At 50.3% G+C, this 64,343-nt stretch overlaps 1 protein-coding gene across 4 annotated transcripts; it reads left to right on the top strand.

Moving 5' to 3' along the window:
* The first annotated feature begins 5,237 nt into the window (after positions 1-5,237).
* ACSL1 (acyl-CoA synthetase long chain family member 1) lies at positions 5,238-63,754 on the top strand. 4 transcript variants are annotated; one of them, XM_070408175.1, is made up of 22 exons: positions 20,434-20,532; positions 25,219-25,445; positions 35,928-36,042; positions 39,350-39,414; positions 42,461-42,562; positions 42,994-43,093; positions 43,269-43,447; positions 48,381-48,413; positions 48,561-48,612; positions 49,120-49,193; positions 51,170-51,247; positions 51,316-51,393; positions 53,487-53,621; positions 54,893-55,027; positions 55,638-55,733; positions 56,614-56,686; positions 58,045-58,133; positions 59,087-59,203; positions 60,535-60,678; positions 61,560-61,661; positions 61,776-61,847; positions 62,164-63,754. In XM_070408175.1, the coding sequence occupies exons 2-22, from the start codon at positions 25,248-25,250 to the stop codon at positions 62,302-62,304; spliced, it is 2,178 nt and encodes a 725-aa protein (XP_070264276.1). In that variant the 5' UTR covers positions 20,434-20,532; positions 25,219-25,247; the 3' UTR covers positions 62,305-63,754. The 4 variants fall into 4 exon arrangements, with proteins under 4 accessions (XP_070264275.1, XP_070264273.1, XP_070264276.1 ...); XM_070408174.1 differs by lacking the exons at positions 20,434-20,532; positions 51,170-51,247 and adding an exon at positions 5,238-5,338; XM_070408172.1 differs by lacking the exons at positions 20,434-20,532; positions 51,316-51,393 and adding an exon at positions 5,238-5,338.
* Positions 63,755-64,343: the final 589 nt, after the last annotated feature.

The raw sequence follows: 64,343 nt of genomic DNA, 5'->3' as shown, positions 1-64,343 counted from the left end.
CGTTCACCGAAGGTGCTAGCCATGTATTCACATAAATGTTTCCGCAAAATTTGCAAAAGATTTAGCTGTAATCAGTTAATACTGTTGCCATTCTCTGCTCCAAGTTCCCTCTATCACCATCCTCCCTTGGGAGTGCTAAAATGGCCAGCTCATTTTTAGAACCCAGCTAAGGGAACTGGAGTTGGGAATATATTACTTTGGGATTGGGGAGATATATTTATGCCCTTTCCAGTTCTTGCATGTATATTTCTAACCTTCCCATGTTCCCAGAACTACCTCTAGATTCTCTTTCAACTCCCCAGCATCTTATGTCCAGAGGGCCCGCAGTCATATCTCCTTACCAGCCTGTCCTAAGGCATCTGGAAGTATGTGGGGGGTAAAAGAGAAACCAGGATGAACGGTACATAGTCAGAAGTTATACTATTGAAAATTCTTCTGATCAGCACTTATTTAAAGTGAAAAGCAATGGATTCAGTTCTCAGCAACGTCTGAGCAAAACTGTCAATTAAAAAAATTCCATCAACCCTGTGGAAGGAAAATGCATTTTCCTTCTCTTCTCTCTATAGAAAATAGTAAAACTGTCTTCCTCCCAAAAATCCATACCCCAGGCTTATCATGAGAAGAATATCAGTCAGATCCCATTAGGACATTTTACAAAATTAAATGACCAGTAAGTACCCTTCTAAGTGGACAAGCTTTCCCAAAACAAGGATAATCTGACAAACTATCACAGCCAAGAGGAGCAATTTTTCTGTAAGTCTAGAACTGTTCTATAAATAAAGTTTATGAAAAATATAATGTAAAAAAGCAATTAACGAGTATGCAGCCAAAAGGTAGGGTCTAAAAATTATTACAAAGGTAGGAGAAAAGAATTAATATTTTTTAAGGTTATTTTTCTGGATTTTGTGAAATTTATGGTGTTATACATTTTTTTGTGTTATAAACTTTTTAAATTTGTATTTTACTATATTTGTTTTCATTCTAAAAAATTTTTGTTTGTATCCAACTTTATATTTGTAATTTTCTTAAAGAGGTCCCCTAAACTGTGTGAACTTCAGACTCCACAAAACCTGGCTCCATCCTTTGTTGCCACTGATCACATATGAATATATAGAAAAATGTGTCCAATTCACAAACCGAGGGCCTACGATGTGTAAATACTATACTAGGACTTGCAGGGAAGTGGGGGTGTATGAAGATTAACAAGCACTTACAGCTTCATGGGAGAGACAGGTATCTAACTAATGTAGATGTAGCCTCAAAACAGATTGAGTGACAAACACCCAGCCACTGACGCCAACCCTTTCTTTAATCATCCACTTACCAAGATCTGGAATTAAAAGCACATTGGCCATTATCAATTGATGCAGCTCTACTTCAGATGGCCCTGCTCAAAAGCAATGGGCGTAGGAGATCAATAATAATCACAACTTTGCAGTTGGCAATCACAAGTGGGAGCTTTGGAGACAAGACCATTGTCAACCTGCCCCTCAGCTTGTCCCCCAAAGGACTTTGACTCTATTTAGCTTCTCTAGTAGATTGATCAATCAGTTTTTGGCAGATGTAGATTTGGACCTAGCCAGAATTAGCCACAAAATTTTAACCAATCCAAAAACGTAATGGGGTGAGAGCAACTTAAAAAGAGACTCAAACTTCCATTAGGAAATTTGTTCCACTGCAGCCTCCAATCGGCTCTTGTTTGCTTGGCTAAAGAGATACTTGGCTAAAAGAAAGTAGAAAAAAGGGTTTAAATCTCCTACTTCTTTCCAAGTCCCCAAAACGGAATCCTGAACTATGGAGTCTGGAACCTTCATTAATGAGAACACTGAGGCCATGGCTGTCGGTCCTTGCAACACCCTTCAGTGTTAGGTTATTATTATAGGAATAAGACTGTTATTATAATAATACTAAGACTACTATCCCTGTCTTACAGAGGATGAAATGGGGCTTAATGCAAAGTACCTCAACTCCCAAACCTGTGTTCTTAACCACTATGCAGTCCTGCCTCTCATCATACCCTCTGTCTGATGGTCATAAGACAGCCCTTCAAACTGTGAAACTTCTATATATACAAAAGGCTAATATGCAAAGTATCCCCTTGGGAGTTTGACTGTGAGACCAGGAGTTTGATTGCTCGCTATGATGTGCGCTGACCACCAGGGGGTGGCGCGGAACATGGCGAGTGACCAGCGGCAGCGTTGGCATGTGGGTGGCGAAGGAAGGAGGAGGCGGGGAGGCAGGGAACCTGATTGGCCCTGATCACTGGCCAGGCCTAGGGATCCTACCTGTGCATGAATTTCGTGCACTGGGCCTCTAGTTTTGGAATAATTAGGGAGAAACATGTGTGTTTTTAAAGTGTTAGTGCTGAAAGGAACCTGAGAAAATATTTAGTCTAGCCCTCTATTTCCAGAAGAGGTTGCCTCCCAACGTCAGGGCGGCTCTGCCAGAGGGGACGGAATCCAGTTGTGATGCCTGGTTGTGTGCCTTTCCCACTCTAGAGCTGCCAACCACCGGCACTGAGGGCTGAACCCAGGGAGAGGCACGCGTTTGGGAGAAACGTGTTTTGGAGTGGGGAGGGGTAAGGGGAGAGCCAGTGACAGTTGTCACATGTTATGAGTTGAATTGTGTCCCCCCTCCCCTCCAGATTTATATGTTGAAGTCGTAACCCCCAGTACCTCAGAATGGGATGTTATTTGGAGACAGAGTCTTTACAGAGGCAATCAAGTTAAAATGAGGTCATTAGGGTGAAACCTAATACAATATGACTGGTGTCCATATAAGGAGAAATTTGGACACAGACACACGCAGAGGGAAAACTATGTGAGGAGACATAGGGAGACGATGACCATCCCCAAGCCCAAAAGAAAGGCCTGGAACAGATGCTTCCCACACAGCCTTCCGAAGGCACCCCCCGCTGTTGACACCTTTGAACTTGCAGACTCCAGAACTTGTGCGACAATACTTTTCTGTGTTTAAGCCACCCAGTTTGTGGTCCTTTGTTATGGCAGCCCCAGCAAACTGATCCAGCACAGAACTTGGGAAGTGCCTGAGGAGGCACCGGGCTGAAGGACTGGTTGGAGAAGAGGAAAAAGGAGAGGCTAAAATGATGAAATCCTGGGTGGGGAGAAAGAGACCTGGGCAGAGAAACCAAGGATTAGCCAAGTGGAAACCCAATCAAAATGAAAGTGGAGTCCATTTCTTCTTTTAATTGACGAGTCTAGGTCTGGAATATCTCAGTGTAGAAGGGGACCTAGAAGAACACAGCTGTTACAGAGGCCACTGGAGTGTGGGCTGCCCTCACCTTCACGGTGCCACGGTGCCGGCACACTGCGGAGAAACAATTCCACCGCGTCCAGATGTTCTGGAGAGGTGAGGAGAGCCAGGGAAAGTTCTCAGTATATTGTAGGGTGGAGCCAACTTGAATGTGCTTGAGGCCTCCATGAGCCCAGTCATCTCCAGGTACCAATGGGGGGTTGTTTCCACTGAGGATACCAACATCTGTGATGCTCAAGTCCCTCCTGTAAAATGGAATGGTATTTGCATGTAACTTGCACACATCCTCTCATATACTTTAAATCACCTCTAGATTACTGATCATACCTAATGCAATGTAAATGCTATGTAAATAGTCATTATGCTGTATTATTTAGGAAACAATGACAAGAAAAAAAGTCTGTACAGGTTCAGTACAGATGCACCCATTTTAGGCTTAACTACACAGTCCACACATCAGCAACACGACTTTGTTCCCCCAGCATATTTTTAATCCATGGTTGACTGAACCTGCTGAACCACTTATACCAAGGCAATATATCAGTGGTTCTCAACCTTCCTAATGCCACGACCCTTTAATTCAGTTCCTTGTGTTGTGGTGACCCCCAATTTCATTGTTACAAATTGAACATAATCAAAGCATAGTGATTAATCACAAAAACAATATGTAATTATATATGTGTTTTCCGATGGTCTTAGGCGACCCCTGTGAAAGGGTCGTTCGACCCCCAAAGGGGTCGCGACCCACAGGTTGAGAACCACTGCAATATATTTTTTTATTCATCATAAGAAAAAATTTAAAAACTTTATTATACTTATTTTACAGTTCAGTATTGCTTTTATTTTGAAACACAAATATATTTTCGTGGTTATTATGTATGTGCACACTCTGGAGGCGGGTTGCCTGAGTTCCAAGTGTAGCTTTGCCCTCACTAGCATTCAACCTTTCTGTGCCTCAGTATTCTCATCTGTAAAAGGGGAATGATGACAGCACCTACTTCATAAGATTATGAAGATTCAATCAGATCATGTGAGTGAAGGGTTTCGGTAAACTGTATCTGTCATTACCAGAGGCGTTTATTATAACAAGAATTCCTCTCAAGACTCAGATTCAAAGTGTGCTAGATAACAGCCCTCCGCCCGCTGCTGGGCCCAAGCATCGCTGGGACCCGGACCACCGTGATTAGAGGGTAAGGCTACTAGCAGGCCTCAGGCGCCACGAGGAACAATAACATTTGGGATACCAGCCTGAAAATAAATTGCATTGGCCTCTGAAACCCCCAAGTAGGTATCGCATGGACGTAGAACCCCTGAAAACCTCACAGCCAGGAAGAGCAGGGTGGAGGGACCCCAGGAACTTGGAGGATGAATGCTGCTCTTGAGCAATGTCTTCAGCTCTAAGATAAATCGCTGATAAATCGCCCAGGGTTGCTTCATGTCCAGGGCGTTGCAGAAGTCCAGACCAGGCCTCCTGGCCAGGGGCTGTGTCAAAACCCTGTGGGGAAGGTGGTGAAATCGGGCTAAAAGGGGTCGTGCACGTGGGTGCCAAAGAAAATAGGAAAGGAAAGCGCTGGGGCTGTCAGGGCCCCTTCTGCAGAAGTCACCCCTCCAGGGCCCGCGGACAGCAGACCCCCGAGCTGGCGGGGCTCCTGCGCTGAGGCACCGCAGCTCACCCTTTGCCCTTCCTCGGATTCCTTACGAAACCAGGCACGTCCAGGGGACGCGAGCGCACCCGCCCGCCCCTTCCCCGCACCCGCTCGCCGGCCGCACGCCGGCCGCCTGCGCGACACACGCGCGCCTGCGTGGGAAAGCCGGCACGCGGGGGGCGGGGCCTGGGTGGGAGCGCGGCGGGGCGGGGCGGGGGCGGGGTCTGGTGGGCGGGGCCAGGGCGGGGCGGGCGCGGCTCGCGCAGCAGCAGCAGCCCGCCCCCGCGGCAGCAGAGGCTGGTGCGCAGTCCGCGCGCAGGGGTGACGGCGGCGCCTTTAAATAGCATCCGGAGCAGGCGCGGGGCAGCCAGTGGTCTGCGGTGACAGCCGGCGGCGCAGCGGCCGGGCCAGCCGAGGAGGTGAGTGCGCCCGCCGCCGGGAGCTGCGTGCGTCCCGCTGCGGTGCCCGCGGGCTCCGCGGAGGTGCCGGGCTGGAGGCTGCCCCGCCGGCCCGAGCCCGAGTGACGGCGGCCGCAGCGGAGGCGCGTGAGCAGCGCGGCTCGGTTCGTCGGGACGTTCCGCTTTTATGGCCTCTGCCCGGCGGCTGCCCTGCCCGCAGCGGCGGAGGCCTCGGTGCCGCCGGAGCCGCCGCCGGTGCCTGAGGCGGGGATGCTCGCACGGGCGAGGCGCTGGTTCACCGTGGGGTCCGGTGACGTGCGCGGCGGGTCCGGCCCCTGGTTGGTGCGGCGGCGGGGACCGGCCAGGCCTGGACCCGCCTGAGCTTCAGACGCCAGGGCTGGGTCCCGAGAGGCAGGTATCGTGGTCTCTCGGCCACGCCGTCCCTCCTGCACCCGCGGCCCGGCTTCCGAGATGCCCTCCGGCCGCGCAGGGAAGCATCGCAGCCGGAGCCCGACTGCGCGCCGCTCCTGCCGCGGCCGATGCCCCGCGAGGAGCGCCCGCGGAGGGGCACACGCAGCACCCGCAGCCGGTTGCCATGTGCAGAACCCTCGGTGTCTCGGAGGAGTGGCCGTAGCTTCTGCCCGAGCCCGGGGGGGGGGGGGGGGGTCATTGATTTAAGGAGTCTGGCTTTTTTTTTTCTTTTTTCTTTTTCTTAATTAACAAGCGGAGATAATATCTACTACACGGCATCGTAGCCGGAGAGAGCTGATGGATGACTTGCGTGCACAGTGCCAAAACCTAGAGACAGGTGCGGGGTAATCGGGTGCCATCGCAAACCCCTTCCCACCCACTCACTCACTTTCAAGGTTATGGCGCTTAATTGAGACAATTGTCCAAGTGCCCTTTGTCTTGTAAAGTTGAGACTTTTCGGTCCTTTGGGGGCAGAACTATCCCAAGTGCCGCCCCCCCCCCCCCCCCGCTGTCAATAATACCCTTCCTATTATTCACGGACCTTTGCTTAGCAGGAGAGAAGCTGGTTAAATCTCACCGTTTCTGACACAGATTCCACCTCTGTTTTCCCAGTGTAAACAATTATTTCTAAACACAAAGCCAGTCTTCTGGTTGATTCTGCATTTGCAGGTGGAGGTGGCCGGTTAGAGTGGCTGAAACTTCAGGTTGGAGTTGACAGTCTGCTTTGGGTGTGCTTGAGAAGGGGGTGCTTTTAAAGGAACCCCGCTGCCCTTCCCATTCCTGTGGTTGTCTTGTCCTGACTCAGCTGGAAGAGGCCCTTCCCAGCCTAAATCTTGGCTCCTCATTTGTGAAAAGACTAATGTGCATGAGACTAAAGTCTTTCAGGAACTAAAATTCTGGATTAGAAAAAAAAAATAATCCTTAAAAGCAGCACACCTCACCTCCCTCCCTTAAAATAATATAGATTTATTATAGACCATATACTACAGACCTCTATTTTCTGCACCTACTGTAAACAGGAAAGACTTTTTAAAAAAGAAAATCACCCTTCCCCCTCAGTTATAAGTATTTTGGTATATTTTCTTCCTGTCTCTATTAATGCCTGTTTTTATTATTATTACAGGCAGCCGACTAAAGAGCAATCCCTTGGCTTTTTAGATTTTGGCATTTAATTGATAGATAGTCATGACATATGCAGCGGGACAGGCGTCTAGTTATACCATACAGGCAGAGTTTCCATGGCTGTGCCTTCTTTTGGATGAAGCTTGGAATAACTGAAAGTGAACCAGCTGGCCACAGTGTCATGGTGAAGGCCCAGGTCTTGCCACAGCTCTCATTTTATATATATATATATATATATTTTTTTTTAATTGATTTTTTACAGAGAGGGATAGAGAATTAGAAACATTGATGAGAGAGAAACATCGATCAGCTGCCTCCTGCACATGTCCTACTGGGGATGTGCCCGCAACCAAGGTACATGCCCTTGACCGGAATCGAACCTGGGACCTTTCAGTCCGCAGGCCGACGCTCTATCCACTGAGCCAAACCGGTGCTGGCTCTCATTTTGATGTTGCTGTCTTGTGGAAAACGTCTGTGTGTTTGAGGAGGGCTTGGGGAAAGATCACATGGTTTTGTCATTACAGCTGGGAATTTCCCCATCTCTCTCCCTTCACATTTCACTTTTCTGGAAAGAGCAAGATTATAGGAATAGGAGTAATTTGTAGAACCTTAGAGAAATGGATAATTTTGTCCACTGTTCTTTTGCATTTACTGTCTCTTCTAACCAAATTCTGTTAAGTTAGAATGCATTAACAATGTTTTAGGAATGGTCTCCCTTGGATGATGCCATGAATTAGAGAACTGTGTTACAAAATACAAAAGAACATGGTTGGTGTTTTTTTTTAAGGCAACTCAAAACTGTATCCTAAGGCCATTCAAGCCTTACTCCCTGACAGGCTGTGGTTAGTCAGGTGGTAGATTGAAGGTGCCAGAGTTTTTACTAAACGTTGCAGTCCCACTGGTGGTCGGACAAACACATAGGGTCACTTTAACACTCACGCCTGGAGACCAGGTCTCAGCAGACAGAGCTGATCCGAAGCTGCTGGTAGTGGAGTTTCAGCATTCTAGTACTTGAGGGGCTTCTGAGAGCTTTTAACGAAATACCAGCCCTGAAGCAGAAGCTGGACTTGATGAACTGTAAGTAGAGGCAATTGTATCAGTGTTTGTGGCCACGACCCTGAGATTGTCATTGTATCTGCCATTCCTTACCCAACATGCTGAATGCCAACTCATAAAGTTTGGGTTGTGTAAGGCCAAGGTGACACCTACTTTGAAACAACTGCTCGTACCATCGTGGCACGAGAAAACTATCAGAAAATCTTAGTGACGGTCATTTCTCTGCTTCTCTGCATCCTGACACTTAGAAGTTCTTGAGTGTGTTGGAGACGGCACAGTACTCCATGTGGTGTGGCCTTTGTGGAATGTGGAGGGGAGAAATGTGATGGAGCGTTCCCTGTGGCGCTGCTGGCAGGAGGGATGGGTGACATGTTCCTGGGACAGACTTCTGTGGGTGAGGACTCCACTCCCCTGTGCTGCCTGCCTCCCCAGAAGACATTTGGCAGGAGGCACACGTCTTATCTCCAGAATCTAAGATTTCAAAACCGGTGGCTCAGTCTAGGTATCCGGGCTAATGCTCTTCATGAATTAGTTGCCGGTCTTCACGTTTTAAATAAAAATGCAAAAGCTCTCCAATATCTAAATCAAAACCATTTGCCTCAGAAAAGCTATACATAACATACAACTTTATATTACATACTTATATTACCATAGGAATCTATGCTTCTTATAGAAAATTGGGGAACTATAAAATGAAGGCCTTAAAGAGATTCAATGCTATTCACATTTCTGTGTATTTCCTTTTTGTTTCTCTAAATATATTTTTAAAATTTTAGACATATATTTTATGTTGAAGATAAAATTTTTGATAATTTAATTTTAATGGCCTAAAGCAGCCGTTCTCAACCTGTGGGTCGCGACCTCTTTGGCGGTCTAACGACCCTTTCACAGGGGTCGCCTAAGACCATCCTGCATATCAGATATTTACATTACGATTCATAACAGTAGCAACATTACAGTTATGAAGTAGCAACGAAAATAATTTTATGGTTGGGTCACAACATGAGGAACTGTATTTAAAGGGCCAGAAGGTTGAGAACCACTGGCCTAAAGTATACTGTGAATATTTTTTTTTCATGTTTTAATATATCTTTTAGAAATTGGCACATTCTGCTTTAAAGCTGTTGAAATTGACAGTGTTTTGAAAATTATTTTTATTCATGAATGGTTGTAGTGTACTTTGGGGTTCATGTGTTCTAGTCAAAAGCTGTTAAAATAGAGATTTCATGGTTTGGAAGGATGAGCGGAAAGAAGTGAGGGCATCATGGGAATTGCCTTTTGCACCGTTTCCTCATCCCGGGAGGGGTTTCTGACACACGTATTCTCTGCCCACTGGCACAGTCCTGGAACGTTGCCCTCGGGTTTGTTGAGGGAGCCATGTCCCTAAGACATAAGGCTGATATGCCCTGAGTACGTTCTTTATTTTATTAACCAGAAAGGGAAAGTTGCTGCAGGAACTGGTTTCTCCCTCAGTTGACCGCCATGGTGGCCGCAGGCCGAGCATGGGCAGCCCGGGACAGGGTAGGTGATGATAACACAAACGGTACCAGGCACTGTTCGCAAGGCCTCAGAGGTGCTCACTCAGGGACTCAGCCCTGCTGGTGGGTCCTGCTCTTACCCATCGTTCACAGAAGGTAAAGGAACAGGTGCAGAGGCGAAGTCACCCAACCCGGGTTGAACTCGGCTGTCCGGCTTCAGGGCCAGAGCTCCTAATTGCTTGGTTCTTCCAGGTGAGCCAGCAGGTGGCGAGGCTGAGGACGGGGCTGCTGCCTCGGTGTCGCTGCTCCTTGATTTTTCCTGTCTCATTTGCACTCGGTCTTGGACCACGAGCAGAGGTTGTAAACCACAACAGAGGTTGACTCAGCTTGGTTCTGTGAGTGCTAAGATCTGCTACACACTGTTTACTTTCTGGGGAATTAAAGAGCAGAGGGCTCGGCCTGCTCTGGAAGGTGGTCCTGTAAGGCTGGAGAACAGTGGAGAATGGTGATTAATGCATCATGTGCGGAAGGAGAGCATGAGAGGTGGGAACAGGGACCCCGGCTTAGCAGGGACAGAGGAGCGTCGCTCACTTAACGTAGGAGATTGGCCGCACCATGGCACATGGGATTGCTTTCTGCTGCATCCCTTGGGGTATTTTATTTTATTTTACTTACTTATTTATTTATTTTACCAGAAACAGACTTTCTCGGCAAGTTCTAAATCATGCTGAAAACGTTTAATAGACGAGAGACTAGAATTGGGAATTTCCAGAGTTTGAAGGCACGGTGGTATGGCTGCTTTTCCCCAGTACAATTTTAAGCGTAACCTCAATGTATAAAATGAGTAAAGGCCGGGCTTCGATGGTTGGAGGGGCCAGGGGCTGGGAGTCCCAGACCACACAGACACAAGGCTCTCAGGACAGCCCGACTCCCTCGGCTGACGCCGCCACTGGCGCAGGGCCGGGCGCCTTAGCCCATCTGACACAGCCGTATCCCCTCGGGCATGACACAGTGGAGTGTGTTCCTGAGCCCGGGGTCGGTCTGAGGTCTGGCTGGGCCTTGGCGTTATCTTTCTTTGTGCCCCTACATCCAGTCAGTCAGCAGGTTCTGCTGACTCTAACTCGCCGTCCTCGGCCAGAGTCTGTCACCTCTAGCAAAGGCCCTCCGTTTAAGAACGGGGGAGGGGGATGCCTTTTCCCCCTCTGCCCAGCGCCGTCCAGGGCTCCTGTGAGGCCCACGTCTTCAATGAGCTTGGCAGTCAGGGCTTCTAGAGCAGCCGTGGGCAAACTACGGCCCGCGGGCCGGATCCGGCCCGTTTGAAATGAATAAAACTAAAAAAAAAAAAAGACCGTACCCTTTTATGTAATGATGTTTACTTTGAATTTATATTAGTTCACACAAACACTCCATCCATGCTTTTGTTCCGGCCCTCCGGTCCAGTTTAAGAACCCATTGTGGCCCTCAAGTCAAAAAGTTTGCCCACCCGTGTTCTAGAGTCTAGTTCCAACCTGCTGTTTCCCTTGCTTCCCAAACCACCACCTCCTGGGGCCTTTGGAGCATGGAGTCTCCATAACAAGGCCAGCCAAGGCCTCTGCACCCCTAGACTGCACCCCTGGGGGGACTATTCCCCTCCCCCAGCCTTCCTGTGTCCTGGAAGGGCCTCCCGGGCCCTGCATGCCCACCTCGACCTGTCAGCAGGGACGTTCCTCACCCTCCCCTCGTTCCTCATGGCCCTGCTCCTCAGAGGCACTTGCCTGGAGCCACTCACTGTCCTCAGACTCCAGGTCACTCCCTGGACCCCTAGGCTGACATTCAGCCGGGGTGCACCAGCAAGCACAGCGGCGACAGTGTTGAAATACTCCCAGACTGGTTAGAAAATGGCCGCAGCCCGAATTCAGAAACGGAGGAGAGGGGTTTGAGGCAGGGGGTGGTTCGTGCCTGGCCCGAGAGGGTCTCCTGCACCCTGATCTGGGCACTGGCCGTTCTCCCCGTTGGTGGGGGCCTGGCTGTGCTGTTATTCCGTGTGTGAGCAGCCCCCCTCCCTCTGTCCTGCATTTGACTTTCCAGGGGTGCATATCTTGCTTCCCCAGTTAAATGCCCAGCCACCCTCCAGGCTCCGGCTCCTCCTCCTCATGGTCTAGGTCCCAGGGGGCGACCGGGCCTCGGCCTTCAGCAGCATGTAACATAGGGCCTTAATGTCGGTGAGTGCTCAGTACCGGCTGCTGGTTGCTTGAGACCTGGAAACATTCTGGTGGCCGATGTCCCATGGAAGGGTCGCTGGCAAAAATGTACATTTAAATGTTCCTGTTTGTATATGGCAATGCCGGGCAAAGCTTAGGTCTCCAGAGCAGAGCCTGTGCTTCCATGGTGGCACTGCAGGCATCTCTTTCAGTACTGCTGGAGCCGCAGGTGGTGTGGGCTTTGCAGGATGTGTGTGTGTGGGGGGGGGGGGGGGGGGGGGCAGGGGGGGGGAAGATCAGTGTCAAGTTCTCGATAATCTTACATATCTGTACTGTAGTCTTCGTTGACCTGGTATTCCTACTTAGAATCACACCTTGTTTCCGGGCCTCCACAGCTGTTCGTTCTTCCTGTAGGACAATTACCCACATTGTGCCTCTCTCGGCTTCCCAGATGGCCTGGTGAGGAGCTGGCAGGGACCTTGCCTGTCGAGCAGTCCAATCAACCACCTCACTGAGGATGGCACCAAGATCCAGAGGGTGTGGCTGAGCCGCCCAGAAACAGGCTAGACTCTGAGGACAGTGCCAGTGTGTTCTTCTCTGCTGACATGAGTCAGAGACGAATGCCACCGAGGCCAGGGCCTCTTTAGCGTTCAGGCAGTTCAACAGTGCTCAGCCCTGAGGCAGGAGCTGCTGCTGTGGGGTCCCCAGGACATGCCTCCTCAGATGAGGCTGCTGTGGCCCCAGGGCCACGATTCTCCTTCCTCCAGAGCAGCCGCAGGCCACTTGGGCAGGTGACAGTCGCAGACAGTGTCCTGCACTCTGCCCTCCATCGTGGGGCGATGCCGAATAGCTTTGTCTCCCTCCCGGATGGAAAGCCTGTTTGCAGGCCTTGGCAGGCGCTGCTCCCGGCCCAGTTAGCAGTTCTGTTCATTGTGCCCATGGTTGGGAGCTGCCAGAGACAAGTGATCAGAGAGGTTGCAGGTACTGCTCAGGAGATGGGGGGCCGTCCCCACAGTGGGGTGTGTGTGCCCCCGGTGGGTGGGGGTAGACCATCCATTCGAGTGCAGGGTGGATGTACTAGGATTTCTGTCGATCCTTATTTTTTAGCTTTCTTTTTAAAGTTATATTTTATAGAAATATGTGTACATAGTTTATATGTAAATGCACTTATATATTAGGGATGCATTTTACTTATTGCTTTGGGTGCATTGTCAAAAGGTTAGGGAATCAGAAAATTACCTCCTTCTCTACCGTTTTTCCAAGGAGAAGACTCAGTTTGTCAGTGAAGGGCTTTGTGAAACGAGGCTGTGAGCCTTGTTCTCCTGGTCTCTGACCTTGGGTGAGTCAGGTGAAATCCAGAGTGCGCTTTGCTTTTGGACCCAAAACTCGACAATGTAGAAGCCTCATTAGGACATGGTTGTTTTTTCGGTGTTGACATAGATTGGGAACATAATATAAATTTGCAATTTGAGTACATGGACCTTTTTCTCACATGACAATTAAATGCCATGCTGGTTGGCCACGCTAAGTCAATATTTAAGTTGGCTTTCTTGCTTTATACCTTCACGCAGCTGGCGGGAGGTGGTGTGTGCTCTGGTCCGACCTGCTCCCCGCGCAGGTGCGCACTCAGGCTGTGGGAGCCTGGAGCTGGACCGGCCTCAGAGGTAATGATAGGATGTTTGGGATTTGCCTTAAAATCCTTTTAAAAATGGATCAAATGAAATAATATTAGCAAAATGTTCATCTTTTTTTTAATATATATTTTTTATTGATTTCATGGAGGGAGAGGGAGAAATAGAAACATCAGTGATGAGAGAGAATCATTGATCCGCTGCCTCCTGCATGCCTTCTACTGGGGATCGAGGCCTCAACACAGGCATGTGCCCTTGACCGAAATCAAACCCGGGACCCTTCAGTCTGCAGGCCGACACTCTATCCACTGAGCCAAACCGGCTAGGGCAAAATGTTGATCATTATTAAAGCTGAGGGCATGGGTGCGTGGTGGCTTATTATACTGCTCTGGCTACTTTTGAATAGATTTGGAAATTTCCGTAATAAAAGTTTAACCAAAACATAAAGGAAAGGAGACTCAAACTAGTGTCACCCAAGTAGGTAATAGCCAGACCGGACAATCTCTTTTTCCTTCTTTCCCTCCTTTAAGCAAACACTGGCCTATTATTCTATAATGCTGTCCGCTTAGTAGATTTGTGTTGTGTTAACTCCCCCTGGGGCCAGTCCCGTCGTCTTATAGTTAGTTACCTGAACGCTTGGTGTAACTCTAGCTCGTGTCCCGTGGTTGTCACCAGCACCTCCCTCATCCCTCCTCATACAATGAGCTAAACCCTGGCTAACCTTTCCTCTGCCTCACATCCCTCCTGCAGCACCACCGAGGGCCTGGGCAGGGCTGTGGGAGTTAGAGGTCATCTGTCCAGGCTCTGCTGGGTCCCGAGGCACCACGCGCAGCCTGAGATACTCTGTGGGTTCCATTCGCCTCTGCTTCTGAGGGTCACGGTGCTTCCCTGCTGAAGAGCGGAGCTCGCGGTCCCCTCTCCGGCGACAGGTCTGTCTCTGTGTCCTGCCTCCCACCTGCCCTGTTGTGCCGAGCCCTCTCTCTAGTTGTCCAGGCCCTCTGAAACCACGGTCTATTTTAAGAGGTGTAAGTAACCCTACCCAACCTGTGTCCCCTCAGCCTCCTTACCCAGGTCACTGATATCTGATCGTGGCGACTTCTTCCAGCCCTAAGGCCTGGGTCTCTTCTCTGCCTCCCTCACTGGCCTCGCCTGGGCAGGGACCTGAGGACTCCGTGAATGACCCGCGGCTGCCTGTGGCCAGCCTCCTGCTCCCAGCTGCGTCATAGCCTGTGGACAGGGTGCTGTCCTGGGAGAGAGGCAGGGTGTCCTTGGCCTCTGGTTCAGGACACAATTGTTCCTGACCCCCTGCCCTGCGGCCTCCTCTTTGCTCCCCGCACCCGCACCTGTCCCTGCCGGTTTCCATCTGGCCTGCCGGGTCCCACCTGGCTCTGCGGCCAGCCCTCCCTGCCTCTGCATCCTGGCGGCTCCTTCAGTCCTCACGGTGTCTTTGTCCTCACTGAAGGCAGAGGGCCCTGCAAGTGCTGTGTCCTCATGCTGATGGCCTCCTGCCTGCGAGGGACTCCCTAGGAGAGGTTTTATTCCCCTGTGGTTTCAGAGTATTCTCCTGTGTGTTTCTTTGCCGTGGGACCCTTGGGTGGAAGTTGCCCACATAGCAGGTCGGTGGCTGCACCGGGGCCCAGCACAGGGCAGATGGTGAGAGCTGGATGTGTACTTGCTGGGTGGGGCCGACTCCTCCTGCATCCTCTGCCAGGACAGGTTGCCGCCCGGAGCCCTTTCTGAGCAGGTGGCCAATACGTAAGTACCAGAAGAAATGGACTGACCCAGTTAGAGCGTCTTTATCTTATTTGTAAAGATATAGCAAAGTTCAAAGAATAATAAAATCATAAAGCAGGTACCACGTGCCCACCACCTAGAATTGATGCTTTTTAACATTGATGGTTTTCCCTACGTGCCCTGCAGTCGCCTGCGGGTGCTGGGTGTAGGAGGGATCCTGGGCCAGGGCTCCTGGCCATCCTCCGCCTTCTCCAGCATCGTCCTCGAGGTGCCCCTTGGCATTGGCGAAGGAGGGGCACCGCTTCCCTCAGCGCCCACGCCTGTCTGTCTCTCCCCGAGGCCCGCACAGGCAGCAGCGGCGAAGCTGACCCAGGATTTTGTAGCCCATCGTGGTTACTGCCAGCTCCTACGACACAAATCGAATGTTTTGCATTTGACTCTACCGTTCTTTCCATCTTTCCGTGCTGTCTCTATATTCACCACTGGAAGTGAGCCGCTTTGGACAAAGCATCCGATGGACCCCAGACTTAGGTGCCTTCTGTGGGTGCAGCTTCTCAAACAAACGGGCCCACTCCTCTCAGTGGAGAAGAGTCCTGCCTCCAGGCCCAGCGCTGGCCACTGGGAAAGGACGCCTGCCCCTTCCCTGTGAAGTGGTCCTCCCTTCTCTCACCAGAGCCTCTTGTATTCGGGTCGGCTTTGGTTTCCCGCAGGCCAGGAAGGTCATCTCTGCCTCTGGCTTGTCAGCGGAGCAGGACTTTTCTCTGCGTCTCCAGCTATTATCATAACAGGCTCTGCTTGTGTTGCCCAACAACTCCCAGCGTTGGTGTCAGCTTCTTTAACATGCAGACCTGCAGGTGTGATTGGGCTCTTCCTGTGCCACATGCCAACTGAAATGCCACGCCTCCTTGGTCCAGGTGCGGGTGAGCAGCTGCACCTGCAGGAGCCTCGGCGCCTTGTTCTCGCAGAGGGTGGGGTCAGCCTAACCAGCAGGTCTCTCGTCCCCGTTGGAGCAGAGCCGGCTGCCCGAGGCCGCCTGCTGGCCCACACCTGCTCCCCTCGCCAGCTCTTACCAGCCTCATCCTGCCTTGTCCCGACATATGTACAGTAATCGCTTAACAGTAGTAAATCAGTGGTTAAGGACCAGTGGAAACATCTCGTTTCTCTTCGGAATTTTCTTGAGTGGGACCCTCTCTAAGAATCAATAAAAAACATGTCCTCAGTTGAGGATTGAAAAGACACACACACCCCAGGATTTGGTAACTAAATGGATATAAATGGAAAAAATAGATGAGATTGGAGGGCTACATTTTTGAGCCTAGGAGAATGCCGTGGAGCAGTGACGAGGAGGGGAGGGTGGGCAGGAAGGAAGGAATTCCATCCTCTCCCCCGGTTCTCTGGGCAAGCTGGCCAGGGCACCGCCTCACCATGGCAGTGAAATTTAGCTCCTTAGCAGTAAAATTAACCTGCTGTCCCGCACAGGCTGCTCCGTGCTGTCTCATTAGGCGTGTCCTGACTATAATTACCATCTCCCCAAGTGGATGTCCAGGGCAGGCCCTCATGTCTGTGTTGAAGAGAGAAGCAGGAGAACCATGTGGTTGGGTTTTTCCCCCTGGAGAATGTTGGGCAGGTCCTGTCCTCAGCATTCCTTACATCTCTGAGTGCCACCCCAGCCCTCGGCATCCCTAGAGTCCTGCCTTTACCCAGCTCCTGGCTCTTCGTCTGGTTTAGAGGAGTCTCTCTTCTGACATAGAAAACTCGCTCCCAGAAGCTGGGGGCAGCCCTGGTGTCGGGCTCTGGGCTGGCGCCCTTCTTCTGGCATTTGCCGTTCCACTTCAGAAAGGTATTTGTCCACTCTGTTCCCTTCCCTGTGGGCAGGCGTGTTTTGTTTAAAAAGTAATCTGCAGTCGGAGGTCTGAATGTATGTCTAAACATCTAAGAAGAGAGGCCCCTTGTCCTTGGATGACTTGGGTTATTTGAGAAATAATGGGAAGAAGGCAAGACACTATTTTTTAAAGTTTATCTTTAAGTATTTAAAATTTACTAAAAGTATTGCAGATGGCCCCCTCCCCCATTGAAAGACGCTGTCTTCACGTGGACTTTCAGTCGGTGGCTTGAACCTTTTTTCTGTCCACATCACCTGGAGCTGCTTCACTCCCTCCAGCCTGTGGACCCCCGCAGCTGCGAGGGGTGCGGAGGAGCAGGCTGGGGTTGGGGGATGCTTTGAATTCCCCGTCCTCTTTGAAGACTCTGCTCTATACATATCTCCTCCCGGGCTTACAGTGGAGAGTGGGTCAGAATCACAGAGGGTCGTTCATGACTCAGGAAATGTTTCTGAAGACCTGTCTGGGCGAGGCACTGTGATGAGCACCAAGGGCATATGAAGACAGGGCGCTGGCCCCGGGGGCAGAGAGGCATCTTCCTAGGAGCGAAGGGCCACTCAGGGCCGGAGTACTCCTCAGTGAGGAAGGACTGGGCGCTCTGGCCCGGGGCCTGTAGGAAGTGATTACAGAAAGTGGCCTCTGGCCTGTTTGGGGAGGATGTGGGCCTGTCCAGCAGGACAGGAGACACGGAAGGTGGAGGTGGTAGTGGGGAGTGCAGGGCGCAGGGAGGCGCAGGGAAGTCTGTGGTGGGCGTTGAGGGGGGCGGGAGTTGGGAGGGGAGTGGAGGTAGTGTGCACCCGTGACCCTGCCTCCATGGCCGTGGTGAGGCGGGGCCTTGGCCGGCTCGCCCAGAGAACCAGGGGAGAGGATGCACCTTCTCCTCAGGCATAGAGGATGGAACTCCCTCCTGCTAGTCGACCCTCCCCGCCTCTTCGCTGCTCCCCGCGTTCTCCCAGGCTCAAAAATTTAGCCCTCCGATTTCATCTGTTTTCCATTTATATCCATTTAGTTACCAAATCCTGGTGTGTGTGTGTGTGTTTCTTTTTAATCCTCGCTTGAGGATATGTTTTTTTATTGATTTTTAGAGAGAGAGAAAGAGGGGAAGAGAGAGAGAGGGAAAAACATGGATGTGAGAGAGAAACATCAATCAATTGCCTCCCATATGCTCCCTGACCAGGAGGAATCAAACCAGGGCACATACCTGCACCCTAGGTATATGCCCTACCCAGGAATTGAACCCACAGCCTTTTGATGCCTGGGATGATACTCCAACCAACAGCCACCTGGACAGGGCCTGGTGTGTTGTTGTTGTTGTTTTAACTGATTAAAAAAATGTTATTGTGATAAAATATGCGTAACATAAAATTTGTCAATTTAACCATTTTAAGTGTACAATTCAGCGGCATTAAGTACATTCCCACTGTTGTATAACAATTACCACTTTCTGGCTCCAGAATTTTTCATCATCCCAAACAGAAACTACCCCTCTCCCACCCCTGATAGTCCTATCTCTATGAACGTGCCTACATTCTATGAGGTCCCTCATAGAAGTGGAATCATGTAACATTTGTCTTTCTGTGTCTGGCGTCTTTCACTTAGCATTACGTTTTCAAGGGTAAGCCATGTTGTAGCAGGTATCAGAATTTCCTGCTTTTTAAGGCTGAATAATATTCCATGGTATACATCTTCCACGTGTTGTGTGTCCCTTTGTCTCTTGCTGGACCTGGTGCTCATCCTGCCTTTTATCACTGTGTCCCGTGGCTTTTGGCCGTCCTGTGTGTCGCCTCCCACCTCTGTCTGGATTTGAACCGCCAATTGCCTGGGTTGCGCACTTGCCTCTCAAGGTCCCTTGGCTTTGGTTTGAGACCTGGGCTCCGTTCCTGGTTCCTGTTCTTGCATGGTGCTGGGGCAGGACATTGAGCTTCTGGGCGCCGGTTCCTGGACTTTGAATTGAAGGTAGTGACAACCCCACCAGGGAGGTCTCCAGTCCTAGTCTTGAGTTCTCGTAAAGGCCAGCTAACCGAATTTTACTTTTTCTAAGGCACAGCAGTTTAATACCAGCTGGCTAATCATTTCTGGGGGTCTGACTTTACAAAGGCAACTGTCGGGTATTATTGTCAAAATCTCTTAGATACCAGTTTAAAAGGCAATAAAGCATGTGGTTCAGTGCTATGAATATGCCCCCATAGGACACGTTTTATAACTGTCCTAACATTATACAACTGTGTTCTTGTGACTTGGGAGACTTTTTCAGTGGCAGCCACATGTGTGACTTCAAAAATGCTTAGACAACTTAAGGGAAAGAGAGAGAGAAATGTGGAGAGAGGCCACAGAAAACTGTCCACCCTCCAAGGTGGCCTCAGCGAGGCCGAAAACCCTATCTGAAGAAGCATGTTCAAAGAATTTGAATAAAAAACTGTAGTAATGAAATGTGAATAGGAAAAAGGAAATACTTCTAAAATAATTGGTATTGTCATGTGACTTAAATATATCTGTAGCTTAATGAGTACAGAAACTATTTTACGTAGACATCTGACCATTTCATCTAATCCCTAGCAGTTTATCTGCTCAAGTTGGACACCCTATATTTGGAATCTATTTTGGTTATTTATTTGTGGCCTGTGGCCAACATGAATGGGTGAGGTATGGCCCTAATCTTTCTGGTTAAATTTGGTCTAGCCTTATCCTTGCTCTTAAAAGCGTTGTGTCTCGCTCTTTCTGATAACTTTTGGGGAGATAGGCAGGGAGTGTGTTAGTGTAGACATGTTCAACTTGACTCGAGTAGTTTAATACATGGGGTTTCTGAAAACAGCATCCCTGCTCTGTTTCTTCTTATAAAAATATTCTTGGAAATGGACTTGGGGAGCCATAGAATTGCTGCACTGAAAACTCAGTGGGTTGGAGGGTTACTGTACTTGGAAGAGCGCTCGGGGCAGTGGGTGGGAGTCCCTAGTCCCCTGTGAATGCCTGCTCACTGTCCCTGGGATCCCAGGTCCCCCAGGTGGCCTTGCCCTTCTCAGGCTCAGGTGAGGAGGTGGTCCCAGGGCAGCACCCTGTGTCCATGCTCGGGAATTCCTGTCTGGGATGGGGCGGGGCAGCGGCCTCTGCTGTCCCTTCTCACTGGTGGCCTCTGGCCTCTCGGCGTCTGCACCTCCCTCTCTCCAGGGAGAGCCGACGGCTCTTCTGGTGCAAGGGGGGATGGCTTAAGCAAATCTAGCTCTAGGTAATTTGCCAGCCAGGGCTAAGGAGCACGGATCCGACGGTTTGGAGTGGCGCATTGAAAGAACAGCACGCAGTCTGGCTGCCGCTCTCTTGTTCCTCCCGAGGCTGAGCTGTGCCCGGCCAGTGCAGGACAAAGGGGGCGCTTTTAGCCTCTGTAAATGGCCTATTGTGCCAGGGGAGGAGGTGGAGCAAGGAATGGCAGCATCTTGCCAGCTTGGCTTGCTGTTTTCAGCAAAGATGTCAGGATTTCTCCATTGGCTGCCACCGGGGCAAGGGTGCTACTTATGTGGGTTTGTTTGAGGGCTTCATTCCAAGTGAAGTTTTCTTTCAAACCACTAGTACTCAGCTGGACGAAAGCTTGAGAGGCTTCAGAAGGAGACAAACACCCAAACCACCCGGTTTTTTGGTTTGTACATGGCAGGAAGAACATACAATGCTCATGTAAGTATGAGTTTGCAGAATTGCAGGAGCTGTGTGTGTGCGTGTCCCTGTGTGTCCCTGTGTCCTTAGAGAATGATGCCCTTGTGGGTCACCTCTGGCCTGGACCACTTTGTGCACAGTGGACCTGGAACCCACATGCTCAGAGGTCGGGTGAGGGGTAAAGGCTAGTGGTGACGTAAGGAGGGGAGAGTTGGGTGGACTTCAGATGCCAGTTCTGATACCGGGAGTGAGTGCTGGTAGGCCCTTGGAAGCCACCTGCTCCTGCAGGTCCCTAACCTGGGTGGGCTGAAGGGGATGGTGAGCCCACATGCAAGGAAGTGTGTGGTGGTTCTTAGTGGTAAGGGCCAGCGGCCCCTCCAGAGGGTCAGAATTGTCCATGTGGAGGAAAGGCACGGATTTAGGGTCAGATTGGTGTCCTGATCTTGGGAGACACCTGGAGGAAGCTTTCTAAGTCTCCAGCCTTGATCTCCCCATCATCATTTTGTATTTGGTGTTCAGCTGAGACACCGGATGTGAACGCTTTCTGAACACGAGATCGATGCTCATTATGTCATTAGCTGCCTTTCTCCAAGTCTGGGCAGCTGGGAAGCAGGCTTCCTGCTCTCCGCCGGCCATGCAGCCACTTCTGCTCCCTGCCCCGTGCGTCTGCTTCTCTCGGGTCTATTTAAGGGTGGCCTGCGCGCTGTGCTCTGCACTGACTGGGCTTCTGCCAGGTTTCCCTGACCCTTGCCACGTTCCCAGTCAGTCTGTGGTTTTAGACTCCAGCTTCTTCATAGGAAAATCAAACTGAGCAAATCCTTTTTTTGTGGGTTTGGAGAGGAAGTCTCCTGTGTTCCAGCCGAGAAATACTGGCTACTGTCTGCATAAGCCTTTAAGCCAACTGAGTTGTCTTCTTAGCGACAACAGCAGGATCATCTGCCTGGGCTGTACACTTCCCAAGATGATGGCATGCAGATCTGCTTTTGAAAGAATTTTTTAAAAGATTCCAACCAGAACAGCATTTGGAGTAAGAACTAATTCTGAGTTTTAACCATAGCTTGGCAAGTTCATGAGTCTTAATACTTCTTCGAGACCAGTTGTTGATTGAGACGGTCCTAAAGCATGTTCACCTACAGCAGTGGTTCTCAACCTTGGCTGCACATTAGAATAACCTGGGGATCTTTTTAAAATCCTGATTTCTGGGCCTCATCATTAGTAACAGAGAAACAGAATTTCCGGAGGATGAGGCCCAGAAATCAGGATTTTAAAAAGATCCCCAGGTGATTCTAATGTGCAGCCAAGGTTGGGAACCGCTGACCCACAGCATTTGAAGGCAATTATTGTGGCTCATTTTCTTTGAATGTAGGTCTGCCTCCATTTCTAACAATCCCAAGTACCTTTTCCTCACAGCAGTTAAATAGATGGGGAAAGATTGAAAATGCTCTTGGTTCTTTCCACGGATCTAACTGAGGTCTTGGCTTAGTCCTGCATTGCATGGGCTGAAGTTTCCTACCCACAGCATTAACCAGTTTGTTCGGTGTGGCTGGTTCGCAGCTGGTTACTGATTGGCAGCGAGGAGGCATGGAGGGAACTGCAGCTTGTCTCTGTCACCAAAGATAAGCATTTAGCTGGCGTTAAGCCCTCAGCGTTACAGGTCAGTATCCAATAAAATGCTTTTGCACGAGTGCTACTGTACTTTCCTGAAGTTTTAAAAAAGCTTTCTTTCCTAGACGTTTCTAAAAATAGACTCCTTTCATTCTTAGTTTGATGCTGTTTGCAGCTTGGCTATTGCCAATGCTTACAACAGAAAAAAAAACTACCCGTTTAGGACTGTACTTGTTTGTGAGGGAGTTATTTAATATTTTCACACGGGGATGTGATTCTGTAGAACGGGTGGGGAATGTCCTGCCTGAGGACCGTATAAGGCCCAAGAAATCATTGGGTCTGGCCCTGCCAAGGCCTTGGGGGTGAGTTAGTGTTTGACTATAACAGGCTAATTTTGGAGTTGACAAGTTTGTATGGCCCTCGAATGATGTTATAAATATCCACATGGGCCTTGGCAGAAAATAGGTTCCCCACCCCTGCTGTAGGACAGTCCCTGTACATTCACACGATCTAGGTTGTATTGAAATTACTTCGGGGAAAGGCAAGGGTGTTGGGTGAGGGGTGGGTGACTCCCATTCAACTTACAGTGCTGAGGCAGGTAACGGAGACAAGTAGGAGGTGGGTCGATCAGAGGGGAAGGCAGGTGTGTGCACGTTAACTGCGGAAGGTTGCTTTGCATTCGTAGAATTGCAGTACTATATGAAGTCGGACAGCTCAGTGCCAAGAGGACCGACTCAATTTGTCTGCTTAGCCTCAAAGTCTCCTGTAAGCATCTCCCTCAGAGAGGCCTAGCCTGATCACTGGATGTCAATGGTGGTAACACCCATCACACCTTGTAGATATTAATTTTGTACTGTATCCCCCCCTCCCCCCCGCCAGCTGATTGGCCCACGGAGCACCCGGCCCTGTCTTTAGCACTGTCCTCCAGCTCCCAGCACATGCCTGGTACACACTGGAGGCTCAGATATGTTCAAGGACTGGAGTAGTTTAATTCCTATGAATTCATCTAGAATAAAATGTGCTGCGAGTATATGTTGACCGTCTGTTTCTTTCCTGGTCTGTCTTGTGTTGGTTCAACATACCACCCAACATCTGATCATTTCAGTGGCTTTTCAAAATATGCCCATTGTCTCTTCCTATTGGGAAGCTGAGCAGAAAGAAAACAATGTCTGTTTTCAGAGCTGGCACTGGCAGTGACACTGACTGATGCCGGTCCCTGCCCATGGGTGGAGCAGTGGGGTGACTCTGCTCCCAGCTTCTCATTGGCCATCCTTCACCCCTCTTCTCCTGGGAAGTCAAGTATGGATTTTGTCTGCTAGTTACCTTTAGCCCAGTGGGCAGCAGCACAGGACTCGGCATGTGACTCATGCCCCGAGAGACCTTGGCAGGCGGGTAAGCATGAGGCTGAGCTCCTCTGCCCGGCCCCACCCCCACCCCGCCGCCTTTTCTGTCTCTGCAGTGGTGTGTCACCTGCACTCAGCTGTTGGTGGCACAGATGGTGAGTGGTTTTGTAAGTACTGGTGTTTTCTCTCCAGAATTCTGACCTGAAGAAATTTGCTTATCTGTTCATTCTCTGTTGTCATGTCAGAGCTTGAAATTTCCAGTGTGTGTGTGTGTGTGTGTGTGTGTACATACGTGTGTGTACATATGTGCTTACACCTACACAGAGCTGTTATAGCACAAGATTGCATGAGCTGAACAGATACATTCTATTGGCCCCTGTAGTATCAGTGGCCAGTGAAAACACTTGATTTGCAGCTATGCTGTAAAGAAAAGAATGCAGTGGTACAGACTGAAATTAAAAGAGGACTTCTATATTTGAAAAAAGAGGATTATTTTCAGTCTGTTTAAAAGAACATAGAACAAGACGCTCACAAATACCTGAACTTCGAGCTAAATGAACACTTAGTGGACTGCCAGGAAATTTTCGAGAAAACTCTTTCAGGTCATTTACTGTTATTACCTTTCCTTTACTGCCAAACATACTGCAGAGCAGTAATTCATCAATAACTTTCTAATGAGAATTATTCTTCTATACTACCTGTACTTCACATTTTTTATACTGATGTATATGTAAATTATCTATAACATGCAATTTGGGGCTTTAATATGCTTTGAGTTATTCATCTAATTTTGGCTTCTAAATTTTGTTTGTAAACTTTTATTACCTCTGTACCTTACTGTTCTGCACACAGGACTAATCACGGAGTATTGGTAGAGGAAATAATGATGCCTCCCATTCATTGAGCACTTTCTGGTGCCTCGTACCATTCTACGTTCTATGTGAATTATTTAGTCCTTATAAAAGCCCTCCGAGGTAGGTTATATTTTCCATCTCCATTTCTACATGAGGAAACTGAGGCGCAGAGAGGTGAAGTCATTCGTCCCAAATCACACAGCTAATGAGCTGGGGAGGCAGGATTTGGTTCTGGAATCTGGGACCTTAAATACTATTCTATATGTTTTCTCCAAAACTACGCTATCATCTCTCTCCACGTGTGTGGTGGTTGGTGTATAGTTTGTGCACACTGGTTTGTTATGTTTTAGCCATACTACGCGTTGAGGAATATAAAGGAAATTATCTTATCAGAATAGCCAGGCATTGTTTCCCATGCACCTACTTCTGCTGTTGCTTTCTTGGTGCAGAGGAGTGGGAGGGGAGACACACATTGACATTGGATGGGTCTGTTGATCAGTTGGGAGCTGCTGTGGGAAAAGTGAAAACCGACGGCCCTGGGTGGTTTGGGCGTGTTTGTGCCTCTTCACTCTGTCCATTCGCTGTGCTGGTGGCAGTTGGCTCTGTGTGAGGAGGTGGAGGAGAACAGAGGATACTGTTGGGGAAGAAGATGGTAACTTATGCCACTTAGCTGAGTATTTTGTGGCAGGAATTCTCTGTGTGTAAACATTTTTAAATGTGATTAATGAAAACTTGATACAGGCTGATAGAAGTAAAATGCTTCCTAACGGGATCTTTACAAAACTGGAATCACGCAGCCAGGAGAAGACCTGGGCCGTGAGGCTGGGACCGTCGGGTCTGGTGTTGGCTCTGGGATCTGCAGGAGTCCTCCCTGGAATGAACATGGCGTTTTTCTCTCCCAACAGAAGTCAGCGTAGGGCACCACCGGCACAGGATGATGCAGGCCCACGAGCTGTTCCGGTATTTTCGGATGCCAGAGCTGGCTGACTTCCGACAGTACGTTCGCACGCTTCCCACCAACACGCTCATGGGCTTCGGCGCGTTCGCTGCACTCACCACTTTCTGGTACGCCACGCGGCCCAGGGCCCTGAAGCCGCCATGTGACCTCGCCATGCAGTCGGTGGAGGTGGCGGTAAGTAGACGGCTGGCCTGCCTGTGGGTTTCCCCTGCCTTTTCCCAGATGAGCCACGCCTGTCAGACGTGATTGCTTGCGGAGCGCTTTGTAAGGGAAGATGGACCCAACAAACAGAAGTTTGCCGATGATTGTAAATGGAGGTGGAGGCCAGAGTGTCGGGCAGAGGGACAGATGAGGTGGTGTTGGCTGGGGGTCTGCCCATCGTCACGCAGGGGCTCATTCCAGAAGTCCCCGAGCCTCTCCCTTGCACTGGCACTGCGGTCGCCCCAAGATTCTGCGACAGGAGGGACAGGCCGAGCCCCAGCTCTCCAGGCCTTATGTTCCAGCAGAGAAGAGGGTTGTCAAACGCATGTCAGACCGAAGGATTTCGCTTGTGCTGTATCTGAAAGTTAGAACACATCCCCCAGCCATTGAAAGGGACTCTGGGATTTCAAATAGAACTTGCCAGAATAACGCGGCTACAGAGCTACGACAGGACACTCGGGGGCGCCGGGGGTTGCGCTGCTGAGTGCCATGGCTGCATATCCCTCGGGCAACGAAAGGTCATGCTGTCATTGTTAGGAAAATACACCGGAGCAGAGCGTGCCCTCGCAATGCAACGCGGGCTGAATGGTGGGATGGCCGAGGAAATCGAAATGCCTCCCCCCGTCCTTCCCAGGCTCTGCTCCTGCCTCTGAACCTTCCCCTGGTCAGTAGAAACGTGGGGACAGGAGCCACGTGCTCAGCGGGTGACTCTTGCCCTGCTCTCTACGCTGTCCTCCTTCCTTTTCCTGCCCCACTCCGAGTGCATGTCCAGTGCGCATTGCTTTCGACTTATATGAAAAACAGTGTTGTAAAACGCCAATTGCCTCACTCCTGCTCTCAGATGTGGGTGAAAGGCCTCCCTCCCGGCGGGCAGGCGTGTGGGGGAGGGAGAGTGTGCCCTTCTAAATATAGCTTCTTGGTACTTAGAAGATTTTAGTTCTTTTAGACAATTTCTTGGATTCATTAATGTGAAACTCCTAAAAGGTATAAAAGATACGCCAGTTTTATTCATGTCGAAATGTAAAAATAGAAGCAGTGAACTGCTGAGGAAAGATGGCTTTAAGATACTTTATGTCTGTGTAGAAGGTCAGCTTCATATTTCACCTCAGCTAATCATCTACCAATGATGAGTAGAATCTAGTATTTTCTAACAGATATGAGTGAGGGTTGGGGAAATCTTTCTCTCCCGGCAGAGGACCTGATGTCTCCTGGCAGTGTTGCCCTCACTATGAGAAGAGGACTTGGCAAGTGCAGATTTAAGATGTTTATAATTTAGCCCGGCCGGCATGGCTCAGTGGCTGAGCGTTGACCTACAAACCAGGAGGTCAAGGTTAATTCCCGGTCAGGGCACATGCCTGGGTTGTGGGCTCGATCCCCAGTGGGGGGCGTGCAGGAGGCAGCCCATCAATGATTTTCTCTTATCATTGATGTTTCTATCTTTCTCTCCCTCTCGTTTTCTCTCTGAAATCAATAAAAATATATATTTTTAAAAAGATGTTTATAATTTAGCAGTAACTGTAAAAAGTGCCTACTTCTTATTTCTTGTATGAGAAATTGTGGAGGCACTTACAGTGTGATTTTTAAGTTCCAGCTTAGCATGAAGTCACTGAGTCTTACTAAAATACTCATACATTTTCTCTGTAGACCAGTTTAAAACTACAGATAAGCACAAAGAAAATTAGAATCTGTAATTTCACTACCAGGTATATATAGACTTCCTGATTTTTCTTAGAAATGGATTTAGCTCAGATTTTCAGAATTTGTAGGTCTTGGGTTTACAAAATTTGCTTTGCATTTCTAAAAGAAGATCTTAAAATTTTGGATTTGAGACTAGCCTTGGGTGATACTTCGTAGTTATAAATGCTTGTCTAGAGCGCACTCATCATACGGACTTCTGTGGCAGAAAGAGGAACTTAATTCATTCCATTAAGTATTAATCAGGAGCTTGTGTATCTGGCAGGGGCTGGTCGCCCGATGAAAATGTCGCTTCGCTCCTACTTGGAAAACAAGCGAGCACCCTGTGCCAATCCCCACGCTCACCCCCCCTTCCCATTTCACATACGCGGTTTTCACCCTCCTCTCCCCATAAACTCTACTGGATATGAAAATGAGGAGAATCTGCTCTTTTTGGTTTGGCTGCATCTCATCCCTGCCCACACTGGTTGTTTCTCAGCTACACTCTTAAAGCCGCAGCACTGAGGTCTTTTATAAGTCACAGCTTGAGAAATTTCCTTTCACAAATCTGGCTCGTAAAGAGGACGTTAGCGCTCACGCTCTGCACCTGTGCAGGAAGGCGATAAAGACATAAACTGTAGACTGGACAGGGAATCGGGTGCTAGCAACAGAATCCAGTGTCTTTTTTTTTTTTTTAAATAGATTTTTATTGATTTCAGAGAGGAAGGGAGAGGGAGAGAGAGAAACATCAATGATGAGAGAGAATCATTGATCGGCTGCCTCCTGCACGCCCCCCACTGGGGATGGAGCCCGCAACCTGGGCATGTGCCCTGACTGGGAATCAAATCGTGACCTCCTGGGTCCTACGTCAACACTCAGCCACTGAGCCACACCAGCCAGGCAACCCAATGTCTTTTTTAAATTTGTGAGCGTGGTCTGCTCAGCATCCTGTTTGGAGAGCTGTGTCCCCCCGCCTGCACCGGCAGCTCCCCAGCCTGCAGCAGGGAGGCGAGGGCTGGCCTTTCCCCGGGTCAGGGAAGGAGTCCGTCTTGCGAAGGGAGTTTGCTACTGCTGCTCCATGACTTTGAGCAGACGCTAGAAGCAAATTTTTATACTCGTGTCTGTCTGTTTTCCCCCCAATCACTTTCCCAAGGGATCATGGGAATTTCCCAGTTTTCGCTGGTCTCAGTCTGTTCTCTGGGATTGTGGTCCCCATGCCCCCCAGTGAAGATGATCTTCACTGGAGTGACTGGAAACCATGAGGGACTGGTCAGGGCACAGCCCACGGTGGCTGCAGTAGGGACATGGGAGAGCATGTTGGAGCTGGAAGGGACCAGGGGCAGAAAGATGTGGCCGAGGCCGGACCGCTGCTCTGCTGGGACCAGGCAGCCTTGGGCAAGTGCTCCCGCCTTTCCTGACCTTCAGGTTCCTCATCTGGGAGTCGGGGTGCCAGTGCCTTCCCTCCAGCACGTTGGTAAGAGGACCGTGTGGAGATATGCAGAGGGTGTCCCTGGCCCCCAGTAAGTGTTCAGTAAATGCCAGTTTCTTCTGTAAAGGTCTCCTCGTTCAGCCCTCACATTGTGCACATGAGAAAACAACCGTCCAAGGAGGTGGAGTTGTACCAGCCAGTCCGTGGCAGGTGCACAGCTCAATCGTGCTGCCTTTGTTACAGTAAAGTTATGTATTGTACCTGTGGCTGGAGGGGGCGATAACTAAGGACAAGAAGGAAAATTTGGGTCTTTCTAGATAAATTTGAAGGGTCAGTGGCTAGAGCTCTTGATCCTAGGAGCAGGCTCTTCTGAAAATGGATCTGAAGGTGGTGATGGAAATGAGAGGAGGAAGGGGGGGCAGGTTAGGTCAGAAATGGGGTCTGGGATTCTGCACACAGTGGGACATCCATCAGAAACTGTCAGGAATGGGGGTGAGGACGGGGAGGGACACAGCTGTCCAACCTGGGCGCAGCAGCCAGAGCTGATCCCAAGAGCTTCCGCCTTCTCCTCATCCTACACCCTCAACAAGGCGGGCCGGGGGCCGGGGGACTGGAGAGAGAGTATTTAGAGGGGGTTTTGCTTAGATGTGTTATTCTGGGAGTGTGCAGCCATCAGCACTTTTATACCGGTGGGTAACTTTTGCACCTTTTCTAAAACCTTGGGCTTTTTAATAACTATGGAAACCTGGCTAACTTACTTTTTCTTACTAAACTCACATTATAGGAAACAACTAGGTTTCCATGTGTTGTTGGACTTGTCCACTAACTTTAAAGCGACTAGTGTTTTCGAATGCGGTGGTAGAGGGTTCGCTGGTCATGGGAAGCGGCCTTGGGTGGATGGGCTATGAGGGGGGGGGGGGGGCAGTACAGGGAGCTGGGGGAGGAGTTTCTGAGCTGGGTGCCATGACCAGGCCACAGAAGTACCAAGTAGCTGCCTTCAGGAATGCCAAGCAGGGAGGGGGATTGTTTTAGAAAAAAACATCCTGGGTTCCTTTTACCGGGAAGAAAAGCCCCAGGTCACTGTATGGGAATACGGTGACGCGGGTCTGAAAGCACATGTCATTCTGTAGAAATGATGCCACTTCCCGGCTTCGTCCAGCAGGGAGCATGTGGGCCGTAATGTGGGCTGGAAGGCTGGTTTGTTTTTTTGTTAATCCCCCTGCCACCCGGATATATTTTTCCATTGATTTTTAGAGAGAGTAAAAGAGAGAGAAGCATCGATGTGAGAGAAACATATTGATTGATTGCCTCCTGCATGAGCCCTGACCAGGGCCAAGGTTGGGGAGGAGCCTGCAGCCAAGTACATGCCCTTGACCGGAATTGAACCTGGGACCCTTCAGTCTACAGGCCGACGCTCTATCCACTGAGCCAAACTGGCTAGGGCTGTAATGCTTACTTAAGTTTAAAAATAGCCTCCCCGAAGCAGGCTCAACGTGTGCCAAGTGGAAAACGACGGACGTAGGCATTCCCAGCCTCTGGACACAGATCCCGGGTCACACCAGCCTCTCACAGGCCGCAAAGCACCGCGCTGGGCTCTGGCCCCTGCAGCCTTCGCTTCAAGAGCGAGGGACGCCTCACACATTCTAAATGGCAGGTGTATGGAGGGGCCCGGACCGGCTTGTGGTGCTGGGACAGTGTGTGTTTGTGGGAGGGGGGGGATTGGACTTTGTGGCTCTAAACTTTCTCCCCTTTCACAGGGTGGGGGTACTGTGTTCCCTTCTGAGGTGTGTGTAGCAGCATAGAACCAGTTTGTTAATACTGCCAGCCTCCCCATCCCTTAAGGGAATCCTCTGATGGAGACAGTGGGAGCTTGAGAATGCAAAGTGCAAAGGCTAGGGGGATTTGGGGAAGGCAGTGAGGAACCAATCACCCCGGCAGGCAGTGGTGGCCGGGGCCTGGCTCTCAAAGATGAGAGGACCAATGCAAGGCCGTTTGAACCTGCTTGTGAAGCGCAGACAAGTCTCGTAACTTACCAGGCGGCCGAGGAGCTGGGCTTGAAGCTTGGCTCCCCCACGTTTTGGATGTTGGACCGAGGCAAGACAGCCCCCCTCTGGGTCTGTTTTCTCCTCTGCAAATTGGCTGGCCTGCAGCAGGCGCTCAGTAAACACACACTCGCCTGCCCCTCTCCTGCATCAGATGGCAACGCCAGTGGGATCGGCATGTGATGGTCCTGCCTTCTCTGTGCTCGCTTGGGTCCAAGGGATCTCAGGAAGTGAGCTGGTTAGATGCTGAGCGGAAGTAGTGGATCTGAGGGTTCAGGGCTATCCTGTGGATTTACAGCTCACCACAGGTATGCTTTTCATGTCCTGCCCACTGTCATTCAGGAAGTGTGAAGCGGGGGGTCACTGTGGGCTGGCCCTTCAAGGCCCTAGTGTGACCTTTCGGGGATCTGGTGCTGCTGGGATGAGAACTAGGAGCCGGGGGCCTCACTGAAGAGTCCTTGGATGGAAAAGGAGGTGTGTGCCTGTCTGTAGAGCTGCAGTTCTCAACCTGTGGGTCGAGACCCCTTTGGGGGTCAAACGACCCTTTCACAGGGGTCACCTAAGACCATCGGAAAACACATATATAATTACATATTGTGTTTGTGATTAATCACTATGCTTTAATTATGTTCAATTTGTAACAATGAAAATACATCCTGCATATCAGATATTTACATGACGATTCACAACAGTAGCAAAATTACAGTTATGAAGTAGCAACGAAAATAATGTTATGGTTGGGGGTCACCACAACATGAGGAACGGTATTAAAGGGCCGCGGCATTAGGAAGGTTGAGAACCACTGCTGTAGAGAGAAGCCGGTGGTGGTGGTCTGGGCCATGAGCGCCCTATGGAGTGTAAGGGCTGGAGGAGTCTGTTCACATGGAGGATATTGGGAAGAGAAAAGAATGAGTCATTTTTACTCCCTGGGACTGTGGTTCCACCTGCTGCTTCCGTCGCCCCCTCCCCCCGCCAGATGGATTTAACATTAAAATCCAGCCAAGTCTTCAACAGTCTCTTTAGAAGTTACCAGGTTCTCCTCCTCCTCCTCCTCTGCTCTCTCTTCCTTCTCCTCCTACCTGTGTCCCTGTGTCCCTTCCTCTTCCTCTTCCTGCCCTGCCCCCACCCCTCTCCGTAGAGGGAAGAGCAGGGTAAGGAGAGGGGTAGTTGTGGCCTGTACATAGATGTCCATTTTCTAGATGGACATGCATGAGACCACAAGTTATGAAGCTTGGGCCTTCCTATCCCCCAGAAGTCTTCAAGGATGTGGTTTGCTTTTGCATTTCAATGTGGGAGTGGCCCAAATGCCTCTGACCATCAAGTGCTCCTTGTGCCAGATGCTGGCTATGGTTCTAGTCTGGGAACCACTGACACTCATGTTCGCTGAGGCCCTGCCCTTGCTGCCCCCAAGGGGAGTCTGAACTGCACTTCCTAACCCAGCTCACATGGGGAGCCTGTGGTTTGACTCGGGGAGGGGGGGTTCACTCACCATCTTTTTTTTTTTTTTTTTTTTTAACAAAACTGGGAAATTATATGGCCACAATGAAGAAGTGCACAGCAGAAGAAATAAAAGGCCCATAACCCTCCCTGACTCACAGTCTTACTGATTTCTGAACATTTGATTGGGGTTATCTGCTTAGTTCACCCTGTTTCTTGAGCAAAACTGACACCCCCATCCCCACCCCCAATCTGCAGATTATATCAGAAGTCCAGAAGGCCAAATTTGAAGGTTTTTTTATTTATTTAAGTGGGCAGTCCTAAAAATAGGCATGCGTGCTTGAGTAACCCAAGAATTAAATCCCCGGCTTTTGAAATGGCTCGATTTCTGTGGCGCAAGCAGATGTTTTGAGTCCATTTGCTACCAACGTGCTCCCCAGCACTCAGCTCCAATCCCTCGCCCCTTGTGGGTGTGACCAAGGTCCTGACACCTCGTGTTTGCGTGCAGCGTTTTGCTCGGGAAGCATGGCCACATGCGTGCGCATCGAAAATGGATCTTTACGGGAACATGTCATTTCCAGAGCAACACATTTCAAAGCACAAATGGTGCTGCTTGGTCTCCGCCACCCCTAATTCATCCCGTCTCTTCTTGTGAAATTACGGGGCGTGCCACACAGTCAAGAGGCAATGCGGCCTTTCCCCCTCTTTCCCTAGGCCTAAAATTGGCACAGAACCCATGTACTGCTTCATCCTCAAACATCAGCTAATTCTTCTAATTGCTAACTAGAATAATAAGAAATACCTTGTCCTCAGGGTATATTGTTGAGAGGATGGCTGTACCTGGGATATAATGAACTCCTTTAACTTTGGTTTGACTGTTTCACCTCCACGTTTCCCAAAGTCCTGAGGATTATATGCCACCAAAAAATTAACCCAACCGAAGACTTCTTTAGCCAGAAGTCTATTATCAAATTATACTCTACAGCAGGGATTCCCAAAATGAACTTGGGGAAGTTGACCTGTCTTGAAGGGATATGGTCACCACATATCGAAAGCTAAGCTTAATCTCTTTTCTCAAACCCACCCCCAGGTCCCAGTCTTCTGTTTTTGATAAAATGGAAGCACTGTCTTCTCAGTCCTCCAACTCTCCCTTCTTTTCTCCACATACAGTTCCCGCGCCCACCTTCTCCCTATTCCCACGTGCCGCTGCCCTAGACCAGGCCCATGGCTGTGGATGTCCCCAGTCTCTCCCCTCCTGCTCTGCGCACTGCTCACGCTCCTTGTGGATTTCTCTCTCACGCATCACCCATCGTCACCACTTCCCTGCAGGGACCTTCAGGACTCCAGGCGGTGGTTCTCCCACTTGCATGTGGATTTGGGATTTCTCGGGGGGGGGGGGGGGGGGGGCTTTCTGAGCCACAGCCCCAGAGCTTCTCATTCGGGGGATCTGGCGAAGGGCTAGTGACATACTTTTCTTACAAGGGCAGTGCATCGCCCTGGTCATCCTTTGAGGCCTCGGCTCCAGGGTGAGCCGGGCTCCATAGACTCCCAGCTGCTCTGGTCTATTCACTCTGACTTCCTCCCTGCTCTTGGGCTCAGCCGGTGCTCATTGGAGCCCCTTAGGTCACGTAAGGACATGCATCAGGCTCCTCCAGAGCGAGCTCTGTGTCTTAGCCCCTGATTCTTATCTTCTCATGGTTGACAGGTGTGGGCACGACTCAGCAGAGGGCCTGGGGGGAGTTAGGGGGCCTGGATTTTTTAGACAAAACACTGAGCAGCGTCAGCAGGCCCTCCCTGTGGAGGCCAGGCTGCCTGTGCCTCCAGGCCCCGGTGCAGGCAGCTCGGCCAGGAGGCCTTTGTTCACGGCAGAGGCTTTTCACACCTCTTCCTCCTCTTAGCCTTTTCTTCTTCCCGTTCTCTGGCATTTAATTCCCCATCTCTTTTCTCTTCCTCCGGAGTCACGCAGTCACGATGCCCTGCGTCTTTTGGTGGCTTCCCCGGGTTGAAGAGGTTTCTGAATTTTCTTACTACAAAGCCACAAAATTGCTTCTGAATTTTAATCTGAATATTGTTTGTAGCAAAGACATTGGCTAAGAAGGACTGTTATTGTAGTTAGGGCATGTAAAAGGGTGTCTGAGTAAGAGTCTACATACTCATATTTTACAGGAAACAGGGAAGTTGTAGTTTAACTAAAAATAACCCTGGACATGGACACATGGTATCCCCATTTTATAGAAGGGAAAACAGGCTTAGCAATTAAGCAATAATGACGCATGATTGTATTTCCATCTGTATGCACACGGAGAATAACTGCTTTGCTTTCTAAAGTAGTGTGTTGTAGTTACTAACTATATTTGGCACCGTGGCTATAGGTATGAGAAAGTTTCTGCCAAGTTAGAGAAGAGTGTGTGAAGATAGGAATATATGACTGGGTGATATTTACTCCAGAAAATTATTAGCAGTTTTAGTTTTAAATACACATATATAGCGCTTAGTGGAAACTGAAAGAAGGTATATAAATGTAAAAACATAGAAAAAAGTCTGGAAGGGACTCACCACACTGGTAATAGGGGCTAGTCATTTTTTTTCCTTGGTGTTATTCAAAAATTTTTCACTCTGTAAATGACAACTTGGAGGGGAGGAAAGAGAGCGTGTGGGAGGAGGCGAGAAGAATTATAATTAAAAACAACAAGAGCCCAGCTGGTGTGGCTCAATGGTTGAACGTCGACCTATGTACCAGGAGGTCACGGTTCCATTCCTGGTCAGGGCACCTGCCCGGGTTGTGGGCTCAACCCCCAGTAGGGGGTGTGCAGGAGGCAGCCGGTCAATGATTCTCTTTCATCATTGATGTTTCTATCTCTCTCCCTCTCCCTTCCTCTCTGAGATCAACTAAAAACTATACTTTTTAAAAAACACAACAAGAAAAGGAATCCACCCAAACATGTTACCTTAGGGAGGGTCTCCACGTGGTTCTTCCCACCAGCTCTGCCTGCACAGCCGGTCTGCTCTCCGAGACCCAGGCCTTGTGCCTCTTCTTCGCGAAGCCTTTCCTGTCTCCTTTCTTCACACCTCAAGCCAGCAGCAACTTCTCCCACGTTTGAGCAGTCCTTTCTCGTGGTGCTAGAAGTCTTGGTACCGTCTGTCTGATTTCCCCAAGACAGTGTTTCCTGACCACTGCAACTGTGAAGGCCCCTCCCTGGAGTTAAAAGGAATTGCAGGCTCTGGCATCACAGTAGCTGACCTTCGACTCCTCAGTCTCTAAGGCCCGCTTGGCGTTCCTATGGGTATCTGGACCCCTTGCAGTGTCTGAGGTCCCGAGGGCGCAGCAGCTCACAGGGTGAGAACAGCTGCCCCTGAAGATGACTGGGCTGCTGGTGAGGAGTCTGCTGGGCAGGCGTGCTCACTGAGCCAGCGGGGAAGACAGCGCAGAGAAGGGCACACCGCGGCACCAGCTCTGCGTAGCTGTGAGTGCGCACGACACACGTGCACAGACGTGTCTGCACATCCTGCGTCTTGTAGCCGATGATCGTAACTGGCAGATGCTCTGAGAAACCGAAGTTCCCAGCCAATTACAGTGCAGTTGGCAAAGGGAAACAGTGGAAATGATCGCAAAGAGCATATGGTCAACTGTACCTTAATAAAAAAATAAAGACTTTAGATAACGTGTGGAAGCGAAACTGAATGGCAGTTCGTTTCCCTAAGAGCCGACACAGGCTGGGTCCCCTGCCGCACCCTCAGTTCCGTTCATTCAGCAAACACCGCCTGCTCACGGGGCAGCTGCTCCCAGGGCCCTGGGGGTCGAGGGCGGGCACGTGAGTCTGTTCCTTTTAGTGCTTTCTTCTCGCGTGCTCATCTGTCTGTCTTTCTCCGTAGGGCAGTGATGGCGCTCGGAGATCCACGCTCCTGGACAGTGACGAGCCCATAGCGTATTTCTATGATGACGTCAGAACCGTATACGAAGGTTTCCAGAGGGGCATCCAGGTGTCGAGTAAGCACTACTGAGTTTACGTGCTGACGCTTAAGGATTCCATTCAGGAGTGGCCTTGCTTCGTGTCCCCCAGGCCTCCCTCTCCTCCCATAACCCCTCCGGAGTGAGTCCCTGCGCTCCCTGGCCCCTCCGCACGGTCCCTGTGGCAGCAGAGCAGGTTCCACCGTCAAATGTGCTCAGCAAGTCCTATATTTTACAGTCACACGCACATTAGCTCATTATGGGCCAACTTCTCTGCAGTCCCAAGACCTGCCTACCTGGGCCTGGCCCAGTGTTTTTCAAAGCTCTCGGTCAGGAGACTCGTATTTTAAGAAATAAATGCTGACGTCCCCAGGAAGCAGTGTTTATCGGCGGCCCTGGGGACATGGGGCATCCCTCAGTTACCAACGGGGCAGCAGAGACCCCATGCCCCACACCTGCCCTCCCTTCCAGCCCTCTTCCCGGCTCCTCACGGGGCACTTCCCCTCCCCACCCATCACACAGCCTGTTCTTCCTACCCCAGCCCAGGGCACTTGACATAGTCCTACTAATCCTCTAAATTCAGGTTGCATTTCTCCTTTTCTCTAACACCTTCCTGGGCTATCATCTTCCATCCCCTTCCTTCAAGGGTGGTGTCGGCCTCCCCCTCCCAGCATCCACACCTGTGTTACCCGCCTCCTTCCATCCCGTCAGCGCTGCTCCTTGACCAGGGCAGCCATCTCTTCTCTCGGCACCGACACAGCCTGGCACACATGCTCTCTCCCCCCACCCCTCTTTTGCTTTAGTCTTCACTTTTGCTTGTTCCAGGTTCCGCTCTAGAAATGGTCCTCGGGGTCCACACTTTATTGAAATCTCTTGGCGGTTAGACTGTAATCTCCTTACGGTCACGGACTGTGGTGCTCTTGCCCTCCGTCCCCCACATGCTGCCTGTGACCTGTGCGCGAGCGGGGCCGTTGGCTTTTACTTGACCCTGGCAAGTGGGACTCTGGGTTCACTGTGTCGCCCCAGTGTTCCTGCAGCACATTCATTAAGCCCCACTATAAAGGGAAAGCAAACGTACTCCTAGATATTGAATTTACAAATTTCTTCAGAGTTAGTATCAGGGTAAGGGTTTGTCTGTGAGAATAAATAGAAGGTAGATCAGCCTAGCATAAGGGCACATGAAAAAAAATATATGTATGTCTGTGTGTGTATGTGTTATTTACCACTACCACAAAGCACATATGTGTGTAATTACACATACATTGTTTCCGCTGTTAGCAGAGGATGGGATTCTTCTAGGAGGATGGGGGACTTACGTCATACTCCTGAGTGTGCCCTGATGTTAAGACAAGTCACGTAACTTTTGGGGCTCACTTTCTCTACTGGGAAAATGAGGGACTGACATGAATGTTTTGGAGAAGTTGAAGAAAAGTAAGCTCAGTGTTTTAGCCTATACTGATCGAAGGGGTTGCTTTCCAGGTTATTTTATGCTTCTTTCTTTCCCCAGAGGAGCTTTTTATTCCAGCTTTGACTCCCCGAGGCTACCCTAAGGTTGCCCTTCCGTAGGAGAGCGTGACCAGAGCTAGAGAGTTGGAGTTTGCTGAATGACGGCAGAGCCAGCCGGGAGCTTTTAGACCTGGTGTTTCAAAGCTGTGCCGGGCGCGGTTTGCAAAGATTGCGTTCCCTGTGTCAGTGCTTCCCATCCCCAGCTGCACTTCAGGGTCATGGGCGGGGGGGGGGGGAGGGGGGGGGGGGCGGGGAGGGCTTTTAAAAAATACTCAGGCCCAGGCCCCATCCATGTCCAATTATGTCAGGAATGTTGCTAGCAGGGCCTGGGTATAGTATGGATTTTAAGTTCCCCAGCTGAGCCTGGGGCTAACTATGCTGTTTGAGAGCTAGAATCCCCAAACTTTTCCTGTGAGGGGCCAGATAGTAAATGTTTTGGTGTTTGGGGCCATCTGGTCTCTTTTCAACGGTTCAGCTGCAGCCTTAGATAATACGTAAGGGAATGAGTGAGGCTGCGTTCCAAAAAGTGTGTTTACAAGAGCAGGTGGCAGCCCTGATTGGTCCGGGCTGTAGATGGCCCACCCCTTTTCTTGAGGAATAAAGAAATATTATTTCTTATGGCCAATGTATTTTCTTTTCCATCTGAAAACATCATCTGGTGGAACTTGTGTTTGGCCGGTCTTTTTTATTCTTGGCAATGACGTTGACTACAACGTTATATTGGTTTCAGGCATACAACACAGCGATTCCCACAGTGAGTCTGGTTGACACCCATCACCTCACATAGTTACAGACTTTGTTTGCTTGTGATGGCGACTTTTAAGATCTGCTCTCTCAGCAGTTCTCAAACACTCAGTACAGTTTGGTTAACTGCGCTCTGTGCATTACCCCCGGGACTCGCTTATTGGCCCCTGGCCGCCGGGCCTTTATTGCAGCCTCTGAGGATTGAAGAGGCTCTGAGAACAAGGCCCCTTGGCACTCTCTCCTGTGTTGGTCAGGACGGCCTCGGAGCCAGGCCTCAGGACAGCCTGAGTCCTCACGACGGGATTCTGGAACCCAGGCGCGCACCCCACTTCTCAGGGCCCCAGAGGGGGCCATGCTCTGCTTTTCCTCCCCCTTCCTCCAGGTCCCCACCCCAAATATGAACCCCTCAGCTGGCTCAAACAGAGAATGGTGAAGCCAGATGTCTTAGGTCTCAAAGCGGAAGTGTAAGATGCCGCGGTCAGAGGGGAGATGACAGAGCTTCCGACTTCATTCCGATGCCCCGGGGAAGGAGCTGTGCAGGCCCCGCTCACACCACTGGTGGTAGAGCCTGGTTTCCTCAGGACACATTCCTGTGTGCGGTCCACTCTGACCGTCTGAATGTGGCAGCTTTTCCCAGGTGAATTAGCCTTTCCTTCAACAACTACAGCTGAGCATAAAGTTCGCTTGGGATCCACCTGTAGAAAGGAACGTGTGTAATTCCAAATGTTAGTGACTTGGATTATATTTATTAGTGAGCTAGCCTTTAGCATGAATAATTAACATAATTAATATGGGTCTTTCTTTCTGCTTATTAGGTACCTAAGTGGGAATCAGGACACATCCTGCTATTTTCTAACTTTTGCATATGCCTTCTCTCCTCTCATTTCCTCCTCTTCTGTCCCATTTAAGAAACAAAATAGAAATAAGTAAACAAGCAAAAAAAATCAAACCAAAACCCAGGGAGAATTGTTTCCCATCTGAACTCATTATTTCTAATCTGAGGACCACTAGAGTCTGCCGAAGACTGTGTGGAATGAGGTGGAATACAACTCGAGATGTTGATGCGTGTTACACCCACTGCTTTCTCCTTTTGTAGATAACGGCCCTTGCTTGGGCTCTCGGAAGCCAGACCAGCCCTATGAATGGCTTTCCTACAAGCAGGTGAGTTTTCTGGCTCTGTGGGCGCCTTGCACAGCTGTAGTGGTTCAGTTTATGGGTTCTGGGAGCCATCGAATGTTCGGGCAGGAAGGTCCCTGCAGAACGTATGTGCCTCACTAGCTCAGAGCTTTAGGATAAACATGCAGCATCCTGATGGGGAAGTCTGACACAAAGATTTGGGGAAATCTAGTGAAGTGATTTAGCTCCGGGTTCAAAGTACTTTATCTTTTTTATTTATTGATTGAGAGAGAGGGAGGGAGAGAGAGACATCAATTTGTTGTTCCCCTTATTGATGCATTCATTGGTTGATTCCTCTATGTGCCCTGACCGGAGATGGTACCCGAAACCTTGGTGTATCAGGATGACGCTCCAACCAACTGAGCTATCCGGCCAGGCCTTAAGCGCTTTATTTTGCAACCAATGTGGGTGCATTGTGGAGTAGAGCATAATTTTGAAGATAAAATTCTAGAAATGTGTTGAAGCAGGTAACTCCCCCCTAAACCCGTGGTCGGGTAGGACTGCTGCTCTCTGCCGTGAGAGGTTCTAGAAGAATTGAGAAGTCCCAATATAGAGTAACCCTCAATTTGTAGATGAGGAAGACGGGTCCCAGAAAGGGATAGGCTCGCCCCTGGTCCCAGCTGGTTAGTGGCAGAAGCAGGGCCAGAAGTGGGGTCCGTGCCATCTGGTGTGGGGCTCAGCAGTGCGTCCTGGCAGCGTGGGTCCCCTGCGACATGTAACCCCAGGGCCACCATCAGCAGCCGCACAGAGACACACCTCATGATGGTGTTCATCATGAATGCCAAGGACGCTGGGACTGCCAGTTCTCACTCTTGTCCCTCCCCACGTGCGGCTGGGTCAGTAGTAGTTTGTGAGTGGCAGGTAGCAGAGCAGGAGGACACTGACTGTAGTTGTAGTTTTATCATGATTCCGATGAGTCCACACGCCCATGCTTCTCCGTGGTCCCAGGGGAGCCTGCGGACCCACAGGAGCAGCTGGCAGTGGTGGCCTGGCTGCCTTTGTCCGTCCGTCCCCCCCCGCCCAGCGCAGCTGCCAGGAAGTGCTCCCTGCTCCCGGGGCGGGGCCTCCGGGCCTCCGTGAGCACACGCAGGCTTCCTCCTTCCAGGCTTTGTGTGGACATGTGGTTCGCAATTACTGTCGTCCGGGGTGTGTATGTGGAGGGGTTGTCATTAGGAGCCACAGAGCCAGCTAAGGAGCCAAGCTTCATGTCTCCCAACACCAGTGCACAGCGTCCTTCCCTTCCCTCATCTGAGGGCCAGTGGCTTCCAAGGCTTTGCCTGGGTATCTGGAGCGAGAGGGCCAAGAGGCGAGAACGGTGGCGCCTGGATTGTAGGCGTGACTGGACGGAGTTTGCTGTTTTGTTTGCCTTCCCAAAGCCAAATAATAGTGTTCAAATAGTACTTTCTGAGATCCCTCCTTTTTGCATGTGGTGCAAGGACAGTGTCTTATGTTGCACATGCAACATTGCTGATGGCCTCAGACCTCAGCATCCTCAGGTGCTTTCTGGGTTACCTGTGTCGCGTTACCTACAGCGGTGTTTTCCCACATGACTTCTCTCGTGTGTCGGCGGGAAGCGAGAACTCCCCATTGCAGGCTGGGTTTTTCTGACACCGGACTCACCTGACGCCAACTTTGGGTTCGTACATTCCCGGTTTTTTTTCACTACCTGGGGGCTCTGACCTTTGGGGGCAGCAACCCCTTTTGAAGAAAAGTACGGACCCTCTTTCTAGAGACAGAAAGTCACGCATGTCATCCCAGGGAGCTCTGCAAACACTGCAGGCACGTCCCAGGCTCCCGTCCCTCAGTGCCAGCCATGGTTGTGAAACAGCCACGGGTGTGCTGGTGATTAGCACCCTAGTGTCACCCTCTGCCGCTCACCAGTGTGGCTCTCATCCCACAGGAGGGCCACAAAGGCCCTATGGGCAGAGCCAGTCAGGTGCTGGGTACAGTAGGTGTGCTTGACCTCCGACAGGTGTGGGCGTGAGCTCAGAGCGCTCCTGAGAAGAAAGGAAAGAATTCCAATTTTAAAGATTTTAAAAGCTTTTTTTAGTTAATTTGGGCAGGAATGGGGAGAGGGTGGGCAAGTATATAGTCCTGCCTCATTTTTATAAATCCACCTCTTTTTACTTGGTTGTCATAATAGTATGCATTTTTGTGTATGTTTACTTAGGATTGTTGCACATATTCTAAGTTTGGTGTGGTTTCCGTAATTGTAACATGTACGCGCTGTATGGCATTTCCCAGAGATGTGCATCGGTACTTAACCCAGCCATGGCTTTCGGCCCCTGCAGTTTGGTGACTTTTCAGGGATGGGGAGCGTCCAGCCCACAGGCTGTACAGGCCCTCGGAACCATTTGGTCTGGCCCTGCCAAGACCAGATGATTAGTAAATTAAATGTTTGACCAAATACAGCAGGCTAATTTTTAAGTTGATATATTTGTATGGCTCGCAAATTATGTTATAAATATCCAAATGTCTGTTGGCAAAAAAAAGGGTTTGCCACCCCTGCAGGTAATTTTGAAATACATGTCTTTGTACATAAACTTTTATAAGCCTCCCTTTAAGATTGAATTATTTCCTAAGCATGAAGTCTCAAGAATGCTATTGGAGAGCCCAATGAGAAGAACTTCCTTATTTTTTTAAAAAGATCTTCCCCAAACTTGCTGTTTCTGTGTTGATACCAGATGACAAGTTTTGGCTGCTTTGCTGCTCTTTATAAATACAAAAAAAAAAAAAAAATTCTGCGTCCCTGTATGTCTTTTATAATTTGATGGGAGTTTGTAAAACTGGAGTCTGAATGGGCCTGGGTGAGAAGCCCTGCCCGCGGCTGCAGCCGTCGCTCTGCTGGAGGGCCCGTGAGGTCTGAGCTCGCAGGAGTGAGTCCTGGTGAGGAGGCTCGTGTTGCTCAGAATGTGTCCCCGACGGTGCCGGTGCCCTCTGCTCGCACCTTCTCTGTGCGGTGCTGCTCTGCTGTCCGAGCTCCGTTCCTGCGGTCGGGCCTGAGCTGTCGCTGGTTCTCCTCCCGCTCCAGGTGGAGGAGATGTCGGAGTGCGTGGGCTCGGCGCTGATCCAGAAGGGCTTCAAGGCTGCCCCCGACCAGTACATCGGCATCTTTGCCCAGAACAGACCGGAGGTAATGCCCGGCTTGCCCCGCCCACGGTCAGCCTCCCGGTGCCCAGTCCCCCGGGGACCTCCAGGCCAGCCAGTGGCTCACTGACCTCCTTCCTGCTTTTAATCCTGCAGTCCCCGCTCTTGGGATCTCCTTGCCTTTCTGTCCATCTGTCCAAATTGTGCTGCTCTTGCAAGGGGCAGCTCAGTTACCTCCCCAGAAAGGTGGCCCTCAGGGCTCTGAGTCACTGGCTTGTCTCGTTAATTATCTTTCACACTTGCCTCAGTTCTCCCAGCACATTGCACCTCCTTTGAAGCAGGGCCTAGTATTTGGTCCTCACTATGAATCCCTCGGGCCTGGCTAGAGCAGTAGATGCACTTAGAGCTAGTGTGGTCTCCGTGGAGTGTTCCATGATGACGTATTGTGTTCTCTCCCCGCCCTTACCGTTTGTTTAGTGGGTGATCATTGAGCAGGGATGCTTTGCTTTCTCCATGGTGGTCGTTCCCCTCTACGACACCCTGGGAACCGAAGCAATCACTTACATCGTCAACAAAGGTACGTTGTGGTCTTTGGGCGGACACTGGCCTCATTGTTAGATTCAGTGGTTTACATTGGCCTATACTTGATTTGAAAGGGGTTTTATATTTAAATGTCCATCTACCTTTAAAAAAATTATACAGTCAAGCCCATTTTCCAGAGCATCTTGCTCATTGTACCTCTTGTTCTCCAGCTGAACTCTCCCTGGTTTTTGTGGACAAGCCAGAGAAGGCCAACCTGTTGTTGGAGGGTGTAGAAAACAAGCTGACCCCAGGCCTTAAAGTCGTCGTCCTCATGGACTCCTATGGCAGCGAGCTGGTGGAACGCGGCAAGAAGTGCGGGGTGGAGATCACCAGCATGAAGGCCATGGAGGTGAGTCCTGCCCTGCAGGTCTGCAGGGATCCAGGGTCGTCTGGGCGCAGGTGTGGCATCCAGTGGACCGCACCGGCTCAGCGCTGGCTGGCTGCCTCAGCCGTGAGCGATACGGAGCAGAAACTCCTGTCCCGAGTGAAAGAGAATTCCACGTGCACGCCCAGAGCTACTGTCCCATCTACAGCGTCCTCTCCTCCAGCGAGTTGCAGGGCTCACCCGTTTGTTCCAGAGCCCGACACGCCGCGCCAGTGAAGGCGGAAACGTGACGTTCACTTGCAGGCAGGGACTGAGCTTAGTGCCTCTTTAGGCTTTAATGCCTTTCACTCTCTGATTTGTGTCTAAAACGGAGCCAGGTATGGACATCCGCCTCCTCATTCTTTTTCCCGAATTGCTTTTGTAGAGGCCTGGTGAGTTCCCAGCATGGATGTTGGATTTGGCTTATTTTCATACTAAATTTCTTCAGATTCACATTCATCACAACGTTAAAGTAACCACTCTGGGAAAATGAGTGCGGCTCACACTGGAATTGCCTGTTTGGCATCAGCTCACGTGAGAAGCTGATTCTCCCCGTTGGCTCGGAATTAGAGTTCAATCCTGAGTTGCAGGCAGGAGGAGGACCTGTGTGTACACATCATAGCAAGTAATAGGCTGAGTAGAGTCAGCAGTTCCCTTTCTGAAAACCTTATGTGCTTTCCTGGATCTGTTAAAAATAGGGTTTAAAATTTATGTATGGTTTTCTATAAAGCATCAAGGCTATATTAAATAGGATCTATCGACCCTTTCCTGCGGAACTTCAACTTCAGAGAGAAACTGTCATTTGTTGTAACAGAGCCTCCTGCCTCACTCACAGACATACACACTCACACTCACACACTCATACATTACACACTCACACATCACACACTCACACATCACACACTCACAGACACACAGACACACACTCACAGACACACATACTCAAACTCACACATCACACACTCACACATCACATATCACACACTCACAGACACACATACTCACACTCACACACATCACATACTTACACAGTACTCTCACATTCACAGACACACACATCACATACTTACACAGTACTGTCACATTCACAGACACACACATCACATACTCACAGACACACATACTCACACACATCACATACACGGTACCCACACATTCACAGACACACACATTACACTCACAGACACACATACACTCACACATCACACACACATCACACACACATAACACACTCACACACATACACTCACACACACATCACATACTTACACAGTGCTCACACTCACATATTCACAGACTCACACTCACAGACACACACATCACATGCTTACACAGTACTCATACTCACATTCACACACACGTCACAACTCGGAGACATACAGACACACACATCACACACACACATACATTCATACAGTCATAGCCACACATGTACTCACACATTCACTCTCACACACATACGCACAGCAGTATGGAGCCTGAGTCCATAGGAGCCAATAGATATATTGTTAAACTGGGTTGTTTTACTTGTAATCCCCTTTCATAATAATGTAATCTCTTTTTCCCCATTTCCCCTTCTCCCTAACCACCCCAACACACACACACACACACACACACACACACACACACACCCCGGAATTTTTTTTGTCTTTTTTGACTACTATATGATAAAGAAGTAATTTTAAGGTTAAAAGTGTAGATGGGTGAATGCAGATTATAATATAAAATTTATATTAAAGTCCTTATTTATAGAAGACATTGCTTTATACTTACCTGTGTAAGATGATTCATATTTTGTTTTTAAAAATTTTGTGAGCAAAAGATTAAGGTTTTAAGAAATGAACTTTTCTTGGCCTTGTAAAAGCTTAAGTTTATTGTAAAAGTTATTACTTGTATCTCTAGTTGAGATATACCTCTGTTGATTTCATTGTTGTCGTACCTTTTTAAATGTAAGTATAGTTGGTATACAATATTATGTTAGTTTCAGGTGTACAATATAGTGATTGGCATTTTTATACCTTAGCATGTGGCCCCCACTAATTGTAGTAATCACCTGTCAACACAGACTTATTTAAAATTAGGTTTATGGCTGATCTTGTGATCACGTTTATATTACTATACATTTATGTGAGATCAAAAATAGAAATATTGGTATTTGGAATGTTTGCATTTTATCCAATATTTTATTATAAAAATTTTAAAACATGAAAATAAGTTGAAAGAATAGTACTGTAGATGGCAATGTACCCACCAAAAGTCTACAATTAACATTTTGATGTATTTGCTCAATCACATGTTTGTCGCTCACTCTGTCCCTCTATTCATCCATCAGTCTTTTATTTAATACATTTTCAGCAGGTTGCAGATTTCATCACCCTTAGAACTACAGCGTGCTAATCATTAACTGAATTCAGTGTTTCCTTTGCTTATGGCTCTTCTTTTTTGGCATTTGGAACCTGAAGATGGCAGCTTGTTTACTTTTATGATGACTGTGCTTTCTTCTAAATGGTCACATAAGACAGGTTTCAGGCAATGAAGCTTTCTTGGCAAATAGTGCACCAGTTTGGATAACATAGTTCTGTTGGTGGCCATAATGGCACCAGGTGTTGGATCTGTGGGGTCAGACCGGACCTGGGTTCAGCAACCTCTGTACTTGAGTTCTAGGAAAAAATTCAGGGCCACGACTAAATACCAAAGAGAATATTTATTTAGAAAATCACAGAGGAGGAAGAAATGAGTCAGGAAACAAGTTACAGAGGCAAAAGAAGGGCCCTGGAGCTAGGAGAGAGGAAGGGAGGGCAAAGGGCCTGAGGGGCGGGGAGGAGACAGGAGGGGGGAGCAGGTGTGGATGTACTTACTCCCTCCTACAGCTTTTAAGGGTGGGATTTCAGGGGCGGTCCCAGGGGAGGGTCTCATAGAATATTCATCAGCTTTTCAGGTGTGTGCTTTTAGGGTCTCTACTGATTGCTGGCAGGCAGGGGGCGTAGTCCAGTGCAGCTGGTCCTGGGGTCAGCAGCAGTCCTGGGCGGGTTTTGCTGCTTTTCTGGGCCTGGAGCTGAAGTACTAGTACAGCTGAGGCCTAGACATTATGTCTTCTAGGGAGGAAAGGCCAGGGCGTCCAAACCGCAGGACCAGGATCTGCTGCGGGAGGAGAGGTCACCCTGGGGGTGAGGTCCTTGATTTTCCGGTTTTGCCCGTTGCTAGGCCGGGCTTTCTGCCCTGGTGAGTTTCTGTCCTTGGCTCACCGACCTTTCTCTGTCTAACTGCCTACCACAGTTCCCAATAAACTGAAAGCTAAATTGCGTATCACTACTGCTTATTTGACTTAATATCAATTTTTGAAGAATTAGGGATCTCAAGAAGTTGTGTAAGAATTTTGAGTAGATGAGTAAGAATTTAGATCTGATGAAGATTATTTTGGGGAAAAAAAGGAGGGAATTCTCATTGATTTAGTTCTTAGTTGGCTTCAGTTTGAATGTTAGTATTCCTGTGTTTAGTCAGCAATCTGCTATGTATGTAACTTATAATGAAAAGAAGATGAAAAACTGTTGGAAACTGCGCTGGACAGAAACTCACTGAGGCCTGCGCACACCCGTGTGATTTTTATTAATCTAGGTGTGCTCACTCAAGTGGTTCAATTTCCATAGGAAAAGAATATACAGCGTTCATTTTAAAATTAATAGAGATTAGCCCTCGCTGGTTTGGCTCAGTGGATAGAGCATTGGCCTGTGGACTGGACGGTCCCGGATTCGATTCCAGTCAAGGGCACATGCTCGGGTTGCGGGCTCAATCCCCAGTAGGGTACGTGCAGGAGGCAGCCGATCGATGATTCTCTCTCATCATGATGTTTCTATCTCTATCTCCCTCTCCCTTCCTCTCCGAAATCAATAAAAATATATTTAGAAAAATAAATAAATTAAAATTAATAGAGATTAACGTTGTTACAGAAACTGCTTCATGCAGTAAACTGACCAATGTCACAGTGAACCCTTGGTGGGAGCAGCTGCTGGGATGCGCAGAGCCTCCTGAATGAACCCATCCTTCTTTTTAATCCTCACCTTCGTTGTTAATCCTCACCTGAGGATATTTTTCCATTGATTTTTTAGAGAGAGTGAAAGCCAGAGGGAGTGACAGAGAGAGAGAAGTACCGATGTGAGGGAGACACATCGATTGGTTGCCCCCTGCATGCACCCTGACCCAGGCTGCGGATCGAAGTATATGCCCTTCACTGGAATCGAACCTAAGCCCCTTCAGTCTGTGGGCCGACACTCTAACTACTGAACCAAACCAGCTAAGGAGAATCTGTCCTTTGTAACCTTCACGTCCATTCTGGAGCGGCCTTAAATCTTCCATCCAGGCCTGTTTGATAATCAGAAGTTCCCAAGTCTTTTCTCCACTCCTCATCGGGAGTACGGTACTTGGGCTTCTGAAATGGCTGGCACTGAAATCTGCACACTGACTCTCTCTGGATGAAGGTGTTCGCTAGGCAGATTGGGTGAGCAGGTACCTTGCTGTGCTCTGGTTTGGGGACTGGGCTGAGCATCTACAGCTAGTTCTTTGGTGACGGTCAGGAGCTGGGTTTTGTGGAAGGTCAGAATAGGAAGTAGGGGCCAGGAAATCTATCATAAAACACTCTGATTCCTGTCTTTTGAGTAAATCCTATTGCAAAGGCCATCCTAATACCATTTACAGAGCCTTGTGTAAGAGAGATGTCTGGACAGTGGCTTCTTGGAGCCGTGGGCATGTCTTTAGGTTCAGGTTGACTTAAGTTGCCGTAGTTGACGTAATAGGAAATGTATGCTGTCTTTGAGCAGCTGCCAGTGAGTCCCACAGCGAAGTCAGGTGGAGGGATTTGATGTGACCTTCTTCTTTACATGGAGAAGAGTGTCCGTTTAAGATGTTTTTCTCTTTTTTATAGGACCTGGGAAGAGCCAACAGGAAGAAGCCCAAGGTAAGACTGTCAGGCCTGCCCAGTCCCCTGGCATTCCCACTATCTAGTCTCCTCGGAGACAAGCAGGAATGGTAGGTGACGGGTTATGGCTCACAGTTGTCTGTTCTGACTCATGCCGTGTTCTTCTCCTTCTTTAATGTGCTGCAGCCTCCAGCACCTGAAGATCTTGCAGTCATTTGTTTCACAAGTGGAACCACTGGTAAGTTTTGCAATGGACTTGCTTCTGAGTGGTACCTGCCAGTGTGTACTCCTGCCCCCTTTGGAGGACGAGTTACTTCGGCGGACTGAAGGCAGAAGAGACAGAAGTAGTTCAGACACTGTCTTCTTGTCACTCTGTGAGACACTCTCAGAATCTGAGTGTCATATATTTCCTCAGCCATTTATTGAAGGTGACACTTCATCCATTGTCCTGAGACAAACTGTATCGGTGATTTACAGAAATACAAACAAACTCCTGGTTTTTCTTCTCTTATTGCCACACACCCTCCAAAATTTGCCCATAGCAGTAAAGGTTGTTTACGATACTAAGTTTTGTTGAAAGGATTGCAGATCGCTCAGGAATTGACGTGACTCAGCATTTGGCTTTCCTGGATGTACCTGACTCTCAGGCCCTGAGGCCCTAGCTATGGAGGGTTCTCTGTGTCTGTCGTTGGTTTCTGGATGGAGTTTCTGTCCTCTGACTTTGTTTGCTCACGTTGTTCCTCAGGCAACCCCAAAGGAGCAATGATCACTCATCGGAACATAGTGAGCGACGCCTCGGGGTTTGTGAAAGTGACGGAGGTAAACTTTTGGGATGTTGCCATCTTTCTTCATGTTCATTGGTTGGCATTAGGCCTCGAGAATGAAAGGGGTAAAGGCAGGGGAGAAATGACTGTCTTGTGCCTTTATCTCCTATCCCAGTGGGGGAAAATAACTTCCTTAAGTTGGCAATGAAACATTAGATGCTGCTGAAGGTTTTGAGTTATTATTACTTTTATGGTTGGTTTGACTTCCATTTTATCAGAAGGACTAAAGCCTCAAACTTCAGTTGCTATCCAAGTGTCTTAGTCTGCGTGGGCTGCCATAACAAAATAGCCCAGACTCAGCAGCTGAAACAACAGCATTCTGGACGCTAGAAGTCCATGATCAAGGTGTAGTGAATTCGGGTTCTGGTGAGGGCTCTCTTCCTGGCTTGTAGAGAGCCGCCTTCTCCCTCTGCCTCGCATAGCCTTTCCTCTTGTGCACAAGGAGGATGAGAGAGTTCTCTGGTGTCTCCTCTTCTTACAAGGACATTGTTCCTTTTGGATCAGGGCCCCACTCTTATGACCTCATTCAGCCTGAATTACCTCCCAATGGCCCTATCTCCAAATATGGTCACATTGGGTTAGGCCTTCGGCATATGAGTTTGGAGGAAGCTGGGGCGGGGGAGAAGCCACCATGCAGTCCATAATACCAAGGGTATATTTCAAACATGCCCTTTAGAAAGTTGCTATTGAACAGCGTGACGCCTCTGTCTCAGACCCTTGGCACAGTTTGCACAATGTGCGCGCTCGGTCTCTGTGGGTTCTGTCTGTGGCAGGAGCCTGCACCTCTTGGGTTGGGAGAATGGGCATCTCTGCTGGTGCAGAAGGTCGATCTCACTGCCTCTTACACTCACACCCTCTTAGTCCGAAACCCCTCTCTTGTTATATACTTTCTAAACAGGAGCCAACCCTCACTACCTTACCAAAGCTCACTTCTCACTTTCTAATGGGCCTTCAAAGAAAGCTTCAAGTGCATCAGTGGCTCATGAGACAAATGGTTATAGAACTTTGTTTAAAGTACTGTATTATTGGGGCATTTGCAGTGTCGTAAAAACTTCTGATCATACTAATGCAGACGATGTGTTGCAATAAATCGGAAAATTGAAAACTGTAAATACCATTGAGTCTGATTTCTGATCGTCTAGCGCTTGCCCACAGAGAAGTACTAGTTTGGATGCAGGTCATCCTTGCATGAAATTACTCTCAGGTTGGGCATGTCCAGGCCACATCACGTGCTCTGGGACTCCTGTGCTCGCTCAGGACTGGCTAACGACACGAGCACTCCATGCAAACCCTCGCTGTGCCGGCCACGGGGAGCCGGGCCTGGAAGCCAGATGTCCGGACTCAGTCCAGATACAAACCTATTGCCATCCGCGCGTCAGGGGAAGCAGATCCCTGGCGCCAGCCCAGAGCTTGCATTAAACAAACCGGGTTGTATTTCACGGGTGAGGGGGGCTTTATGGTAAAGCTGTTGATCAAACTAAAATACTCCAGATGCACTTGTGCTGTAGATAAAAGGAGCTTGGAAATCCAGTTTCTTCTACCTTCTCTCCCGCTTCCCCTGTACAGCATAACATGCTGTCTTACGTTGGACTGGATCTCATATTTCCACAACATAACACGCTGCCTATGTTGTGCTGGATCTTACCCTGAGGTGGAATTGAGCTTGCTGGGTTCTAGGGTACTGTAATTTTGAAATAATTAATGATTAGAGCACACGATCCCCTCGCATCCCAATTTGGGTAAAACATTTCTTATAAAGTCCTGAGTGCATTCACTTTGTCATTAGAAATGACCCCCACCCTATCTGAGTAACTGAAGTATTGCTTTTCACTTCACTCCTTAGTGAGAAATACGTGCAGAGCGTAAGCAAAAGCCTTTTCTCCCGAGTGTCGAGGGGTCGTGTGCTCTAAGTGACGTGGGAAATGACTGGAATCTTAATGCCTCTCTGCCTGCTGGTGTCTTTGCTTACAGAACATTGTCAATCCCACCCCAGATGATACTCTCATCTCTTTCTTGCCTCTTGCCCATATGTTTGAAAGAGTTGTCGAGGTAAGGCACTGAGTTTTGTTTTCCTTGCTTGCTTGTTTGTTTGTGTTCTAAGTTGTTGTATTTTACAGAAGGTACTTGGCCTGAATGCCAGTGACACACACATTTCGTTTTTACCACTTGCACACATGTATGAGCAGCTCATGCAGGTAAGTCTGACCTCACACCGCCATCCGTACTTAGCTCTTGCCAAGCCCCGTTTTAGAAATGGTGCTAATTATTTAAAGGAGCACAATTTTTTTTTGAGTCTGAATACTTGAACTTGAATCATTCATTTTAAAATTAGAAGCTCAGACTTTTGAAGGATATGAATGTGGACATGATTCCAGAAAGACTGACTATAAAAGTCGAATTTTTATGAATACCATTCTGTAAAGGCTTCTGCTCTGTGAGAAGTCTCTGTTTTTTTATTGTGCTTGCTCATAAATGCGCAAGTTGGCTTAAGACTAATTTTTTGTCACCAAAATTCTAAGTGACCTTGGAAAAAAGCAGGATGATCTTGACCTTTGCCTGGGCTCCCAGGGCACAACTGTATGACTAGTTTAAAAACTGGCCAAGAGCCACCTTTTTTCCTTCTTGGATAGTTCTGGATTGTATTCTTTTTTTTTTTTAATGGTGTTTTTTTTTTTAATCTCTATCTTGAAAGTATTACATGTGTCCCCTTTTCCCCCCCATTGACCTCTCCCCGCCTGCCCCCTCTGGGTTGTCTTATAGGAGAAATGAGCAGCATTCCTTTATTTAGCAAGTATTTATTGAGCAGCACCCATGGCCTCACCCTGTGCGAGGTGTTGGTGGCAGAGCTGCTTACCAATGGCTCCGCCCTTGGATTGCCTGTGCCCTGTGGGATTTCCTCACCCCTGAGGACCAGGGATCTTAGCTCCCATCTTCCGGTCTTCCTCCCGCCTCCTGCACACCTCAGGAGAGCTTGCGAGCTTAGCACGAGAGGGCAAATGAGTTGATAATGGACCATGTGTAGCTGGACGTAGTGTTAGACATGTGCCTGGGAGGCGGGACACACCGACACAGCCTCTGAGCTTTCATTTTTAAGCAGTGAACCCTGGTGCCTTTCTAGTGGTTTCTGCTTTCAGGCTTGAACCATTTGACCTTCCGTTGCATCATCATTTTTAAAATTTTATTTATTTTTTTATTAATCTTCAGCTGAGAATATGTTTATTGATTTTTTTTTTGAGAGAGAGATAGGAAGCGGGGGAGAGAGAGAAACAGCAATTGGTTGCCTCCTGTACATGCCCTGACGACGGGATAAAGCTCTAACCAACTGGGCTACCTGGCCTGGGCTGTTGCATCATCTTTTTCTTGTTAAAATTTGAAAGAGGCAGACTACTTGCCCAGTTCACATGGCTCCCAGTACAGTTTGCATCTAGTAGGAAAGTATTCATGCAATAGGTTGCAGCTGAATGAGAAGCCACGCTGGTGTGACTTGTCCTCGTGTCTCAACTGCAACATATTCAGTGGCTTTTTAGAGATTTTTAGTTATCCTATATAATAAAAGGCTGATATGCAAATCGAACGGCAGAACAACTGGTTGCTGTGACACACACTGACCACCAGGGGGCAGACGCTCAATGCAGGAGCTGCCCCCGGTGGTCAGTGCGCCCCCACAAGGGGAGCACTGCTCAGCCAGAAGCTGGGCTCATGGCAGGTGAGCACAGCGGAGGTGAGTGGTGGGCCTAAGCCGGCAGTCGGACAACCCCCGAGGGGTCCTGGACTGTGAGAGGGTGCAGGCCGTTTGCCCCCTGTTTGCCCCCTCCTCCCCCATGCACGAATGTCATGCACCAGGCCTCTAGTAGTCAAATGAAAGAAAATGAGACTCTGATAAGATTGGACTGTAGGTACTAGTAAGCAGCTAAGTTTTTGTTTTGAGAATAAATTAGACCTAAAGTGCCTAGAAGACTAAAAACACTTGATTCTTTAATACCATGTCACTCAGTTAACATAGCAGAACCTCTGTGATCCTCACCAAACCAACATACCCTGGTTTCTGTTAGGTCCCCATCTTCAGGATGATCCAGAGAAATGCCCCATTTCCAGGCTGTACAGTCACCAAAGGCTGCAAGAACTGATTTTAAAAAGCTGCCTTAAGTGTAGATGTCTGGAAACTGCCCTGAAATCCTACAACCATGTGTGTGTGTGTGTGTGTGTGTGTGTGTGTGTGTACACGCACAACCCCCCCCCCCCCACTGGAGTGCTGCAGTGTTGGTCACGTGTGCTTTCCCCCCTCCAGTGTGTGATGCTGTGCCACGGGGCGAAAATAGGATTTTTCCAGGGAGATATCAGGCTGCTCATGGATGACCTCAAAGTGCTTCAACCCACCATCTTCCCCGTGGTCCCGAGGCTGCTGAACCGGATGTTCGACAGAGTGAGTTCAAGCACAGAGCACAGGCCGAGGGCTGACCCCGAGTCTCGGGCTTGAGTCAGGCCTGGCCAGGCACCTCTGTGTGGCCTTGGACAGTCCAGTTAGTCTCACAGAACTAGAGTTCACTCATCTGTTCATTCAGCTCACAGTTGTTTTTAAGGAGAAGACACGCTTATAAACATGAAGGCACAATGAGGTATAGGTGGGAGGTCATTTTATTTCTATAATTAACTCGTTGAGCCTCTGTTTTCTCATCTGTACAATGGACTGTTGCCTCCTCTGCCTGCTGTCTGCCTCATAAAGTTGCTTTTTGCATCACATGAATACAATGACTGTGAAGTGGTTTTATAAATTGGAACGCTCCAGGCACATGTAAAATATTGCTTAGCCACCTTGAGAGAAGTGACTAAGCCAAACCAGGGATGGAGAAAGCCAGCCCCCTGTGGGGCCCCTACAGCGTGGAGCACACGGCCAGGGCAGGGTCAGCAAGTGGCAGGCAGTCTCCACGGTGACTTTGGCCTGGGCAGTGTGATGCTCCTTATGTTGAGGCATGGCTTCTGCCGTCTGTGAGAACCTACTCATTTTTTAACAGTGCTTCTAGAAAAAACTTTTTAAAACAGCTCTACACAATTTACCCACTCAAAGTGTACAGTGCGTTCACAGAATTCTACGACCATCCACAGCCCATTTAGAACATTTTTATCACCTCAAAAAAAAGGCCTTTACCTACCCTTGAGCTGTCATCCTCCACCCTGCTACCCGCCTTCACCCCTCAGCAAAAATAATCTGCTGTTTGAACCTATAGATTTGCCTGTTCTGGACTTTGATATGACTGGAATCATGCGATGTGTGTTCTTTTGTAACTGGCATCTGTCACTTAACATGTTTTCAAGGTTCTTCCAGGTTGTAGGATGTATCTGTACTTCATTCCTTTCAACAGGCAGATAATATTCCTCCGCCTGGATATAACACATTTCATTTGACCATCCATCCATTGATGGGCATTTGAGTGGTTCCCACTTTTTGTCTATTATGAATAGTGCTGCCACGGACAGATGCCTGTGGACAGGTGTTTCCATTTCTCTTGGGTAGATACCGCGGAGCAGAATTGCTGGGTCATATAACTCTATGTTGACCTGTTTGAGGAACAGTTTTCTAAAGCGGCACCGTGTTACATTTCCACCACAGGGCCTTCACACCTTCACCAGCACTTGTTGTTATCTGACTTCCCGATTCTAGGAATTGTGAAACCTTCTCCTTTCCTGACTCCTTAGATTTTTGGGCAGGCAAACACCACACTGAAGCGGTGGCTCCTGGACTTCGCCTCCAAGAGGAAAGAAGCAGAGCTGCGCAGTTGCATCATTAGAAACAACAGCCTGTGGGATAAGCTGATCTTCCGCAAAATACAGGTAGCAGATGGTCTCACTGTTATTGCTCATGAGGACTAACTTGGGCTTCAGATTTTCTGGGGGGCTCTTTTTAAAAGAGAGGTGTGACGCTAAGAGAGAGAATGACACCTTGTTATTAATTCTGGCACGTGTCTAAAAATTAAGGACAAAGCCATTACGAAAACCTCGGGATCCAGGATAAATCAGTAAGACTGTAGCTGTCCAGCATGGAAAAGGAACCAGGGTATTGTAGCCTTTCCTCGTCTCTATTTGTCTTACTTTTCTGGAAGAAGAATGTCACTCTTGAGGTAACATTTTAGGCATGAGTGGCAAAGAATAATATTATGTCTAAAAAAATACCAGAAGTGTGGCAGTTGCCACAAATCCATCACACTCTTGTTCTAATCCCTTAAGATACCAGCACGTGGGGGTGCCGCCTTACTTCCATCCCAGTTCAGAGCAAATGGTGCAGTGTCGGGTGGGAAAACACTCCGGGGTGCTCCTCTCCGGCCGCCTGCGGTTCTCAGCATCGGCGAGCTCCCTGCGGCCTGCAGAGAGCTGGGGGCCAGGGAACATGGTGCCCACCGACTCCCACCATCTAACCCTCTTTCTCTCCTGCCTGTCTTTGAAGTCGAACCTGGGAGGGAAGGTCCGACTGATGATCACAGGGGCCGCGCCCGTGTCTGCCACGGTGCTGACGTTCCTGCGAGCCGCGCTCGGCTGTCAGGTGAGCGGCTCCACGCAGCCCGTGGTCTCAGTCTTCGTCCTGCCCAGGGGTCTTCTTTCCAAAGTCATTCACGTTCTCCCGTGGGTGTCTTCTTTTTTTAAAACATATTTTTATTGATTTCCGAGAGGAAGGGAGAGGGAGAGAGATAGAAACGTCAACGATGAGAGAGAATCATTGATTGGCTGCCCCCTGCACGCCCGCCCCCCGGGGATTGAGCCCACAACCCAGGCATGTGCCCTGACTGGGAATTGAACCGTGACCTCCTGGTTCCTAGGTCGACGCTCAACCACCGAGCCACGCCAGCCAGGCTGTCTTATTTTTACGTAGACCGTCCCCCTATTCCCAGGTTGCTTAGAGAAAGAAGTAGATATGTTTGACCCCAGGCAGGGGACACACGCTGGTGTTCACACTATGTGGTGCTGTCTGAGGGTCAGGCAGGAGGGTGTGGGTGGGTGGTAAGGGGTAGCCACCTGTACACCAGGCAGAGAACCTGTCTTCAGGGGGCAGGAGACAGCAGAGACACAGAGGACATGGCGGGGGGGGGGGGGGGGGGGGCGGGGGGTGAGGGCCCAAGCTGGCGAAGCCGTGCCTTCCTGGGTGGCCCGTGTGCAGGAGACTGTCCTCCATGTAAGGGTCCTCCCTCGCCTTCCACAGGTCACAAAGGAGAAAATGAACGTGGATGGGGCTGGCTTTGGCGTGAGGGGGGAGACGTTTGGGCGCCATTAGAAAGCATGTTGTGGTATCGAATGAATTTACCAAACAGGAAACGCGAAGAGGTTTCACCCCCGTGGGCCATTACTCATGGGTTAGGAGAATTTAATTTCTGTGCACTTCCGGCCACGGCTCCCCTTCTAATCATGTTTCCTCTCCTGTGATCCAGTTCTACGAAGGCTACGGACAGACCGAGTGCACGGCCGGCTGCTCCCTGACCATCCCTGGAGACTGGACCGCAGGTACGATGTTGACACCCTGCTGTTCCGAGTAGGATCGAGTTCACCGTTCACTGGTGCTGCGTCTCAGATGCGAGGCCCCGGGGACACAGCCCTGTGAATCAGGGCGCCAGAGCTGGGTGGCGGCTGCAAGAGGCGCTGCCGCCAAACCGGGTTCAGACCAGCAGAGCTCGCAGGAACTGACTGGGGGCTAGTGATCTGCCGGTAACTTCAGTTACCTGTACCGTGTGTGCTGTGCTGGATGCTGAGACTGCAGAGAGAGATGCGCAGGTCCTTGTTCCCAAAGGGACAACGTGGAGACACACAGAAATAGTGGGTTCAGCCCCTGCCGTGGATGCGGCTCTGTGTTGGGGCCTGAGATGTGCATTGTGTGTATTTCACCCCAACAACGTCCCTGTGGGATACGTCCTGCTCGCTCTGAGAGGCAGCGGCCGGTCGTGGGTTAAAAGCATGCAAACGATGGGTCAGAACTGACCCCGCATCCTGCTTGGGGGCCAGGGTTCCCACCCCGCCTGGCCACGCCCTCCCGTGTGCCCACCCGGTGCGCAGAGCCCGGCTCTGGTCTGTGTGGGCGTTACCACGGGAGCACCGTGTCCGGCGGGGGTCGAGCATCCGCATGACCCGGGAGCATGATCTGCTCGGTGGGCACCAAGTCTGAGACCCTGCTCCACGGTGCTCAGTGTTTAACTCCTGGTTCCTCACCAGCTGAAGACTTTGGAACAGGGACCTCTGTAAGCTGAGATGATTAACACGCGGGGAGAATTATTTGCAGTGCTTTTGCAGCCTATCTAATTTCTGTCACTTCTGCGTGGGGAAAAGAACCCAACCCCACCGGCCTTTGGCAAGGCGGTTCCGTTACCTGTAAAGAGAAGCATCGTCCTGTCTTCACAAACTTCATCCTAAAACCTGGTCCTTCACACTCGGGAAATGAAGGCCGTATTGTCCAGAACCGAGGGGACATGGGGGTGAGAGAAGAGCCACGACCGCTCTTCTCTCCGCACAGAGAACCAAGACGTTAACAAGTTGTCGGGGAGAGGTGGCAGGTGGGCCGGGGCCGTCGGACCGGAGGGGCCAGGGGAACGTGTGTGCAAAGCTCGCTGAAGAGCAGCATCCAGTTCGTTCGCACTTCGAAAAAGAGTTTAGGGCATCAAACCTGGGACAGGTCGCTGGAGACATGAACCTTTCAAACGGCCTCTCTTTTAGGAGTAAACTCCCTAAACTAATTTGTCCGGGGAGACTGGCTGTGACGCAGCAAGCGAGTGCGTGCCAGCTGTTCTTGTGAGCAGGCCTCCTGGTCATAAAGTGATTGGGCCGGAGGTAGTCCAGCCCCAGGACTAACCATTCTTTCACTGCACACACAGGCCACGTCGGTGCCCCCATGCCGTGCAATCTGATAAAGCTCGTCGATGTGGAAGAGATGAACTACCTGGCTGCCAAGGGCGAGGGCGAGGTGAGCGGGGCCCCTCGTCCTTCACCGTCCTTGCCGTTGCCTGTAAAGCCGGCTGACCAGTGCGGCGCCCCGCCCACTCGGTGTCACCAGGGCCTGTGGGCCACTGAGCGTGATTTCCCTGGCGATCCTGGGGTCAGACGAGCCTCTTCCTGAAAGTCCATTTATGTTTAGCTCCCAGGGGTGGGAGGGGCCACCAATGCCTCCTTCGGCCAGACCTGCTGGGATGCGGGCCCAAGAGCTCGCAAAGGCTCTGGTGGCCTGAGCCCTGGCACAGCTCCTGTCTCATTGCCCTGGACACCTGCCTGTGAGTGCGCTGCCGCTAGGCTGGGGGATGGGGGGGAGGCCGATTACTTTAAAGGGATCTCGCCCCGTCGGGGTCTCCAGCAGCTTTGAGCGGAGCCCAGAGCAGCATCAGCCCTGCAACTGGACAGCAGCTGAGGCTCCTGAGACAGGGAAGTGGGGGCCTTGGGAGGCGCCGCCCAAGCACCCTCAGGTCCTGGAATCCAGGGCTTCTTGCTAAAGGTCGGGACACACGTGTGCGCATACACACATGCATGCACACACACTCACACTCACACACACACACACACACTCACTCACACTCACCCCGGTTCTCTCTGGAGAAGCCCCTGTGAATGCCACCAACAGGTCACCTTCCCCAGAGATTGAGTGTGGCTGACATGCAGGCGGACAGGTCTGAGGTGTACGGCACCAGGGCCTGGCCTGCCTGTGCTGAAATGATGGCCACAGCAAGTTAGTCCACAGCCTCACCTCACAGAGGCACCAAACCCTAAAAGGAATGTCTCCTCCTGTGGTGAGGACTCCTGGGACCTCCTCTCGGAACAGCTTCCGGATACACCTCCGCAGGCCGTCCTCCGCACCTGCTCCCCTTATTCTGGGGTGTGTCCCTCCTGACCTCCTCCATCTCCCACCCACCCCGTCCTCCCCCTCAGGTGTGTGTGAAAGGGCCAAACGTATTTCAAGGCTACCTGAAGGACCCGGCGAAAACAGCGGAAGCACTGGACAAAGACGGCTGGCTGCACACAGGGGACATCGGGAAATGGTTACCGGTGAGTGGTCGGTCCCCTCCCGTTCCCTGCCCTGGAGGGAAGAGCACGCCCCGTTGCCACGCAGCAGCGGCCCCTGGTGCTTCCTTTCCCTTTGTCCTGGGGGTTGGGGGGCAGGCCTGTCCCTTAGCAAGCGGTGCAGGATTCTCACGGGAACTGGGCGGGAGGTTTCACGTTGGTGGCTGCCATCAGTTCTGATTGCTGCTTCCTGTTTGAAATGCAGAGAGCCTGTGGCTTTTTACGGGCAGCGCTGTGCCTGCCGCTGAGGCTGCAGGTGAACAGGTGTCCGTGGTGGGCTGCCAGGGACGAGGGCAAGATCTGAACACCTGGGGTTCTTGGGTTCATCCTCTTGAAAATAGGACAGGCATTTCCCAGCTCAGACCGCCTCCTCTCTACTTGGTCTCAGGGCCATTTACTGTAGAGGAATCCCAGACGCCGCTGAGTAGCGGGAGGCTCGGCAGACGTGGCCCCCAGAGATTTGGCCAGTTTTGCAGCTGCAGTAACAGCCACTGCTTTTCAAAGTCGTTAACAGTGTTTAACTGCAAACACTGAAACGGCTAATGTAATTTTTATGGTGTGTTGTTTGATTCTTACAGATCCAAGGTGCTTAACACTATGACATTTGTATTGACTTGAAAAATGCCTCCCTAAGTAATTCAGATTTCAGATACCCACGCTCTTTAGGAATAAATTAAGTCCCTCTTCCCAGGTTCAAGAGGGATTAAGCATCAGTTCTCAAACTGGCGCTGGCTCTGGCTCTAGCGAGCACAGCTCCAAACCTCTGCGCCCTGGAGGCTCCTGTTGAAAGCGGAGGAGGACGGGGGTGGAGTGAGAGCCTGGAAGTTCCCCCGCAGTGGCCCCGGGTGGGGAGGGGTGAAAGTCGGTGGGCACTGCTGGCATTCGGCTGGTCTGGCCAGAGACTCCAGGGTGCCACAGGGTTAGGTGGGCAGGTGACCAACGCTTCCCGAAGGGCCAGGAGCCCTGGGGCAGGGATAAACCCCTGTCGTGTAGGAAGCATTGCTGAGCCTTACTGAGGCTGCACGGAGCTGGCCCCTCTGACAGCAGCCCCTTGAGCGCTGCCAGAGCTGGCGAGGGGCGAAGCGGGGTGAGCATGGGCTCCGCCGGGTCGCGCCTCTCTCCCTGCTTGGCTCAGTGGCCTTGGGCAAGTTCTTAGTCTCTCTGAGCCTCAGTTTCCCTCTCTGTAAAACGGGATGGTAACTGACCCTGCCGGGCGTGGTTAGGATGGAACGAGGGCGCCACAAAGTGCCCTGTGCAGTGTGTGATCCCGGGGGCGGCCAGCCTGGCCACTCACAGCCCTCCTCTCTGCTGGACAGAACGGGGCCTTGAAGATCATCGACAGGAAGAAGCACATATTTAAGCTGGCACAAGGAGAATACATCGCACCCGAAAAGATCGAGAACATCTACCTGCGGAGCGAGCCTGTGGCTCAGGTGTTTGTCCACGGAGAGAGCCTGCAGGTAGGTGCCTTCCGAGCTGTGCGCTCTGACGTGCGGGTGTGGCGAGGCCTGTCTCCAGGTCCCAGTGCGATGGTGGAACAGCTCTCTGGCCTGACCCGCTGGAATGTTACAGATGCATTGGTGGTGTTTGCTGTCGGGGTTCTTACTCAGAAAAGTTTCTTCTCTTTACTTTCCACATTGTTATCTTACCCAGAGTACCAAGGGAGGCCGGATAAAAGCTACTAGGGAGTGGGTAAAAATACGCTCCCAGTTTAATTCGGAGGGAAATACTGACATGGATTATTCTAAAGTTTAGCGTTTTCAAACTTACTAAACCCAACTTACTTACGATATGCCTCCCACATCATCTGTGAACAAACGGTGGCTGTGAGCCAACATCCACTTACGGTTGAAAACCAAGGTCAGTATTGTAGCAAAACTTCTAAATGTTGGACAGATGGTGACAAGGGAGAGAAGGGGACCTAGTTTCCTGAAGGTTAATCATGTTATAAACTTGAGCTTTAGAAGAATGTTTTCTCATAAAAGAAGACGCCTGTTTTTCTTTGATCTAGAATCTTACCATGCCTGTTACTTGTTATTTATTTATTTACCTGCTCCCTGCCACCTTTTTGCCTACTTGACCCTGTTTTATTTTTGAAAGGTACACACAAAAGTAAATAAAAAGCAGGGTCTTGTTAGATCTTGATCGCCAGTGGTTCTCGGAGGACATGGTTGTGAAATTCCTGATGCCGTGGACTTAGAGCCCGGAGCTCTGCCCTGGCCAGGGCCGGGCTGGCGGGAGGGTCTGCAGAGGACCTGCAGCCTGCGCCAGTTTCCCGGGCGTCTGCGATGCTAGAACTTGCGGGTCAGGCCAGGTAGTAACCCCCCTGTCTGTGTTAAAGGCCTTTCTCGTCGCAATCGTGGTTCCCGACGTGGAGACGCTGGGCCGCTGGGCGGGGAAGCGAGGCCTGGCGGGGTCCTTCGAGGAGCTGTGCCGCAGCAAGGTAAGGGCGCAGGCCTCCAGCCTCCAGCTGAGTGTGCAAGTGCGTGCAGGGCTTCCCCCCACCCACCCACCCCCCACCCCTCCCAGGCTGCGTCTCATTCTCTTGTCTCTTTAGGAGGTCAAGAAAGCCATCCTAGAGGACTTGGTGAGGCTGGGGAAGGAGTCTGGCCTGAAGCCATTCGAGCAGGTGAGACTCCCTGGAAAGTGCCTCCATTCTTGTAGGTCATAGGGGGGGTGAGATGACCTCAGGACGTGCATGAGGAGGGCAGTGGGGTGGTTGGCAGGGAGGGGTTTCTCTAATGGCGGGGGGGGGGGGGGGGGGCGGGGGGGGCGAGATTCTCTTCCTGGAGGTCAGGGAGCAGTCCTGACCTCTGTCCTCAGAATGCCGCCCGCCCTTCCCTTGGTGAGAGGTTGGTTGGGACCAGCATCAGGGCCTTGATCCCCTGGGGCCGAGGTGCTTGGGACTGGGGTTCCACCTGCCCCTCCTCCTTGCTGATTTGCAGGTCAAGGGCCTCGCTCTCCACCCTGAACTGTTCTCTATCGAAAACGGCCTCCTGACCCCGACGATGAAGGCGAAAAGGCCAGAACTTCGGAATTACTTCAGGTCACAGATAGACGAACTGTATTCCACCATCAAGGTTTAAGGGAGGAGGAGCGCTCGGAGAAACCACATACCTCCACCATCTCCTCCTCCTGGTGGCCTTCACGTGGGCGATTTGACTACAGAGCATAGGGAAGGGCGCCGTGTGTGACTTGTGCGTCGGGTTCTTGTCATAGGAATATTAGAGGAAGCGGGACTCTGCCTTGCAGTCGCCTGGCGTGGCAGACCATGTCCCCATGTGGTGATACACCATTTCCAAAACGAGCCTTAACAATTGTCAAGGGAAACTTTACGTGTGCTAGGTTATTCGCGATTCCTTGGGTCCGAAGGCGGATGTGGAACTTGTGCCCCTGTTTTCCTAACCAAGGGACTCGGACTTGCTCTTTCTGAATGTCTGCTGCTTGCTGCAAACCCTGCAGCTGCCCGCTGCTCGGGAGAGTCTGTGCACTGGAAGGAACCTGTCCCTCACGAACAGAGTCCGGCTGGAGACCGTCACACGTGGACCAGAGATTGTTTTATCCCTGTCACCTCCCCTGCCCCCCGCCCCCACGCTCACGCCCCTCGGATGAAGGCTTCTGGAACACCTGCTCTTCCTCCCGACTCTTGTTCCTGTTGGCGCAGAAGGTTCCCAGCGAACCCAGGACAGACGGACTCCGGACAGTGTCGACACCGAGTCTCAGATGCGGGCCGCTCCCAGCACCCACGGAGCAGCGTGCTCTCGGGGCTCCTCTCCGGCCCGCCCTCCCTCTGTCCCTGGGGTTGTGAGAAAACCTGCCTTACACTCGACAGTGAGGACAAGCATTTCAAGAAGGAAAGACTCACCTGGCAAGACCACGCTCAACTGTGACGCCTCAGCAACTGTCCACTTCATCTCCGCTGAACATCCCTCTGTTTGTGATGGCCCACGGGTTTTTAATGTGGTTTTCGTATCAGAAGTTCACGTTGTGAGTCACTGGCTCTTCCCCAGAGTAAACTCTCAGGCAAGGCGTGTCTTCGAGGCGATGAGGGAGTGGATAGACGTGGGCACGAACGGGAATGGACGGTAATAAACTCGCTCTCCTGCCATCACGCTGCCTGGCTCCTGTGAAATGATTCGGCAAAAGCCAAATTCTCGGGGAGGAAGGCCGCACTCGCTTCCTGGGAGCCGCGCCTCCCGGGACTCCTTTCAGTTAATTTGGGAAATTAGCAGCATTTCACTTACCGCAGGCCTCTGCCACGAGTGCGGGAGTACGTTGTCGTCATGCACTTGAAGCGGTCGCTTCTGGGCGTGAGCTCACGTGGCACACAGCACGGGGGTCGAGCTCACGTCCTCGGCGTGTGACGCTCCGTAGCCTAACCCGAGTGTACGTTCCTCACTGCACAAAGCATCAGTAACTCGTCACATGGGGGTTTTGAATGTTTGCTTTAAGTGTTGGCTATTTCTATGTTTTATAAACCAAAACAGAATTTCCAAAAACAATGAAGGAAACCAAAATAAATATTTCTGCATTTCACGGGAGTGGAGCGTCTGTTTTCAGGTTGGGCGTGGCATTGGGGCAGCAGGCATGGCCCTGGGCCCCTAGGGACCCTGCCTCCCCCTCCGGCCCCCCCTGCTCCCCGCCTCCTCTAACTCGTCCTGCACGGCTCCGGTTGCAGCCCTGCTGGGTGTGGAGAAGGAACCCACGGTGGGAATAAGAAGCACAGTCTAGGAAACCCCCTTTCAGGAGATGCGCTGTAGTGGGTGGTTCCGTGCTGGGCCGAATTCTGCTGTTTTAGTCAATCCTGTCTGCTCTCTCCCTGGCTTAGAACTGGTCTCCGAGAGCAGCCGCCTTGCCTGTGCCCTGTCCTCTACCCTGTCCTACGCTGTCCTTTTAAAGCTTTCCCCTTCCGTTGGTGTTAATGAATCAACCCTCAATTTCTCTTTAAAACTTTTTGCTTTTTGCTTTTTTTATTGATTTCAGAGAGGAAGGGAGAGGGAGAGAGAGAGAAACACCAATGATGACAGAATCATTGATGGGCTGCCTCCTGCACGCCCCCAACTGGGGATCGAGCCCACATCCTGGGCATGTGACCTGACCTGGAATCAAGCCAGTGACCTCTTGG

This window comes from Myotis yumanensis, unplaced genomic scaffold, assembly GCF_028538775.1.
Source record: "Myotis yumanensis isolate MYYU_CA2020_CCGP unplaced genomic scaffold, mMyoYum1.0.hap1 SCAF_3, whole genome shotgun sequence".
NCBI classification, from domain to species: Eukaryota; Metazoa; Chordata; class Mammalia; order Chiroptera; family Vespertilionidae; genus Myotis; species Myotis yumanensis.
The sequence above is the reverse complement of the archived record's forward strand: the minus strand, read 5'-3'. Positions and strand labels throughout refer to the sequence as shown.

What these genes read in the sequence shown, in the direction of transcription:
- ACSL1 (XM_070408175.1), top strand. Translation starts at nt 25,248, where the DNA reads ATGATGCAGGCCCACGAGCTGTTCCGGTATTTTCGGATGCCAGAGCTG. An exon ending in AGGAGCTGTGCCGCAGCAAG is followed by an intron (nt 61,662 to 61,775) that starts GTAAGGGCGCAG and finishes TTGTCTCTTTAG; the next exon opens with GAGGTCAAGAAAGCCATCCT. An exon ending in GCCTGAAGCCATTCGAGCAG is followed by an intron (nt 61,848 to 62,163) that starts GTGAGACTCCCT and finishes GCTGATTTGCAG; the next exon opens with GTCAAGGGCCTCGCTCTCCA.